The sequence below is a fragment of the Arachis stenosperma genome, chromosome 7, assembly GCF_014773155.1.
Source record: "Arachis stenosperma cultivar V10309 chromosome 7, arast.V10309.gnm1.PFL2, whole genome shotgun sequence".
Taxonomy (NCBI): domain Eukaryota; kingdom Viridiplantae; phylum Streptophyta; class Magnoliopsida; order Fabales; family Fabaceae; genus Arachis; species Arachis stenosperma.
The window spans coordinates 599,835-663,567 of NC_080383.1; the positions used below are offsets into that span (position 1 = coordinate 599,835).

General features: G+C 33.6%; 8 protein-coding genes and 1 long non-coding RNA gene across 14 annotated transcripts; 5 read left to right on the forward strand and 4 right to left on the reverse strand.

The window, feature by feature from the left end:
- Positions 1-7,970: 7,970 nt before the first annotated feature.
- On the reverse strand, positions 7,971-10,818 carry LOC130940718 (uncharacterized). Its single transcript, XR_009070370.1, has 3 exons — positions 10,673-10,818; positions 10,523-10,577; positions 7,971-8,151 (listed from the first exon to the last, which is right to left on the reverse strand). It is a non-coding gene; the product is annotated as an uncharacterized LOC130940718 (long non-coding RNA).
- Positions 10,819-23,331: 12,513 nt separating this feature from the next.
- Positions 23,332-26,792, forward strand: LOC130941941 (uncharacterized). The gene is made up of 7 exons (XM_057870584.1): positions 23,332-24,478; positions 25,131-25,247; positions 25,617-25,795; positions 25,878-25,971; positions 26,049-26,126; positions 26,255-26,356; positions 26,441-26,792. The coding sequence occupies exons 1-7, from the start codon at positions 23,996-23,998 to the stop codon at positions 26,573-26,575; spliced, it is 1,188 nt and encodes a 395-aa protein (XP_057726567.1). The 5' UTR covers positions 23,332-23,995; the 3' UTR covers positions 26,576-26,792.
- Positions 26,793-28,142: 1,350 nt separating this feature from the next.
- On the reverse strand, positions 28,143-33,708 carry LOC130942110 (fimbrin-5-like). The gene is made up of 15 exons (XM_057870801.1): positions 33,495-33,708; positions 33,264-33,407; positions 32,995-33,165; positions 32,513-32,751; positions 32,242-32,413; positions 32,091-32,129; positions 31,849-31,917; positions 31,619-31,735; positions 31,007-31,215; positions 30,538-30,693; positions 30,244-30,443; positions 29,842-29,999; positions 29,470-29,566; positions 29,217-29,308; positions 28,143-28,682 (listed from the first exon to the last, which is right to left on the reverse strand). The coding sequence occupies exons 2-15, from the start codon at positions 33,348-33,350 to the stop codon at positions 28,506-28,508; spliced, it is 1,983 nt and encodes a 660-aa protein (XP_057726784.1). The 5' UTR covers positions 33,351-33,407; positions 33,495-33,708; the 3' UTR covers positions 28,143-28,505.
- Positions 33,709-34,428: 720 nt separating this feature from the next.
- Positions 34,429-36,532, reverse strand: LOC130940358 (fasciclin-like arabinogalactan protein 7). Its single transcript, XM_057868470.1, has 2 exons — positions 36,336-36,532; positions 34,429-35,507 (listed from the first exon to the last, which is right to left on the reverse strand). Exon 2 carries the CDS (start codon positions 35,436-35,438, stop codon positions 34,662-34,664), a length of 777 nt encoding a protein of 258 aa, XP_057724453.1. The 5' UTR covers positions 35,439-35,507; positions 36,336-36,532; the 3' UTR covers positions 34,429-34,661.
- Positions 36,533-41,666: 5,134 nt separating this feature from the next.
- Positions 41,667-42,971, reverse strand: LOC130941113 (rho GDP-dissociation inhibitor 1). The gene is made up of 4 exons (XM_057869505.1): positions 42,750-42,971; positions 42,171-42,456; positions 41,955-42,079; positions 41,667-41,738 (listed from the first exon to the last, which is right to left on the reverse strand). Exons 1-4 carry the CDS (start codon positions 42,969-42,971, stop codon positions 41,667-41,669), a joined length of 705 nt encoding a protein of 234 aa, XP_057725488.1.
- A 2,767-nt stretch (positions 42,972-45,738) lies between these two features.
- On the forward strand, positions 45,739-46,834 carry LOC130940886 (uncharacterized). The gene is made up of 2 exons (XM_057869162.1): positions 45,739-45,941; positions 46,091-46,834. Exons 1-2 carry the CDS (start codon positions 45,927-45,929, stop codon positions 46,541-46,543), a joined length of 468 nt encoding a protein of 155 aa, XP_057725145.1. The 5' UTR covers positions 45,739-45,926; the 3' UTR covers positions 46,544-46,834.
- A 708-nt stretch (positions 46,835-47,542) lies between these two features.
- LOC130940884 (uncharacterized) lies at positions 47,543-51,366 on the forward strand. Of its 6 annotated transcripts, none has more exons than XR_009070434.1 (4): positions 47,546-47,972; positions 48,066-48,224; positions 49,314-49,525; positions 51,025-51,366. XR_009070434.1 is itself a non-coding variant. In XM_057869161.1 (3 exons), exons 1-3 carry the CDS (start codon positions 47,684-47,686, stop codon positions 49,370-49,372), a joined length of 501 nt encoding a protein of 166 aa, XP_057725144.1. In that variant the 5' UTR covers positions 47,543-47,683; the 3' UTR covers positions 49,373-51,366. The 6 variants fall into 6 exon arrangements, 3 of the variants coding, with proteins under 3 accessions (XP_057725144.1, XP_057725143.1, XP_057725142.1); XR_009070433.1 differs by having other exon boundaries at positions 47,548-47,972; positions 49,308-49,525; XR_009070432.1 differs by having other exon boundaries at positions 47,548-47,972; positions 49,308-49,525; positions 51,078-51,366.
- A 2,127-nt stretch (positions 51,367-53,493) lies between these two features.
- Positions 53,494-54,981, forward strand: LOC130940883 (NAD(P)H-dependent 6'-deoxychalcone synthase-like). Its single transcript, XM_057869158.1, has 2 exons — positions 53,494-53,876; positions 54,160-54,981. Exons 1-2 carry the CDS (start codon positions 53,548-53,550, stop codon positions 54,788-54,790), a joined length of 960 nt encoding a protein of 319 aa, XP_057725141.1. The 5' UTR covers positions 53,494-53,547; the 3' UTR covers positions 54,791-54,981.
- Positions 54,982-59,104: 4,123 nt separating this feature from the next.
- LOC130941686 (NAD(P)H-dependent 6'-deoxychalcone synthase-like) lies at positions 59,105-60,707 on the forward strand. Its single transcript, XM_057870255.1, has 2 exons — positions 59,105-59,526; positions 59,915-60,707. Exons 1-2 carry the CDS (start codon positions 59,207-59,209, stop codon positions 60,534-60,536), a joined length of 942 nt encoding a protein of 313 aa, XP_057726238.1. The 5' UTR covers positions 59,105-59,206; the 3' UTR covers positions 60,537-60,707.
- The last annotated feature ends 3,026 nt before the right edge of the window (positions 60,708-63,733 follow it).

Genomic DNA, 63,733 nt, shown 5'->3' on the forward strand with positions numbered 1-63,733 from the left:
ATAGAAAGAGAAGTAGGGACAAAAAAACAGCAACAACAATAGTAGTAAAAAAATGACGATGAAGATGAAACACGTGAAGAAAAAAAGGAGGAGAAACGCAGAGAAAAAGGAGAAGAAGAAGGAAGAGGAGGAGGAGGAACGCGAAGCGCGCTATGAAAACCATTGAGTAGCACGCGTGTTGACAGCTCGTATGGGTGAGCGTCCTTTTTGTTGGGTTTGACTCAACTTGTATGACTTGTAAACCAAAATGACTTGTATGTGTAGCACTTCTTTTCAAAATATTCAAATCTCATGTCATAAACACATCTAAAATTAAATAAACAATATAAACACATCCAAAATGATGTAATGACACATCTAAATAATTGGCATTGTGGTTCTCTAAATTACATATTGGACACACAAAAAATTAGACTCAAACACACATTTAAAATTATAAGAATGCACTCTAAATATTGTATTAACACATCTAAAATTCATGTAAAAAAAACTTATATATGAACATGGAAACATAACAATATAAACACATCAAAAATTAAATATTGACACATCTAAATTATGTTAACATCACAACTTTCAAATTAAATATATGAATGCAAAAAAGAAAAATTATAATCACAAACACATTTAAAAAAAGAAAAAACACAGACACTTACAATATTATGCATAAATTAAAAAAATAGAATCTTTTATTAAACGAAAAAAAGGTAACATATCTTTGTGAATGAACTCAACCAAAAATTTTTAGAATTGTACAAACAAAAATACCAGAGACAGAGAAAGAGTGTGACGCATGTACGTTTTCGGCGCGGATGAACGGCGACGAAGAGGAGAAAGGCGGCAATGAAGATGAGCGCCGAGAAAGAGGAAGGCGGCATTGTAAATGAGCGCCGAGGAGGAGGAGGAAGGCGGCGTTGAGGTTGAGTGCTGAGGAGGAAGGTGGCGTAGTCGCGTGGATAAACAGCAGCGGAGGATGACGAACCACGGACGGCGTGCGCCTCTGGGTTTAGGAAAATACTGTGAATGTGGTTGTTCTGCTTCCTTCAAGATTTTGTATAGTATTAGTTAATAATTAGATGGTTTAAGGTTTATTTTAAAATTTTAAAATCAAAATTTTGAATTTTAATTAATTTGATTTTTGGATGTATATTTAAATTGTAATATATTAAATTTGAAAAAAAATTTAATTTAAATTTTAAATTTCACTTTTATTTAGTTTGTATTTTAAATGTATATTTAATTTTAAAAAGACACTAAATCAATTCATAATTTTTAGATGTGTTTATTTTATTTTATTTTTTTATTATTGTAATAAAAAACTAAATATTATATAATTTTTAAAAGATACCTAATTGAATTGCATTTGTAAATACTTAATCATCATAAATTGAAACCTCACTGGAGAAGCGAAACTTCGGTTTTGCTGGTACTATTATATGTTGGAGAGCCTGTAAGTAATCCTTTGCATGTTATGTAGGATAAACAATCCTCAACGTATTATATTTATTGAGTCCCGCTAGGAAGACAATGGGGTATCTCTACAATCTCTACAATGGATTGTTTATTTGGCCCAATATAAATTAAGAATGAAAATCAACCCACATTTAACCTAATTTCAAACCATTGAGTTTTATTTTAACCATAACCATCCAAATCTTAATCAAATTTACCCCCAATCCTATTGTTCTTCCCCAACGGCAACCCTTTTCACCAAACCCTCATTGCCCCTGACCATTCTACCGTCGCATCTCCATTCGCCCAGACCTGTCCCACGCGACTCATCCTCCAACAGCACCGACCAAACCCTCGAGACTTGCCGTCCATTAGCGCCGTACCGGACCTCCACGGCTCACCCTCCATCAGCGCTGAAGTGGAACACTGCGGGTCACCCCCAGCAGCGCCGCACCAGACCACCGTGGTGCACCCTTCTTCAGCGGCGACTAAACCACGCGTTTCATCCTCCAGAGCGTTCCTCTTCAGTAGCCGGCAGAACTCAGTATGGTCGCCTTCTGTTTCCCGTCGAGGGTGTCACTGTTACGGCCCCAAAACACTGAATGTCGTCCATGAACAACTAGAGGTTAGTGAGTTGATTTTTTATGTGATTATAACTGTTTATGATGCTACTAATTTTACATGCAATGAATCTTGTTGAGGCGTTTGATTATTTATAGTGAAGAAATCAATTGTTGCAACTTCACTAACGGGACGTGTATAATATGTTGAAACGAATTGTACAAGTTGTTGTTTTTTATGGTTGCATTGATTTTTATTCTAGTGTGCAAAATTTTGTAGAATTTCAGTTTAATTAGTACAGCAATTTTGGCTCACCGTTTGGTCTTTTGAATGCAACATCACTTAAATTAGTTTATCATAGTCGATATGTATTTGACATAAAATGGATGGTTACTTTACTACTTATCTGGATGATTGATTTTCGTTATAGTGAATGTTATTTGTCTTTGATCTTGTTGGTATATTTGAATCATACTGTATGGATTTTGTGTATGTTGAACACTTCAGCACAGATTTACTCGAGCAACATGGTGCTATTTTTTGTTTTTAAATTCCTTAGATCGGTCACTAAAAACTTTTAAAGTTTTGCTTAAATCAGCCTATGTCTATATGGTCCTCAAATTTGCTCTTCAGGTTCTCAAGAAGTACCATATTGTTGAAATTGTAAGGCAGGTTCCAAGACTTCTTGATGCATTAGATTAGACATTTTTTTAAAGAAAATAAAAGAAATACATTGCACCATTTAGGAATATAACTGTGACAAGCCTTAAAAGTATTTTTGTGCTTATTATGTTTAATTCTATCTATTTGACATTTGGTTAAATTTGTGCAATGTTACAGTGGTTGAGAATAGAGAAAATTAGAGCGTCGGACAAATGCAACTTGTTTGTCTTGCTAGGCTACTATTGAAGAATAAAAGGATTTTGGTTCTAGGTTGAGCAACAACATCCATTGACACTGCAACACAATTTAATTCAAAAGACTATTAGAAATGAAACTAGTGAATGATTTTGGTTAATGACACATTAACTACACATTTGTTATTTATTGCAGTATCTCTTGTATTCATGAATGTTCTTAAAATGGGAATGCTCCTGTTGAGAGAAAACATATACCACAATTATTCTAAATCTATGAATGAGAAATTTAATGTACATATTAGAAATTGTGGTCAATTCATAATATACTAGATATTCATTTTATTAGATATACAAATGCTTATTTTTATTTTTAAGTAGATATTTAATTGATTGAATTGAATTTTAAGTAAATACAATTATAATATTTTGGATGTTCAATTCAGTAGGTAGGCATATGATTATTTTTATTCTTAATTGGATGTTTATTTGATTGGATTAGATTTAAGTAAATACAATTAAAATACGCCAGATGTTCAATTCACTAGGTGTTCAATACAGGATTTTTTTTTTTCAATACAAAATACTTGTTGAGCTAATTCACCAGTTGGAGTATTAAGGTTTTATTCATGAGTCTTGATGAGGACTAACATGTGATTGCTCATTCATTTTCTGAATTTGTCTGAATGTATTGGTAAAATATCTTTCAATCATGACATGCTTACCAGGCGGCAAAAATAACCATTTATTTTGTCTATAAAAATAAACATCCGAATCCATATTAAAGTGAGCAGCCAGTTTATTGTGTCTACTGATGAGCGGATAATTTGTATGCTTTTTGGCGTTATTTTTAGTAGGTTTTTGGTATCTTTTAGTTAGTTTTTAGTATATTTTTATTAGTTTTTAATTAAAATTCACTTTTCTGGACTTTACTATGAGTTTGTGTGTTTTTCTGTGATTTCAGGTATTTTCTGGCTGAAATTGAGGGTCCTGAGCAAAAATCTGATCCAGAGACCAAAATGGACTGCAGATGCTGTTGGATTCTGACCTCCCTGCACTCGAAGTGGATTTTCTGGAGCTACAGAAGCCCAATTGGCGCGCTCTCAACGGCATTGGAAAGTAGACATCCTGAGCTTTCCAGCAATATATAATAGTCCATACTTTGCCCAAGATTTGATGGCCCAAACCGGCGCTCAAAGTCACCTACAGAAATTCCAGCGTTAAACGCCGGAACTGGCATAAAATTTGGAGTTAAACGCCCAAACTGGCATGAAAGCTGGCGTTTAACTCCAGAAAACGTCTCTACACATAAAAGCTTCAATGCTCAGCCCAAGCACACACCAAGTGGGCCCGGAAGTGGATTTTTCTGTCATTTACTCATTTCTGTAAACCTTAGGACACTAGTTTACTACTTATAGGATCTTTTGACATTGTATCCGTACCTTATGACCTCATAACATTTTGTATACGTTTCTTCCACAGTATGAGCCTCTAAACCCCATGGTTGGGGGTGAGGAGCTCTGCTGTGTCTTGATGGATTAATGCAATTACTACTGTTTCTTATTCAATCATGCTTGCTTCCATTCTAAGATAACACTTGTTCTTAATCCGGATGAATGTGATGATCCGTGACAATCATCATCATTCTCAACTATGAACACGTGCCTGACAACCATCTCTGTTCTATCTTAGATTGAGTAGTTATCTCTTGGGTTCTTTAATCGGAATCTTCGTGGTATAGGCAGGACCTGATGGCAGCATTCAAGAGAATCCGGAAGGTCTAAACCTTGTCTGTGGTATTCTGAGTAGGATTCAATGATTGAATGACTGTGACGTGCTTCAAACCTGTAACCTACTGGGCGTTAGTGACAGACGCAAAAGAGGGATTCTATTCCGGTAGGGGAGGGAACCAAACCGGTGATTGGCAGTACTGTGACAGAGTGCGTGCATTAGCTTTCACTGCGCGGATGGGAGGTAGCCATTGACAACGGTGAAACCCTACATGAGCTTGCCATGGAAGGAGACTTGCGTGTTTGATGAAGAAGACAGTAGGAAAGTAGAGATTCAGAAGATGGAGCATCTCCAAAACCCTAACCTATTCTCCATTACTGCAAAACAAGTAACCATTTCATGTTCTTTTACTTTTTACAATCAATATTGATAATTTCTGATATCCTGACTAAGATTTACAAGATAACCATAGCTTGCTTCAAGCCGACAATCTCCGTGGGATCGACCCTTGCTCACGCAAGGTATTACTTGGACGACCCAGTGCACTTGCTGGTTAGTTGTGCGGGATTGCAAAAGTGTTATTGCAATTTCGTGCACCATCTACGTACAGGAATTTTTTCCGTTTATGGGACCAATGAAAAAATACAAAAAACAGAAGTAACAGACATATTGTGATAAAAAATACTTTTCATTTACAATAGTAATGAAACTAATAAACACTTTTCACTTTTACCAATACAACATTTTAATTAATTCATGGATATAAATATTGCGAGCTATTGTTCATCTTGAATTTTCAAAAACTTGTGCTTCTGATTATGAGCTAAAGAGTTGGCGCTATACATCCTCTTTGGGTTTAAATGTTCCAAATCTTCCTTAAATACCCAACTGTACCCGCAACTGTTCACTTCTACTACTTCTTCTGAATAACGAGTCAATGCAACTAATTTAATACTATCAAGATCAAATGCTCCTTCGTTTAAAACACAGACAAAATTATTAATGAAAATTGTTGAGTTAAGAAATTAACTAAATTAATTAGTGATGACAAACATTATTTTTGGGTAAAATAAATAATTAGTGTTGATTGTTAATAATTATACATTGCTAATTATTTATTAAACATTGCAGGCCAAAACTTTGTCTAGCAGCCCAAATTGGAGTAAAAAATAAAACATCAAGGCTGGTGGGCTGGTTAATCAAGCGAAACCCAAAAGAAACAAAACCAAAGAAATCAAACTTGTTGCTTAATGGATATCCGATCCAATCCCGAGTTGATTTCAAATCCCTCCAACTTGTTCTCACATCACAAGCAACGTTTACCTCTGTGTGTTGGTCAGAAAATCAGAAAAGTGAGAAAGAGAGAAAGAGCTTCTTCCTTAAGCTAATCACCAAAGAAGCAAGAAAGAGAGAGATTAAGCTTGAAAGGCAGATGTCAAATCAGCAAGTCCAAACCAAATCAAGCTTAACAAAAGATTAAAGGTAAACCATTTTCTCATACATGTATCTCAGTTTCTTCTCATCTTTCCAACTCTCTGCTCAGTCCGAAATGGGATACAAAGGAAAGTTATTTTCTGTTCTTCACTTCTATGTATCTACGGTCACAAGTGATTCTTGGGGACCAAGTAGCTTCTCAATGGCCCAGATTCAGTTTACCATAGGAAAACTCTTGTGATTGCTGCTTTATGGCTTTCGGTAAAGATAGAGAAGTCAGAAGCAAAGTTTCTATTTTGAAGATTACTGGAAAAAAGGTGAAAGGCTGGGTTGGTGAAGCATAGTGCTCAAGAAGTTGACCTAGGAAGAAGAACCCAGCAACGTGTAAGGAGATAAAAAGAAACTTGCTGTTCATTCAGAAGCCAATGAGAGAAAACCAGAGTTTGGTGAGTTGTGTTCTGTGAAGAGTTTCTTGTGAAGTTCCTCTACTTGGATAATGCTTTCTCTTAAAGAAGCATTCGGCCAATATTAAAGAACTAAATCAGAGGCTTGCAAAGCTGGTTTATCACATAGCAAAGAGGCTATTGATGAAGTCAATCTCCTTCATGTTTTACAGATTGTAATGTACTTTTCTATATTTATCTTTCTGTAATTTCTTGAGTGAAAAGGCATATTGAGAGAGCTCAAGTAAAAGCCATGAGTGGAAAAAGGCTGAGTGATACACTTGAGAGAAAAGTCTAAAGTTATTTTCTGATTTCTTTAGGTATGTCTATGTCTTGTATCTTGTACCTTAGTTGGGTTAGCACTAAGAGTGAAGAGTTAGGTATTAACATAGCCAATGTCAAGTTAGGTTAGAACTTGAGTGTGAAAGGATTCTGTCAATCCTGTGGAATTGGTGTATGTAATACTTTTAACTATAGTGGAAATTCATCCATTGTTGTGGAGGAGACTGGACATAGATTGCATTGCACAAGGCAACCGAACTAGGATACATGCTGGTGTTAGCTTTTCTCTTCTCTGTTGTGTTCTGTTTTCTAATATTCATGAGACAAAAATAAATTGTCTCATAAATTTTTTGCTGCTGAGTTCAAGCAGAAGCAGAATTGAAAGTTTATTTTAAAGGGTCAGATCAGTAATCATAAAAAGAAAGGCAGAGATTCAACCCCCCTTCTCTAAGCCTACCACAACCTTCAAAAACTTTCCTGGATAAAAACGTTAACAACTTATGAGCTAATTATTGGATGAAAACTTTCCTAAATGAAGATGGCATTTTCATCAAATCAAGCAAAAGAGCAATAGTATAACCCAAATATAATCCACTTTTCATATGAATGAACCATCCGCATGCATAGTAAAATAAACATTCTCTTTAGGTAATAAGAGATAACTAACGAATTGACCAAAATACCTCCCACGCACTATGTTTAAATGATTTAACTCAAATCCAACTTCAATTCAAGAAAAATTAAATTAAATCTAATCCAAACCACATAACAAAATAAACTTGCAGAACATGTGCATGTAGAATCTGTAACACCCTACCATACTTAATCTTATGCTTAAGTCATAAGACTGAGATAGTAAGGTATTACAACCTCTAAAAATAGTAATATATATATATATAATAGAAAAAAGGATACTTAACTAGGAGCCTTGAAAAAAATGGATAAAACAAAATCGCAAAATAAAAAACGCAATGCTCAGGTAAGGATTACTTGCGTGCTAAGAAATCTAATAGGAACATGATAAAGATAAGCAAAAGAGTAAAGGAAAGCCAAGGAAACAGCATAACTAGCCCCTAACTCAGCCTGCGAAACTAAGGCTGGCTATATATATATATATATATATATATATATATATAAGGCTGGCTATATATATATATATATATATATATATATATATATATGAACATACACAGGTATCCCCAAAATATCCCAAAATACCAAAATAAACTCCTATCTCTCCCTCAACCTCTAAGAGGAGCAGCATACATAAGTTACTTGGAGAGTAAGCTAAATACATATATACATATATACAACAGGAAACCAAAATACACCAAAGGACTACTTCGCTTCCCAGGATCCAGACGGCTAGCGAGGAGCCTCTTGACCTGCATCTGAAAAACAACAATACAATATGGAATGAGAATCGGAGGTTCTCAGCATGGTAAAAGTGCCACGCGCATAATAAATAAGGTCCTGAGAATGCCATAAGCAATCCTAGAACTCCGTTATACAATTATCCAACTTAATTACTAAACAGAAGCTATAACAGGGGTAGGTATTCTAAATCTACCTAACTTACTCAATTTCAATCCTAATCTAACACCAAAACATTTCTCCTTTTCCTCCATCCCTCTATCATCCACAATGCAACAGAAACAAGCAACCAAACAAGTTCACACACAAGTAATGAGCAGATAGTTCAAATAGCAAATATAACAGGTAGCAGGGGTTATATATCAAATAGGCAATCCCAGGAAATGCATAGCAATTAACCAAACAAATGCATATGATGCATGCCTGTCCTATGCTGATGGGGCCCATCTGTCGGTTATCCAGCCAACACGACAAGTCCGAAAATCTTAGACTGTCTCCCGTCGCGCATCCCCAAGAGTCTATGCATAGAGTTCACATACATTCATCATATAATCACTCAATGGGGGTTATCCATACCCGGGAATTTATACGTGCCCGGTCACCCTTACAACGTAGGGTTAATAGAGTATCGAGAATCAACCTGGAACACGTGGAGGCGAGCCACGGTTTTAACTTAAGAAAACTCGTATCTCAGATATCATTATTCATAAGCCATTTCATAGTCATAAACATTATTTAATCATTCATCAAGCCATGGCATGTTAACTCCTTTTATTAACAACCTCCCTTTCACATTTTTCATCATCATTCCCTTATAATTCATCTCGATTGCCCTTTCCGGGTCCTGACCAAACTATTTATCAAACTCTTCTCAACCTTTTTAATATCGAATAATCTTAAAATCAACCCAACTCTAATATTAAATCAATCACATCACACGAAGATTAATCTTTAACTTATCGAACCCATGACTATCACTGAGACATCCTCGACACTCTATTTTCTTTTCTGTTTTTAATATAACAAATAAACTCGGAATTGCGCAAACTTTATGTCCAGGCGTTCATCTTGAAATAAGCTTTCTAACAAACCAAAGATTATAATTTTCTAATTTCTCTAGCCTCAGGAATAAAGGAAAAACCGTGACTGCTCTGCAGTGCATAAAACCAAAAAAATAGCAGCAGCATGTGATGTTCAAAATTCAATATAAAATCCAAGTTAAATCCAATGACTTTAAACATTAATTTAGTCAAACTTTACTCATCCAGGTTTCTTTCTCAATTAGTTCTGAGTTAATACCATTTTTAATGAAGAAGTTACATTACCTGGAAGTTAAGTAAAAATGAGTCAAAATCTGTTTTAGAAACCAACAAGTTTAGTACCTTTCAATTTGAATAACTTTTATTACAAAACTCCAATTAAGCTAAATTTTGGTTTGGGAACTCCTAGATCATCCAGAAACAAGTGTGTTTTGGTTGTAACCTAATTTCTATTCATTTCTAAGAGTTATAAGCATTGGAAGTTGATGCATAGCTTGCTGAAATCTGTTTCTTTTCAGCTTTGACCACCAATATTCAAAAATTCACAACTCCCAATCCTCAACTCTTAAAATTCTGAAATTTTAGAGAAATGAATAAAGTTAATCAAATTTTATAAAAAAATTAGTTTCGCTCCAAAACTCAACTCGTAGAATTCGCAGTAAGACAAACAAGTTGCTGCCCTGTTTGACCTTTTCTGCTGCAGGACAGATTTAATAACCTAACTTTAAAAATTTGCCATAAATTGTATATTTAACAAAAATGTCCCAAATTTTCCAGTTTAGTTATTTATATTCCCAAGTTTATCCAAACTTGGTCTCATACAATTCCGATCATTACATAATTAGTTACAGCATATGCAATACCACCACAACACAACTCTACATCCTTATTAACAAACACCAATCATAATCCATCATAAATAACTATAAGAGCACACCATTAATAAATTCCACACCTCATAATTCCAATATATATATCCACCAACAAATCTATTCCAACAACATTACAAGGCTAATCATTAAATACAACAAATAATTCAACTTATCCTATGGTTCCTCTAACCTAAGTTTTCACAACATCGTAAATATTAAACGTGCGAAACTTAAACCATACCTTAGCCGATCGCTTAGTTCACCCAAGGCAGTCTCACAACTCAAAATTACAGCCCCCCCATGCTCAATCAAACATCCCCAAAACAAGCCTTGGTCGCCAACAAACCTCCAAGTAATCCCAATTCAAACCCAATGCATGTATATATAACTCAATTCACCCCCAATTCACATATATATCCAAATTCAGATTTTTCATCAATAAATCAAAAATTAGCTAGGGTTTAGGTTGTTCTTACCGTACCCATTGATGATTGGAGTGCAACCCAACAATTATCCAATTTTAGTTTGCACCTAAACCACCAATTATCAAAATCACTCAAAATCTCAACAATTTTTGTGTAGAAAAGGGGCACAGAGAACTGGAAATGAATTGGTAAGAAACTTACCACTTTGTTCAGATAAAATTGAAGAGGATTCCGAGACGAACGCGTGGCCGCAAACGGCTCGTCAATCGGAGCTCAAACGAGGAAGATACGGTGGATCAAAGATGGTGAGGGTTTGAGAGCTTCTCCTCCCTTCCCCAAATCTGTTTGTATCATTGCATGCAAATGGAGAAGAAGGAGCTGCTGTTTAGTTTAAATGTTTGGGTCTGGTTAGACCCACGGGCCTGATTTCGGCCCCGCTTCAACCGGTTTGGCCCTTCCGGTCTGATTTTGGGCCAAATTTTCGAAATTGATATCAAAATTCTTGTTTCGATGAGCTCTATCCTATTTTGGTATTAGTTTTGCATTTTTAACTCTCCTACTTAAAATGAAACTTATTAACTTATAATTTATCGATTTTTGGGGGGTTTACAGAATCCAGCAAATCAAGCAAAAGACTAATGATATAACCCAAATAAACATCCAAATTTCTTATGAAAGCACCATCCGCATACATCGTAAATGAACATCCACTTTAATTAATAATAAACAACTAACAAATTGACCAAAATACCACTCGGACACCATGATTAAATGGCTTAACAAAAATCCAACTTCAATTCAAGTAAAATTAACTAAATGTAATCCAAACCACATAACAAAAGAAACATGGAGAGCATGTGCATGCAGAATACAGCAAATCAAGCAAAAGACAATTATATCAAAGTCCACATACAAGGTAAACTGAACATCATCATTGTTGCTTCTGTAACAACTAGCTCATTGACAAAAATATCGCTCGTGCACCTGGTTTAAATGACACAAATCAATCCCAGTTTCTATTCGAGCATGACTCAACTAAATCAAATCCATAGCACATAACAAAATAAGCATGCGGAGTATTTGAACGCTAAAGCCAGCAATTCAATTCAAATCAACAAATGCCATGTGGAGCTGTCCCTTTTCAAACATCCATTTATTAAAGGAACCAACCATCCCTATACATAGTGAACTAAACAACCATGTTCTTCTAAGCAAGTAACGTAATATTGCATCCTCCATATAAACTATTGTAAAAGAAGAACAAAGATTCATTGGTTCAACAAATCAAAATATCATTATAATCAGCATGCGTGCATACTCCCTGAGTTCTAGATTCACAAGCAATATCACTTCAACAAATGCTGAACTGGGTTGTACTTTTTCTTTTATTTTTAAAAACACTCCCAATTATTTACAATCCAATTTGGATGTACAAAAGCAGATCAATTAAGTAATGCATCAAAATTTTGAAACTTGCATAACTCACCACACTCACTTTGGATTTCTTTATTCCATCCTTTTTTGGAGATTCTAATATTCCATTGATCTTATGGTTCACCTTTTCTGAATCAAATAACATGGATTCACGGCTGCGCTTCTTCATGGCTACAATTTAACAAAGAGGAAAAAGATAAAGTTACTTAAACTTTATTTTAACCAAAAAGAAAAAAGAAAAAAGATAATAAAAGAAAAAAAGAGACACATTTTCCCTTCCCCTACAAGAACCAACACATGAGAAGACACAGCTTTATGATAATTCATAAAAACAAAACTACACAAGACAATTTTTTAAAAATGGGTTTTATTTCTTTGTGAAGAAGAAATTAAGAAAAGGATAACTTTTTGGAAGCAAAATTGTAATACACTCACCGAAGAGTTTGTGTCCCTTAGATTGCTTATGATTCATGTGTGGTCTCTTGTTGTTGTTGGGTTTTGAGAATCTGATAGCTCCACGCCTCAAGTTTTGAGCTTTGTCCATTTCTGTATTTTCAGAATTATAGATAGATCATATATGGTTGTAACTGAAAAACTAGCACCACCACCACACCAGATGAAAAACACAATTTTTTTTGGGTTATTGTTATTCTAGTGTGCATTCAGTGAACATCTAGTTATCAACTAAACCTTAGTCACCACCTAACCTTTTGATGCACCGATGAGCGTGGAGAGCTCTGTCGATAGGGGGATTTTAGGAGTGACGGCGATGCTACTAGGAAGCTGTGCGACGACGTACATGTGCGTTGAGGAGGACAGCGACGCCGTTGGGTGCCGGGGCTTCTTGCCAATTTGGGGACGCACGAATAAGGATGGTCGTGCAGTTGCTGAGAGGTCGACGCCGGACGGGAATGGGTGCCTTAGCAGCTACTGGTTCGAGGCATTAATCGATGAGGAATACAGCTGAAGGAGAGAGATACTGCGGTCATTGAAACGAGCCGAGGATGGCTTCCGGCGCGGTAGAGATAGACACCCTTGCAAGACGACCGCGCTGCGGGATGACCTGCCTTCCGCATTGATGGCTATCAGCGACTGAGAGAAAGACGCGCGACAGGGATGAATGGGGCCCTCCGCTACTTTTTCAGTCGGCGAGGGAGAGACAGACGCACGGTGATTTTTAAGGGTGACGGTGGCGGTTTTGGGGGAAAGAGGGTTCTTGGGTGAACGGTGCCAATAAATTAGGGTTAGATAACAACAAATGGAGAGATGGAAGCAGTTTTTAGGTGGGTTTAGGTAATTGACGAGATTTTTTTTATTTTAAATTAGGACTATTTAAAATTAATTAATTATCTATAATTTAATTTTAATTTCAATTTAACTTCATTGTACACATTGTACAATATATATATTGACTCCTCATACTTTTTCATATTTAATACATGCATATGCATATATTAAATAGGCGATCGTTCCTGTATCTTTTTAATTAAAGATAAATTATTCTTTTGTTATTATTATTGTATGATAAGTATTTATTATATATATTTTTAACACATAAAATAGTTATATTTTTTAATCAATTCAATATTTCATTCTATAATTAAAGTCCAAAGTTAGTGTATGAAATATTAAAGGATTTTGCTAACAATGTGAATAATAGGTTTTAGAATTGGTCCAATAAAGTAAAAGAACACTCTATTCTCAAATTATCCCCTAAATCATAATATTAGGATAATCATACATACACCTAATGAATTGAACATCCATCCATTATTAACTATGCATGAATAAACCGAATCAAAAGGAATAACTGCCCAATTAAAAATAATGAACATAATCATCTGCATACTGATGATTGGATTTTTGACGGTTTAGAAATTCACTAATGAAATCTCGTTGTAAAGTATAGTTTCTAAACCAAACAATAATCCTTTCATACAAAAAGTTGTTTGTCACAAGTACAAACCCCTAAAATTTATAAACCGAAGTATTGAACCTCGGGTCGTCCTCCCTAGGAATGCAATGAAGTGTCTTGTTACTGGTTATGAGGTATTTTGGGGTTTTTGAGAATTTAGACAAAAAATGTAAATGGCAAAGAAAATAAACTAACAACTAACAAAGCTCTTGGTAAGATATAAGAATTAGAAGTCCCATCCTAATTATCTTCCTCAATTGTGATAACAAATTGTCCATTGCTCCCACTTAGTTAACCTCTAACCATGGAGGGAAATCAAGTGGATGAATCAATTTGATTCCTCAAGTCCTAATCAGTCCTAAAGGAAAGACTAGTTTTAGAGGCATTCAAATCAATTAGCAACTTCTAATTATCAATCAACAAAAAGGGATTAGATAACTCAAGAGTCACTAATTACTCTACCTAGACCAAGAGGAACAAAACTTACACTAAAATCCAACCAAGCATTTTATCAAATACTTGGAAGGTACAAAAGAAGAGCATAGTAAATCACATCATATCTAGGAACATCCGCCAGTGATGCCATACTGGTAACCAAAACAGGAAATGGGAGGAGGCCGCAGATGTGGGCTCGCCACATACTCTGTCGGATCAATCGGGGGAAACAAACATCCTTACCCTCCATGACACAGCCAATCAGAGTCAACATGTCCATTGGGATCTCAAAAAAGTGAGTGGTAGGCAAGACGTAGTGGGCGAAGATCATCTGCCAAGTCTTAGCCTCCTTAATCAAGTGTGCAAAAAGCATCCCTTTGGGCTTTGTGTTGCCCGAATCCATAACCCATGTAGCTTCTGGTAAGCCAATCACGTGCCTAAGTGCCTTATAGTCAAAGGTCATGTAGTGGATAGCAACCTCTGCCTGCTGATGGGCACAAATGTCATCAGGAATGTGCCGACACTGTAATGCCTCCTCTATAGCAGTCTCAGTGATCATGACCTCTCTACCCCTTAGCTGAACCGAATCCAAGGTTGGACAGAAGAAGTTGTAGTAGAATTCCTTAACCCATGAGATGTTGATGTCTCCCAAATCCCTATCAACAAAGTCCAAACCCAACTCTAGGATGCGGTTATTGATGGAACGCCTCACATCATTGGGGAGGACTAGTCTCTTCTCAGTATTCAGTTTCGTCTTCCGATAATTTGGGAAGCGAAGCTCACAATAAAGGTTGGGAAACTTTATAGGGTCGGTGGAAGGTAGCAACTGATTTTCTCTTTCTATTTCATTCAACGGATTCTTAGCATAGTTCTTGTAAGGAAGCGGGGTAGAGGGTGTGGAGTGTTTTCTTTTCTTGGAGGAAGTGGCTATGGCTTTTCCTTTATCCGACATCCTGAAAAGCGGGATAGAATATAGACAAATAAGCACATAGCATGAAGCAAAGAAAGCATGTTCAGGATATAAGATGTACGATAAACAATCATAATGTGAACCAAGTAAGAACAGAAAACATAGCCGTAAACCAAGTAATCAATGTTCAATAAAATCACAATTCTTACTCATTAAGCAACAAAATCATCATACTATGAAAAAATGGTTAAAGAGGGTTAGATGTACGTAGAAGTTAAGTGGTTAAAGAGATTAGTGGGTTAGAAAAAGTGGATTAGTGGTATGATGATATATAAGCTCAATAAAAGAGGAGTTGTGATCAAGCATAGAATACATGTTCACAATGATTGGTGCAAATCCAGAAAGTCGAAAGGAAACGGAAATTAGCCCAAATTCGCAATGGAATTGAAAGAGGGAATAGATTTCTTGGAAATTGGGCAGCATTCTGGCTTAAAATCGGACGTTCCCGGATAGCAACATAGCATAAAACAGCAAGATTACAACATCAATTAAGCATAGCAACAATGAGATATCATCTAGCAACACAAATTGCAAACAGAGCAACTCAGAATTAGCATACAATAGACAAGTAAACAAATAGAGAATAGGCACAAACGGAGCACTTATCATGCCTAGAATCCTCTAACCACATCCTAGCTACCTAACAGCAATTATTTCTATCTAACCTAACATGCAAAATTTCAATTCGAACTAACTAACAGAAAACTAACAGTAATGAAAAATTAACGAAAATAGAGTTGGAGCAGGAACCTGGGGGCGAGCAAAACTGAAAAAAATGGAAGTGGGAATGGGGCAAGTAGAAACCGAGAGACACATTGAGCAGGGCGCCGCCGCGGGTGGTGGCGGCAGGGGCGGAGTAGCGGTCGCAGCAGGGGGAGTGTGCTGGGGTGAGAGAGGGCAGAGGGCGAGAGATGAGAAGAGGGCGAGGGATGAAGGGGGGTGGAGTAGCAGGGTAGAGCTGGGGCAGCGAGAGGGAGAGAGGAGTCGCCGGTGGCGTCGACGGTGGTTGAGGTTTTGGGGGGGCGGTGAGGAGAGGAAGAAGAAGGGGGTGGGGGTGTGTGGTGCGCTGCTGTGCAAGCCCATCGCGCATTAGGGTTATCCGCGATTTTGAATTGGTGCGGGCGCGCACCGTGCGCGTCCGCGTACATTAAAGAAATTGGGGACCTACGCGTGCGCGCCATAGGCGCTTACGCGTAAATGGCGAAAATGGGTAGGGGCGGGTGCGCGTACAGTGCGCACACGCGTACAGGTAGTTGGGCTGGAGGCTTAGAGCAGGCCCAGCAGAGGCCTAACTCTCTGGAAAGTGGCCTGGAATTGTGGCATCAGCCGGTTGACGCGTACGCCGCAAGTGCGCTTCCGCGTACGTGGGTAGTTTATCATAGTGCGCGCAAGCGTGCTGTGCGCGCTCGCGTGCATTCCCTCCTTTTCGTATATGGGCACGCACGTGACAAGTGCGCATCCGCGTAAGACGAGTTGGGCTCGAGGCACAACGTTGGCCTAAGAGAGGCCCAACTCTCTGGAGTTTAGGGGTGATGGTGCATCCGCTCAGGGGCGCGTGCGCGTACATCGTGCGCGCGCGTCTTCTCCCCCTTTTTTTTGAGCATGAAGGTTTTGCCCAGGTGTTCCCTATAATGCTCACAACTCTTTATTCAATTAACTATCATGCAATTCACAAAACATGCAATATGATGTTATTCATCTACTACTAACACAACATACTTATGACTATGCTAACAATCTAGGTATGCAAACAAATCTATATGAAGTGTACCTACAATGGTAACTCAAACCACTTATTTCACAAAACTAAAAGAGATTGGGAAGAGTTTACCATGGTGGGGTGTCTCCCACCTATCACTTTTAGTTTAAGTCCTTAAGTTGGACTTATTGAGAAGCTTATTGTCATGGTGGCTTATGCTTGTACTCATCCTTGAATCTCCAAGGATCTTTGCTTCTCAATTGGTTGACAGAATTTCCAACCTTCTTTATCAAGCTTGGGTAAAGTTCAACCCAAGATATGAGTTCTCATGGTTGGTTGTCATGTGGCAAACCGGGATCCCATATCTTATCTTCACACCCATCCGTGAGTTGAGTTCCATGAGTTCTCCGTATGGGTGGTTGACATAAGTGTGGTCGACAAATAGAATTTTCTTTATTCCACCAATGCTCTCTTCTAGATCCATACAAGGTAATTCTTGTCCCATCATCATCCTTATACCTTGAAGCTTTGACCTTAGTGAGCTTTATACCAAATTCCCAACCACTATACAACTCATTCTTACTTTTAATTCCACAAAGAGCTCTAAGTTGTCCATCATTTTCAATTAAACTGTATTTAAGTGAGAAAGTAAATCTTAGAGATAGAGATTTTACCCGCTTGAATGTTGTATTGGATGGTAACTTGGGAAGGGTGACTTCCCCACACTTAGACAATGCAAGGTCTACTTCCTTGTGCTCCTTTTTGTATATTTCCACCTCTTGACAAATTTCTCCAATTTCAACCTTTTTCCCTTTGCTTGGCTTGGTGTTGTCTTCAAGATATTTGATTTCTTGCCCAATGAGAGGTGATTCAATTTTGGAAAGGAATTCATCCATGAGTAAGTCCATTTCTTGATCAACCTCTTCATATTTTTGAATTTCAATGTACACCAAGGGTGTAGGTGGTTGTGCACACTCTTTTGTTATCCCAATGGAGGGGTAATTGAATGTAAATAGAAATTCCTCCATGATTGCATTCATTTCTTGATTAGCCTCCCCATATTCTTCGATCTTGATATGCTCCGGAGGTTGTTGAAATTCACATGGAGGTTCCACATCTCTTAAGTTTTGAACCACTTGCTCCTTTGTTTTAATAACCGTGGGTCTCTCCAATTGTTCTATTACCATCGATTCCTCCTTTTCCACCGGATTATCCGATATCTTCTTCATGCTTTGCTCTTCCTTTGGCTTTTCACATGGGTAGGGGAAACTTGAGTATTCAAACATTGGTGGGCTAAGGCATGCACCACCTTGGTCAGATTGGTCACGAACTCAAGTGTATCCCTCTTCATGGCTTCTTGCCCTTGAAGTAACAAAGTGAGAGAATCGTCTATTGGGGCTTGGGGTGGATAGGAAGATTTATCATTTTGGAGAGGGAGTTCATGGTAGGAAAGTGGTTCCTCTTGGTAAAATTGTGGGGATGGTGTGCATTGAGGTGGTTCTTGGGGATAATCTTGGTAGGGTTGTGGTTGTTCTAAAGGTTCTTACTCATAGTGGTCATAAAGATATGGTAAAGGTGGTTGGTCATATGGTAGATATGGATCATAGGAAGGTGTTTGGTATGGAAGGGCTTGTGAGTATAGTTGAGGTTCATGTTGAAGGTAGGGGTTATAGGTATATGGTGGTGGTGATTGAAAATCACAAGGAGATTCACCATAGCCATTGAATTGACATGTAATAGGATGAGAGCTATACCTATAAGTATCCGGAGGTTGTTGCCAATAGGAGTGATCAATTCCTTGAGGTTCCTCCCATTTTTGATTATCCCATCCTTGATACACATTCTCATTGGAGTTCCCATCACCTACAACATAATTGTAATCACACTCATAGCCAAAGTGAGAATTCATGGTGGAAAAACGAAATAAAACTAACAAAAAGAAAACAAGTCTATTCACACTATTCACATATATACAATAACCAATAACATAACACCATTGCACTCCCCGGCAACGGCGCCATTTTGATGATTGGATTTTTGACGGTTTAGAAATTCATTAATGAAATCTCGTTGTAAAGTATAGTTTCTAAACCAAACAATAATCCTTTCATACAAAAAGTTGTTTGTCACAAGTACAAACCCCTAAAATTTATAAACCGAAGTATTGAACCTCGGGTCGTCCTCCCTAGGAATGCAATAAAGTGTCTTGTTACTGGTTATGAGGTATTTTGGGGTTTTTGAGAATTTAGACAAGAAATGTAAATGGCAAAGAAAATAAACTAACAACTAACAAAGCTCTTGGTAAGATATAAGAATTAGAAGTCCTATCCTAATTATCTTCCTCAATTTTGATAACAAATTGTCCATTGCTCCCACTTAGTTAACCTCTAACCATGGAGGGAAATCAAGTGGATGAATCAATTTGATTCCTCAAGTCCTAATCAACTCCTAAAGGAAAGACTAGTTTTAGAGGCATTCAAATCAATTAGCAACTTCTAATTATCAATCAACAAAAAGGGATTAGATAATTCAAGAGTCACTAATTACTCTACCTAGACCAAGAGGAACAAAACTTACACTAAAATCCAACCAAGCATTTTATCAAACACTTGGAAGGTACAAAAGAAGAGCATAGTAAATCACAACAAGAATGAATTCTAAGTACAATTGAATACAAAGAATTAACAACAACAATCAAGGAAATCACAATTATCATGAATTACCTCAAATTGCATTATTGAAAGGAAAATAAAAGAATAAGAGTATCTCAATTACAAAACCTAGAAACAAAATATGAGGAATTACAACAAGAGAATAGGGATAGAAAGAAGAACCAAAGTGTAGCAATCATCAGTTGGAGGTAGAAGTAGAAGGAGACTTGAATTAAACCTAGAACTATGAGATCCTAATCTAACCCTAATTCCTAATCCTAGAGAGAAGTGAGAGCTTCTCTCTCTAAAACTAGCTCTAAACTAAAACTAATGAACTAAAGTCTAAGTATGAATTGAATTTATGATTCCCTTTCATCCTTGATCCTTTTATTCCTCTCTATCAGCATTTTGGCGCCAAAATTGGGTTCAGAAACCCTCCAAAATCGCCAGGCACGTGTTGCTCTATTGAGGTCACATGTGGACTGCGGCGCGTGCGCGCACGGTACGCGTGCGCGCCCTCGGCCAATCTGCAACGTACGCGTGAGCGCCTTGTGCGCGTGCGCGTACATGGCCGATTCTGCTTCTTTGGCTTTTTATGCTTCTCTCCACTTGTATGCTTCCTTCCTTGCTTCTTTGATCCATGCCTAGCCTATTTCAACCCTGGAATTACTAGCAAACACATCAAGGCATCTTGTGGAATCAAAGAGGAATTAGAATTCATCAAAATAAGGCTTAAAAGGCATGTTTTTACACTTAAGCACAACTACGGGAGAGATTATAAAACTATGCTAATTCATAGGTCAAATGTGAGAGAAGGTTATCAAAATACTCTAAATTCAATACAAGATAAACCGTCAAATTGGAGTTTATCACATACATATTAAATTGAACATACATCCGACATATCTATTGTTCACGTTATTTAGTATTCTCATTATCTACCTATATTTTTTCCAATATTAAATATGCACAGATTGAACTGAATAAATGTGGCTTATATGAATGAGTTTAATATGTAGAAATTCTAAAGTATAACGATGTCCATGCATATGGCAAAGGCAAACAAACATGAAGTGTAAGAGAAGTAGCTGACTTTTGGGCTTGGGCAATTGGTTAAGGCTTAAACTTACTTGAATGATATAATATTAAATTATTAATATTGTGAGCACATCATACATGCATTTCACTAAGTGAAATTTGAATTGGAAGGCGCATATATCTGAGGTGTAGCATGTTCTATAGTGGTTGTCAACTTGTCAACATCATCGGTTTAATTTAATTTCTCTAGTAATTAAGCTACTACCACAAAATGATGCAGATCTACAAATGCTGCTTTCCAAACCATTACGAATATCATGTTAACACGTACCCAAGGAAATATAGATACCAAATAAAAAATATTATTAAATAGATTATACAAAATATATACAAAATTTTATGATATATCATGCCATACCTTACCCTAATAATAGATTAGCTATATACACTACTACACCGATATTAATTAAAGACTACGCTATCTCCCTCAGCCACCAACCAATACGATCTAGATCCACAAAGAAAACGAAGATTGAACTATATGTATGTTATATATATACACATTAATCTTATACTATATATTCTATTCTTTTCAACAGAGTATAAATTATAAATGTAAGGTACGGTATGCCTTTGCTTTAGCTCTACAACAATGAAACATAGCAATAAGAAGGGGGTAGGTGCCAACACGTGTGTGTTATAACATTCAGCTGTTTTCTACTGCCATAGTCCCACCACTCCACCAGAAATAGTCATATTTGATCATCATGGCACCTCACTCATTGACAACCAGATACATAAATGGCTTTTAATTATTTTAATCATGCTTTTCAAAGAGGTCACGTTTTTTATTTGTATAGCCAAAAAAAAATCCATTTACCTTTCGAGTATAAATTTTGTGATTTTTCTTTAGGACATTATTATCATCAATATCAACTTATAATGGCATGAAAACTTTTAATTCGAAGTAGTAATAATAAGTTTTCTGATATGTTAACCGAAGCACAGAAAAATCTCTAAACTCTAGTCTTCTCTGTTGGGAAAAGTTATTACATTTGCATTTTCTTCACTGATGAAAATAAAAATATACGTATCATCACATAATTGAATCCAACAAAACGTGACTGGCACATCAAATAGATTAATGAATTTTTAAAAATTAAAATCAAACAAATAAACCAGTGACAATAAATATTCTTAGAGACTAAATGAATGAAACAAATTAAATATTTTTCAAAGATTAATTTCACAAACCAAAGACACTGGTTACACTGATGGTACAAACTTTTAAGAGATTAAGTTAATTTTACACATATTTAATTTTTTAGCTAGTAAACCTAAATTTAGTCAAAAGAAAATTAGTAATATATTTTTGTGAAAAGCAAAGCTTGCTTTGTGAAGATTTTACTTAATGGCTGTCTTCACACCACCTAAATAATTTGTACATTATGTGTGGATACTATCGTTTAATTTACTCAAAAAGTAAAATTTCAAAAAAAAAAAGTAAAGTAAAATATTTTGATGTTGATTGTAATGTAGTGTAGTGTATGAAGATATAGATGATGAAGAGAATAGTAGTTGATTAAACTAGCAATAATGCTAGGAAACTAATTTTATATAAGTCAAGAATCAGCCAACTGGTAAACTAGAGGTATTGGTGATTTTAATCGGATGTTATTACTGATAGGCACACGGATATTTTTTTTTTTGTAAATTTGATGGTTTTGGATATGATTTATTTCATGTGTTACGCATTAAATTAAATTATAAATTAATAAAATTAATTATAATTAATTATGTTGTTCTAAAAATTATTAGTTGGTTCTATATAGTTTTCCTTAAACTAGTGACTGATGTAAATGAAGCGCTTGAAGACGGCTGACTGGGACCCACATGCATGGGCATGAAGGCAACCGGCCCGGGCCAAGAAATAAGCCTGCCCATCTCACAAGGATCACGAGTCCACCAGAGGTGTCAAGTGTTAACTGTTAGCCTTATCCCTGGTTTGATTTTTAGTTTTTGGAACAATATGGCACACGTGATTTCTTCCATTTGGCACGAGGGAAAGGGTGGGCCTACCAAATGTACAAAACTATATTATTGCAAAAATTGAAAAATATATCAACAAAGAGACGCGTCCTAACTTTTCTCCTTTGTCAATTTGCCCTTCTCTCTTTTTCCATTTACCAATTATAGGAATGATTATAGTTTATTTGAAAAAATTGAAACCTCACTGGAGAAGCGAAATTCCGGTTTTGCTGGTACTATTATATGTTGAAGTAATCCTCTGCACGTTAAGTAGGCTAAATAATCTTCAACGTATTATATTTAATATTTAATACATGCATATGCATATTGTTGTTTTAAAATAGTTGTTTTTCACTTAATAATACATCCTTAATTATGATAAATATTTATTTTATATATTTTTAACATATAAAATAGTTGTATTTTTTAATCAATTCAATATTTCAATCTATAATTAAAGTTTTAGAATATATTAGATAGATTTTAAGATTGAAAAGTATTTATTAACTTTAAAGAAATTTATTTTGTATGTGAAATAATGAGTAGATAATTATACGAAGGGCGAATGGGGCAATTCACACGTGGTGAAGGTTATTTTCATGAATTAAGAAATGTGAATGAAATATTTACTCAAGTCAAAATCTAGAAAAAGAAACGTGGTAGTGGTAACTATAATTGTGTTGGCGAAACAAGAAAGAAAAAAAGAAAAGAAAAGAATTGGGTAAGAGTAACACCAACAGCAGAGCAGAGAGCAGCGGAAGGCACCACCACAACAGAAAGTAAACAGCTCACAGCTCAGCCACCCCCCTCTCTCTCTCTCTACCCTTTCTTACACTCTCCCTACATTTCACCACCTTTTTCTCTTTTTAATCCATTTCTTTTCTTAGCAACTCTCTCTCTCTCTTACAAGATCTAGTTTTTTTCTGGGCTTTCCCTTTGTTTTGTTTTATTTTATTTTATTTTTCATTTTACATTTTTTTGTGGGTCTCATCACTCCCAATATTATCTCTTCATAATTCAAGTTTTTTTCTTTCGTGTATATTAATTTATCAGTTTCAGAAGAGATTCCAGCTGAAGTTTTCTGATTATGCAAAAGTGTTTGTTGATGTTGTAAATTTTGAATCTTGTTGCACCCCCATTTTTATATTCTCACAAATTTGGAGCCTTTATTCACCTAATCTCTAGCATCAAGGTCCCCAAGCTGGACCATTTCGTGGTTTCAGACTAGTAGGGCATTATTTGACGAGGTCCCAATCTTTTCCTATTCAAAACAAAGATATTGTTGTCTCAGAAACATTGTTCCCCTCTTTTCGCCCCATCGTCTTGGTTGATCTGAGGAAAAAAAGAGAAGAAGATGTATGGAGCAAAAGGCAAAATAGACCTTGCCTTTGAATACCAATCTCAAGTTGCAGTTTTGAGGCCAAGCATCCATTCAAGGAGGGCAAATCTGACTGTGAAATTCCAAGACCTTTATGGGTTCACAGTGGAAGGGAATGTGGATGATGTGAATGTGATGAATGAGGTGAGGGAGAAGGTGAGACAGCAGGGTAGGGTATGGTGGGCATTGGAAGCCAGCAAAGGGGCAAATTGGTATCTTCACACCGTCATAGGACAAGGGAATGCTCTCAAATCTTCCTTGAAATTCTCAGCTCTGGCCAATGCCCTCACTCTGAAGAAGATCATTAGGAAGGGGATACCCCCAGTTCTTAGGCCTAAGGTTTGGTTTTCATTGTCTGGTGCTGCAAAGAAAAAATCCACTGTGCCTGATAGCTATTATGATGATCTCACCAAGGCAGTTGAGGGCAAAGTTACCCCTGCTACCAGACAGATTGATCATGTGAGTTGTTCATCCTCGCTCATTTTATCATCATCATTCAGTTGACTTTAGTTTTGATTCATACAAGTTTTCTTTAGTTTGAGACCCTTGTTGGCTTTCTTTGGGATGATAAGAAAATTATACAATGTCAGAGGAAAGAATTCCTTGAATTTGATGGAGGAATTGCTTTGTCTAGATTCTAGAATTTACATTGTGTGCCATATGGAAAGATTTTTGGACAAATCTTGCTGCTGGTTTGTTTGGATAAGAGAGGAAAATCAAGAAAGATCTGTAATAGCTAAAGCATTTGTAAGCTGTATATCTATAACCTTGCATTATTGTGTGATACATTAGCTTGTGCTTCTGCAGAGAGTTTACATGATCTTTAGTGTATGAATTCAGTTGAGCCAAAATGCAGCTGTGAGTATATGCTGAGCAGGAAAAGAGGGGAATTTGTGTGATATTCAGTACAGATGAAGAATATGTATCGGCTTTGCATAGGGTCTTACATTTTGTAAAGGTCTAAAGGGAAGTTAGGGTGTTTAATGCGACCATTCAAATGGTTATTGTAATTGATGTTAGTTCAGAACAATTGGAATTTTTAATTTATGCATGTTAGAAAATTGCTGATTATATCTCCCTTTCTCTAATAATTCTTCATGCATCTGTACAGGATCTGCCACGGACCTTTCCTGGCCATCCATGGTTGGACACTCCCGAGGGACATGCTGCTCTTAGACGTGTTCTTGTTGTTTATTCTTTCCGCGATTCTGATGTTGGATATTGTCAGGTGGATTTGACCTGCTATTCCTTCTTATTCTGAATTATTTTCCCCCTCATACAGAAGAGAAAGTTCTGATAACAACTTAGAATTTGATACTAACTATCTTTGAGGAGTAACTGTTTTTGTCTGGCTTCATTTATTCATTTGATCTATTCTTCTCCGGGCATTAGAAGTCAAATTTTTAAGAATTAATAACTTGCATGCTGCTTATTCTCTTTTTCAAAATTGAAGCTTCTGTGTTCTACCTATAATACATTTTCTATAAGTGAAAATTAAAATCATCAATAGTATGTGGCTTATAAAGAAAAAAAATTGTAAATACATACCTCTGAACATATTTTCTTAATTATTGACTAGTGAATATTATTTCCTCAGGGATTAAATTACGTTGCAGCACTGTTGTTGCTTGTAATGAAGACAGAAGAAGAAGCATTTTGGATGCTTGCTGTCTTGTTAGAAAATGTCCTGGTTAGTGATTGTTACACAAACAACTTATCAGGATGCCATGTTGAACAGAGAGTTTTTAAAGATTTACTCAGTAAAAAGTGCCCAAGGTATTAAACTTTCATTAATTAATTAGTGTATCATATGCTTGTTTGCAACTTGCAAGTATATTCTGAAAATATGGAAATGCAGGATAGCATCTCATTTGGAATCTTTGGAATTTGATGTTTCCCTTGTGACCACTGAGTGGTTCCTTTGCCTCTTTTCAAAGAGCCTACCTTCTGAGGTGAGAACAATATGCACTCAGTTTATGCATTGAAGTGTTCTGTTCCCCCCAATATTAATATTTGTTCCATGAAACAGACGACTCTGCGAGTGTGGGACGTTATCTTCTACGAAGGGGCTCAGGTTATGTTTAATGTCGCCTTAGCAATATTTAAGGTACATATTGTGCAGCCTTTTTGTTCTTTATTGGTTGCTTATTCATCCATTCAAAAACATAAAAGAGTATGCACTAGACAATACTTCATCAAAGAGATGTTTCAATAATTTTAAACCTCTAAGTGCAGATGAAGGAAGATGAGTTACTTCTAACCCATCATGTTGGCGAAGTAATCAATATTCTGCAAAGGACTACTCATCACCTATTTGATCCAGACGATTTGCTAACAGTATGACAGCTTTCGCTATCGGCTTTCTTTCATTAGATATCATTTTTGTCTTTTGATGATTGTTATTTTGCTTGCACTTCTCAGGTGGCATTTGACAAGATAGGTTCCATGACAACCAATACGATATCAAAGCAAAGGAAGAAGCAAGAACCCGAAGTGATGAAGGAGCTTGATGAAAGAATCAGACGGTTAGAGTCGTTTAAAATGGAGGATAAATAGTATTTGCCATTGTATTTGTGTTTCGGTCTAAGTTAATATGAGAAATGTTTGAACCATCCTATCATAATAGGGTCTGCTGCCTCTCTTAAATTCTTGTTGGCATGGTCTAGCCCTCTTGTTTTCAGGATGCTTGTATTGTAGGTCAGAATTGTAAATTTGAATACCTTCATAACTTAACTGTTACTGTTATAATGTGAATAAATGTCAATTTAGGACATTGTGCTATTTCATTGCCCTGGATTTACATTATTAAAGAGGCGTTTGCACCTGTTCAATTTAACTTTTGTTAGCTCGATCTTAGTATCTTACCGAGTGCTTGAAATTTTCTAAATTACATTCATACCTTTTGAGGTATATCAAAACTACACATGTTGCTTTTTTTTTAACTACATTTTATTTTAAGTGTAATAGAGAGGAATTGGGTGTATAATAAAGTGGTGGTTTGTAATTTTGAAGTGTAAAGGTTTTGGAAAATTTTTACTCACTCTTTATCTCAAGTTCTCAACATTTGAGTAGGGGTGAACAGATCGGATTGGATCGGATCTAATATCCGCAGTTTTTAAATTTGGATCTGATCCGCACATTTGTATATTGGATATATCCGTAAAATTTAAAAATATTTTTAAAAGCTTATTTTTATTAAAAAAATATCAATAAAATTTATTTTTTTTCAAATATGTTTATTCTTAAAATAATATTAAACATATTTTTCTTAAATAACAAATTAAAATAATATAACATATATGATAATTTTTAGTTGAAATAAAACATAAAAAGAATATTTACTTATTTATTTATTTATTTTTGCTGATATGCGGATATACGGATCGGATATGCGGATACCAACACAAAATCCGCAATTCGATCCGATTAATGTGCGGATCTGATCCGATCTAATCCGATAGCCTTGCGGATCGGATTTATATCCGCAATTTTCGGATCGAATTCGGATAAATACCGTTGATATACGGATCAGATCCGATCCATGAATACCCCTGGCAACAAGCAAAAATACGGATGCATATAGGAAATATGAATGCCCTTATTATACACAATTACACATATCAGATCACTTTAGAGGATTTATTTGTGAATTATTTCTCAACAAAAATTATGAGATGAAGATTTATCTTTTTAAGGTGAGATGTCCCCGGTTTCAGCCATAATGGCAATGAAGAACGATCAATACTTATTTGATAGCTAATAACTACCTGAGCATTTAATTTCTGCTGACATTTATGTAAGCAATCCATTTGGTGCATCTCTCAATCTTTTTTCTGAAACTATTAGCCTGCTACGTTTGTAAATTTTGTAAATCATTTGGGATAAAATATAGTACTTAAAAAGGAGCATGTTACTTCCACGGATGAATTATACTACAAGATCAGCGGTTATATCTTACAAAAATTGATCTTCAATTTCGGAGTTACAAGAAAGAAGTCTAATATCACAATTGTAATGGCGATATCCAATTATAGAGTATCGAATTAAGAAAACTATTACATACTTATTTGAAAAAAAATAGGGAAAGTTGGCAAACATGGTCACGAAATAGCATACACCAAAATGAAATACATAACCAGAAGTTCAAATCATTCGATTAAAACATGTTTCTCAGTGCATACATGAAGAGAAACCTCGGCTACCAAATTTGTCTACAAAGAAAAAGCTGTCAATTGGAGAATAAAACGATGCCTCCCTCCCATTTATTATTGGGAAAAATTGCATGTTATTTTCATGAAAGAATGTAGCTAAGTACTAAAAAGGTCTAAAAAAGAAAATTTACAGGATGGCATTTCCCTTGGTTCTATAAACAAAAATGAATTTATCTTTTTACTCATTCTATAGAGTATGTTTTACTTCAATCTTTTAAAGGGCTGCGTCTTTCTTCAACATCAGCAGTCAGCAGCGGTTTCTAAGAGCTGGCATTTTATGAAGCTGTATTATCATCAATGGCTAAATCGGACACCTCGTTTGCTAAATCTGTGTTTGTCTGGTTTTCTCCGGCTTCAGGTGAAGTAGCCTCTGGGGTGATAGTTTCATAATGTTTCTGCAGGCTCCAATACATGATGCTAGCAGTTAAAATTAGTATCATCTTCTGGTTGACCTGCCAAGTGCAAACACGAAATAAGCAACCCAGACGAATCCAGCTAAGCAACTAAGAATTGATACACTATTTAACTAAGGATTGAAAACCCTATTTACATAACATTTTACCAAAGGTCTAGTTTTGGTCTTTAACCAATCATCTTAAGCAATGATTTAAACTAAGAAGCCCTCTCAATACCGATTTGTGGTCTATCATATATTAGAGACAAGTGGTAGTGCTTTACACAACATTTACTACAGTGGATAAAATCATGGAAATTGACTTATAACGCTAGCAAAGCTAGTACTAAACTTATTTGAAACATTGTTAATAGGTGGCTACTGCAATGAAGATTTCATGATTGTCATCATGTGAAGATATTTCATTTTAACTATTGGATGATAAGTTGTAGGGTTTGATTTTTATATGTTATAAAAGTGTTACTTTTATTTAAAGTGTGGCCAAACAAATAAGTTATACTTTTTAAACAAAGATCATCATGAGAAGATATTTTTGACATCTTCATTGGAGTAATTGCCTTGTTAATATTACCTCTATTATGTCTTCAGGTAACAGGTAAATGGAACACCCAAGTTTTCGGGCAACACTGATTATATATGTTGCATTCATCTTCTTATCTTCATCTGCAATTCAAGCAACGGTAATTTGAGCACTACAGTTTGTTGTAAGATATTGTATTCACATCACATAACATCACCATAGTTCAATATACTGCCGAACAAAAAAAGTAGTTGTAAACTAATAGCTAGCCTCAGTTTCTTGACCATGGGCAAAGTTGACATACCAGTCTCCCCTTTAGTAACAAGACTCCAGTTGACCACCCTTGGCTCCACAGCAGTGAGAAGATCAAGGAAGAAGATACCATTGGAAAGATTTTTATCCTGATAGGAAAAAAGCGAAAAAAAATAAAGGGAGAAAAAAAGAATTTGACACAAATATTAATCACAATAAAGCTAGAGTTGCAATTTAACATCGAAGGAACTGTCATGACTTATGACTTCCATTGTCATAAACATTGAACAGTCTTTTTAATTATATTTATTCCACACACACAATTCTTTAACACTAACCTTAAATTAAAAAGATTGAGAGTCAGCTTACAATATATGCATGATAAAATATTGATAACTTATAACTCAAATATTTGGTTGATTACCTTGAAACTGTCCATTTGTGAAGTTCTTTTTGCCTTTTTCACTTTATTGTTTGCCCAGTTCAGAATATCAGCATCGGTAATCTCTTTACCTTGGGAGTGCGATCTCAAATTTTTCAGAAGTTGAAGCATGGTAAACCTCATCAGCTGCCACAAAAAGGCTGTGGAACAGAGAGGAGAAGGAGATGATTATCCCTAAGATATAGATGGGCATGAATAAACAAAATAATAACAAAGCAACAGTACCACATCCTAACACCCTCAACCCCTCCCCCAACCAGTGGTTATACTTCAGTTGGCAGATTGAAAAAAAAGCAGCAGCAGCAAAATCCATGCATTTATCCAACAAGATATTCAAGGAATGAAGAAAAACAGAATCCAAGTAACTTTTAAAATGGATCAGACCTAGTAAGAGCTTCTTATTCCCCTGCACAATATCATTGCCAGCAACATTCACTAAAGAAAAGTTCAGCTCCTTCCCAATCTTTATAACTTGATTGCAGTTCTCAACTTTTCGAAATGGCATCTGTATAGGAGGCTTCGTTGCCTGCTTCCAATTGACAGACCCAGGTGAAACCTTATCCAGAACTTCTAGTAAAACCCATCTGCAGAAAAGAAAATGAAGAAATAAGTGGAAATGAACAGAAAAGAAAAAAAGGAAGAAGCAAAGTATGTAGGAGATTGATAATGGAATCTTACCCATTTCTGATATCCTCAAATAGATTATTGACATGAGTAGCAATTCCAAGACTGTTAATCCACATTCTGAAGCATCTTTCTTCCCGAGATGTCTGATCATCATCAGTCATCATCTCAGCATAGGACGTTTTCGTGGTGTCAGCATTAAGACCATTCCTGAAGAAGTAGAAGTGATGTTTGGATTTTAAATAAATGGAAAGACAGCCATCAAACATAAACAGCTGCAAATGATATAAGCATAAATTTCATGGTTCCTTTTTTATTTATTTTAATAGTTTTAGTGCAGTCATTTTTGGGTAAAATGGACCGGACTATAACCTTCATTGGATGCACCTGAATACTCTACTTGAAACGATTAAAAGAAGGCAATAACATTATGCAGTGGTCTGGTTAAGGATATTCATGAACAAATAAAATACAAAAGCTATTGTAGTCCCTGCCAATCACAACCTCTTAAAACTAACCATACCTATGCTGGAATATCTGAGCAACAAATGCAAGATTCAGATTAGGTGACCCCTCCACTATGTCTTTTGGAGTGAGGTACGTCTTGCAATCTAATTTCTCTGCCTGCTCAAGAATGACTTTGGCCCTTTCTGTTGGATCATTTGCAGCAATAGCAGGGCCTGCCAATTCCGGGGCAAGAGCATTAAGCAAACAAGCATAAGCCTCTCCATCCTGTAAACAGAAGACTGTCAGATATAATAGACTTGCTCAACTAAGAACCGTATTTTATTCTGCTCATGCATACCAAAATATCTGCCATGTTGATCAAAATTCAGCTGCAATGGCTCAGTAAAAAGCATGGTGTAGGATAGCATAGGGAATTTTCTTTGAATGTTACTATATGCTTTTCAAGGCCAAGAATAACATAACAGGAAGGTCAACTGTTTCCTAACAAATTTAAAATATACATGAAAATATACCGTGTCCCAAAACAAAATGTCGTCATAAGAAATGTGAGCCACAATATTTTGTCCACCAAATGATTTTGCCTCACAGAATGCAGGATCCATACAAAAGCAAATAAAAAAATTCCATGGAGCAAGCCAGCAATCAAAAGATAAAGAACAAGCCTTACCTTTACATCAGAAGAGAAGTTAGTAACCTGTTTCTCATATCCAGCTTTTTTCAAGTGGAAATTCATCCATTTCAATAAAACCTTTTCAGGTGGTAAGCTGATAAGTTCCTCCACATCCTGCCAAAATGTACCAACACAATAAGGAGGTTTATTTCTGATAGATGTAAAGGGGAAGTAACCATGGCACCTGTAAATAATTAGAAAAGGAACAAGATTATCAAATATATCACCTTGTCATCTTCCAATAATTCCAGAAGTTGAGGAGTTTTCTTGAGATTGAGATCAGCCAACATTTGAATCTAATATTGCCACCACAGTAAAAGACAAAGAAAAAAAAAGGAGGGCAAAAAAAATAATAGCATTAGTAAATTTCCAAGCTTAGCAGAGCACAACTGAAACCATACTGGTGCTATTCTTCTTGTGGAAACGCATATTACGAGAATATGGAAGAGGCTAGGTTTCAATACCCTACCTTAATTATTTGTGAAATCAGACCAAGTACCAGATGTGGCTACAAGATAACCAAAAAGGACATTTGAAAAAAAAAGTATTTAAAGTCAGTCAAATCAGAAAACAAAAATTGCAGAGGGAGAAAAGTGAAATATAAGGAAGAATGAACCTACTCTTCCTTCTACTAAATCTTGGGTACCAATATTAACCACTGTGCATCCAATAGCCTTTGCTGAATTGAGGGCAAGGGTGTGGTTCTCATTTCTCTCCCATGGATTGAGAACTTTTTTTGTGTTAATGGCTCGTTCATCAATGGTCCCAGGGACGGCAACATTTATAAGCTTGCTGCAGCAGTAAAATAAACAGCAAATCAAATCAACGAAATTGAAACACTGGTGAACAAGTTTGAAAAGTTTGAGCTCAGGTTGGATCCTGAACACATACCAGAGAAGCACTCCATCTTTTGCAAGATCAAACAACTGATCTGATGCTGGATCAATTGGAAGAAATTGCTTCAGAAATTTGTCTTCAGCCAAGTAGCCATTAATATGTTGCACATACGAAGCTCTCTCAGATTCATTAATGGCATGATGAACAGTTGTTGTAGCTGCCTTCAAAAATGAAGAAGAACTTTTTGGACCACCCTCTTTTGCAGTTGCTCGGGCATGCAAGTTCATATGTGCCTGCCATTTGATGTCACTGAATAAGCTTCTAGGTCCATTATACACTTAAACACATACAAAATTACTTAGAAACAATATTGAAATATCTGCTCAATGCTTATTCAGATGTACACAAAACTGCAGTGTTACATTAGGTGCATTCACTCACATGAATAAGCAATTTGAGCACGAAATTGCACATTGCACACACATTGAGACAGAAACAAAACTACATGATGTAGCCGAAAAAAGAAGAAAACTAACCCTAAGGAAGCCCTCAAAATCAATTTCTTGGTCCATGTTGTCATGTGACTCTGCCAAGATAGCCTTAATCTCATTTTCGTCGAACAATTCATTGAAAGCCTTTAAACCTTTAAAAATAGATGGCAAATCTCCAACGGTAACACGTCCTGATTGAGTCCTTGCTGATACAAACTATGAGGCATTCCATGTTTCAGGTGGATAGGAAAATAGGACGACGACGATGATGATAATAATAATGATAAGGATGATGATGATGATGAAAGACTTACCTTGGATTTGAGGGATCTGAGTTCGACTTGTGTGAAATGGCTCTGAAGCTCCTGGTCAGAAACAACGACACCGACGTAGCTAGACATGTTCTAAAGTGGGTTGGAGAAAATGATGAAACAGTTGGAAGACGAGGGAGAAGAACACTGTGGCAAGACGCGAGATGAAGAAATCACATTTTCAGATATAATCGCAGCGATCCAACAGTGAGATGGGAAATGAAGAAGGCGTACCTTATAGAGTGAGAAAAAGAAGCGAAGGAATGAAGGAAGGCGAATTCATCGTTTCTGCGTGAAGCTTGAAAGAAAGAAAGAAAGAGAAAGAGAGAGAGAGAGTAAAACAGAGACAGAGACAGAGACAGAGACAGAGAAAAAGGGAGAGAGGGGTTGAGAGTAAATAACGTGGTGGCGATAGGACCCGCGAACACCAAGGAAATTAGAATGCCTTTGTTGGTTCGTTAATTTCCTTTCTCACTTGCCAATATTTAAACCCTCATTGACATTTGGCGTCATTTTATTTGCTTCTATTCATTATTTATCTTTCACTTTCTCTAAAAAATCACATTCATATTGCTTACCCTTTAAACTAGTTTGGAGGAATTTTCATTATTTATGTCGTAATTATTAATTTCATTAGATTTTTTACCTTACAAGTCATGTTAAAAAAGAGAATCATCCAATTAAATTCTGAAATAAAATATTTTCAAAGTCAACATTACATCACCGTATTAAGATTAACAGTGAGAAGCAGATGAAGGCGCGTAGCATAGCCAACCTCGTGAGAAGGAGAGGCTCATGGCATCGCTTGCGTGAACAAGAGCGCATTGGATGAATGATATAATTAAAATAGAATAAATGATAAAAAATATAAACATTGACGTATGTATTCATACTAGATCGAAATTAAACTTGTACTCATGGAAGATGTCTTCCATATGACAAAAGTATTTTACGTGACACTCCAACCTTCTAAAGACAAAGTACTTTTGTCACACAAAAAACACCTTACATGAATACAAGTTTAGTTTTAATCTAATGTAGATACATATGTCAGCGTTTTTATCTTTCATAGGTATAAATGATCATTTATTCAATTAAAATATTCACATTCTAAAAACATTGGGAGGACTCTTCACTTAATATCATTATCCAAGCTTAGTGATGCCAATAAAAGGAACAAAAAAATAGTATTATAGTAAAAATCAATCTTCAATCACATCCTCAGTCATACACATACATGTATTGAAGAAGAAGAATATGAATAACACTTGTATGTTCAGAAAAAAATTGGATATTCAAATGAAAGCCAATTTGCACACCACCAAAAGTAGATAATAATAATAATCATCTAAAAATTAAATATTCAATGAAATCAAATGGAGGGCACACCCCCCTTGTCCCTTACAAGAGCATCATCACCACACCAAAAGTGGCAAGGACAAGGGAGCCCCCATGGCTGATGATGGTCTTGGAAGCAGAGGATCCATCAGGCTGAGATGATGATGGAGATGAAGCTTTGCTATCAGCACTGTGTTCAGTTGGCGAATCTGCTGCCGGTGCAACTGCTGGGGCTGGTGCAGGTGCAGGAGTAGGGGGAATATCAGTTCCAAAGATGGCCTCAGGAAGAAGCACCTCGTCAACTTCGTATATTGCAACAGGATCTGTGGCATGAACAGCACTTGTTACCTTTGTCTTTGCCCAACCTGAATTGATGTGAACGGTTCCAGAGTCATCCGTGAAGTTCAATGTGTAATCTCCACCAGCAAATGTGGGAGTTGAGGTTTCGCTAAGGTTCTTGAACTCAGCAAGAGAGTAGAAATGTGGCAGTGCATGGAAGAGGATCACTTGCTTCAACTGGTCTTGTGTGAGGTTTGACAGGGTCTTCTTCTTTGATGCAAAGTTGCTGTCTTTTGGGACAAAGATTGTGATTCCTTCTTCAGTGTTGTTGGCTTGGTTTTGGAATGTGTCAAGCACTTTGGTGGATTCAAGGTAGTTCAGGAATGTGTGGAATGGACCCGCAACGGTTAGAAGCTCTGTCAGGTTCACATAGTCTGGTGCTGGGGCTGGCGCCGGAGTTGGGGTCGGGGTCGGAGCTGGAGGGCTAACAGTTTTGCCAAATGCTGAAGAACTCAGCAGCAGCAGGGTATTGCTTAGAATGAAAAACATGGAAAATTCCATCTTTTCTTGGCACCTAAGTGTATGTGTTTCCTTAATTACCTTGCAATTATCACCAACTTCTCCAAATTCCTGAGGAAAAATAGCTCCATAGTGTTATATTAGATCTCAAATGTAAAACTAAAACATATTCTTCTCTGATCAATTTAAGTAATGCAAGGAACAAATTAAATGAGATCCAAATCCAATGCTAAATCTATAAATTCCTAACCCAAGAAAAATTGAACACTTGTTTACAATCTAGTTAAATCTAAAGAGACAGATCTTGCAAAAATTAATCAAAAACACCCAACAAAAGAAAAATAAATCAAGAGAGGATTGCCAAAGTTAGCAAAAGCAAATGCAGATCACTAGATCAGAGTAATACATGAAAATTCTAAGAAATTAACTTGAAGGAGATGAATAAGCACTTAAAAATATGTTCCTTTTGCTTCACTCAAATTTTAACTCCAGCTGGCACAGTCTCAGAGAAAGACCAAACTTTGAAATGCTGAATTCAAGATCAGACAGCTAAAGAAATGGATGTTAAACTTTTTGTTTAATGTTATACTGTATATGACATAAGTTACCAGTTCATTTTCCCCATAAAGTTGCCACATTGTCCATAAAAGCAAGTCAAATATAGTAGTAACATGCGGTAAGAGTTAGAGCAGTCAAGTACACATTTTCACAATGACACACAATTCTCACCCACATTACTATTACATCAATCAACCCTAGAAATGAAATGAGACAGATCTAGTCAAGCTGATCCCAAATCTGAAGCAACCATGCAAAACAAAAGTGATAAGCACATACCAAAAAGCAAGAAAAATCAAAACTTTGCACCAAATCACCCCTTGAATGACACAAGAAAAAGTAGCAAAGATAAAAAGGAGATTGAGATTGAAGAACACAGACCTGAACAGGAGGAATTCAGAGAGAGAGATGGAGAATGTGAAGGATGAAGAGACGAGAGAATGGAGAGAGAGTATATAAAGATGAGTGATTCTTCTTCACTTGGGTTGTATTTATTTTAATAATTAATGATTTAATGGGAAATGAAAATGCTTGTCTGGAAAAGCTCTTGAGCTTGAAGTGTGTTGTGTTGTTGTATGGTGGGCTTTCCAAATCGATTTCAACTAATTACTTATTTAATCCATCAAAGACCAACCTTGCACTCTACCCCACCATTCTAATTCTCTCTCTTTCTTCAATTTCTCTTAACTCCCAATTTATCATCTCCACGCAAATACTAATATTTATTTCTGCAAATAGTTAATTTTCTAGTGTAGTAATAAAACTAAAAATGGTTTAATGATACTCATTTCTTCTGATCTTTTAGGCTGCATTTATTTTTGAAAATAGGATAAGATAAGACATTAAAAATAAGACAAAATAAGATATTAATGGATAGAAATATAAAATTTTGTGTTCTTCTATTCTGTTTGGTGATAAACTATAACAAATTATGAAAATTCAATTTATTTTCATTTTTTTCATTCAAAAAATTTGAAATAAAAAATATAATAATAATAAATATAATTATAAAAAATTAACAAAAATAATGAAAGAAAAAAATAAAAAATAAGTTGTGTCTCTTGTTAGTGTCTTCATGTTCTTCTTGTTAGGATAGACACAAAATACATTAATAGTGTTTCTGGACATATTGTCTCTGTTCATGTCTTCTCTACCAAACACAATCGTATATCTCTGTATCTCTGTCTCAGTGTCCTGTCTCTATAAACAAACACAGCCCTCTGTCTCAATGTCCTGTCTCTGTAAACAAACCTAGCCTTATATATTTCATTGATGATGAGATCTACTTTGTTTTATCACCCTTTTCTTTGTTTGTTATTTAAGTTGTATCATACTCCGTTGCTTTTTTGCTTTGCTTGAGGAAAAAAAAAAAAAACAAGATCATTCATCAGAATAATAAAAGTGTAGTTTATCTGTTCACATTTGTCTTAAAATATGAATTTTGTTTATGTTCCAAACTTTCTAGTTTCTATGACATAAAAAAAGAAAAAACCTAAGACCGGCTAGGCCACAATATAGGAGAAGGCACGTTATTCTCGCCAGAAAATTCTGCCATTAGAATCTGTCAAAATGTTTTATCAACTAATTAATACCGTTTTAAATTATTAAACTGCATCCGAAACCATAAATCTTGTGTATTATTATATAGAATATGGCCAAAGGAGTTTATTTTCACCTTAATGTGCCGTCTAAATAGATCTGAATATCTTTACTACTAAGGCTATATATGTAATTTCTCAATGCAAGTGGACCACAATATGTGACTCATATTATATCATCATGATTGTAACAAAGCCAAAATATCATGAGAAATGACTTTGAATATCGTATGATATCATTTTATTATCGTAACATGTACTACATATATACATAGATACATATACATTGACTTTACAGAGAGTGGGAACAAAAATGAACAGAGGCAGCGCCATGTTTGGAGGCCCACAATAACCCCATGCCAACTGTGGAGGAATCATTCTTATTATTAGCAATTGCCAAACATGCCCCAACACACACAAACAAAAACTACTAATCCCAATTCCTACATTCATCGTTTTGTTTCGTGCACGCACTACTCTTCGCTTTCTCTCACACGTAACATTTATACTAACTAATTAATTTATTAACATCAAAATACCTTATTACGCTTTCCAATTCAATTCAGATCCACCGTGACCGACACTAATTTGCTTGCTAATTGCTTTATATATTTATTATTTACCATTCAAATTTATTCCTATGCACTTCTAAAAACAAATTACTACTGAATTCATTAACATTTTAAACAAGATAAATTGTTTCATAAGATTTATTCTTAAATTAACATATATTTATTTTTAATTTTAACCAAAAATTGTAGGAAATTATAATGATGTTCTAAAAGAATTTCCTTCATATATGTAATAGTATAATAGAATTCCTTTATCCCATATATGAACAAGTTTTTTTTTCCCTAATACCAATATACCATCAATCAAGTTCACAAGAATTGACATATGAGCTAATTGTATATCATCTTTCGTTCAAATATATATATAATATATGGAAGCATTTCAAGTGTACTGGAAGTACCGGTGTACCAGTTATTTTAACCGTTGATTTAAATTATAAAAAATATATATAATATATATTAATTAAAATTAACTATTAAAACAACTAGTACACTAGTACTCTCCGGTGCACTTGAAATATTTCTTATCTATATATACAAATATTGTTGCCTTCTTTCGTCTGGTGTAATCCAAATTTATTATCATTATGAGTTGATATACTAAGAGCTACACCATACCAACAAAATAACAGTTCAAAGGTACGTATAATCGTGATTTGATTGAAAATGAATTAAGAAGAGAGAAATTAAAACTACGAGCAAAGTCCAGGAAACGATAACGAAAGAATACCTATATTTCAATTAATTTGTTCTTATAATATAAAGTTTTACTATATATATAGAGAAAGTTATAAACACATATATAGTAAATGTGTGAAGTTATCAGGGGAAGCGCCCGGTCTAATCAAACCCGGCCAAAACAAAAAAAGGGGTCAAGCTAGCTAGCTAATTATGATTACTCTCAACGTTAGCAATTTTAATTGTTCTTAACTAACGGCTTAATGACGTTTGTCCTGTAGCAGAGCTAGGTGCAGTGGCAATATCAATTGGCCCGTTATAACTAAATTAGAGCACATGAACCTCGTTAATATTATCACAACTCACATGACAAAATCAAAACATGATTATATAATGTAATAGAAAATGGAAGTAGTTAAGATCACTGTTCATTTGATTGTAAAGCTTCCTTCGTCATATTAAAGCAAAAGTAATGCATCCTCATCCTCATACATACATAAACAAGCAATAAGAAATGTTTCAAAATAGATATGCATTAAATTAATTTATAAGATTGAATTTGATGCGTAATTCTACTTTAATACAAAAGCCACCTTTCATTAAAAATATGAATTAAATTAATATACAGTATAGATTAAAATGAGCCATTCAACTATTTTCTCGCATTTAAGGCCACTAATAAAGACATCAAAAATATTATTTGTACACTAAAATCAGCCATTAAAATTAGTCACTAATATATTTGTATATAAATACATGTGTAATTTAATTTATTTTTAATATATATTTATATTTTAGCATATATTTTATACTAATAACTGATTTTGGTGATTAATTTTAATGTACACGTAGCATAACTCTAAAGAGATAGAGCATGATGTATACTAGGACTAGGAGTAAATGTGGAATAGAAGGTGAGAAATTGCCATCAATTCAATGTGAGTGGCAGCTAGGATTTGGCTATCAAGGTGATTCTATAACACTTTGGATTTGGTGGGTCTTCCAATCTTTTACGCGTTCTTTCTCAGAACTTAGAACCTCATGTAATGAATGAATGATCACAACATCATTCTTGTCCTGCCCTTCATACTCCAAAGTCATCACAGAAACAAATTCATATTTTTGGACAAGAAACTATATATATGTTGCATGTATAGGAGAAGTAAGTCTTATTCATTCATATACTAATTTTTTGGTGAACGAAAAAACCCTTTTTTGTACTTCATGCATGGGGGCCGCGAAAACAACTATTTGATTCGAAGTGCTTCTAAAACTAAAGCACATGTTTTATTACCAAACATGTTATTAACTTATCGAAAATGTTTGGTAGTAAAAGAAAATCAGCCAAAAACGGTTATAACTTGTCTTATTTAGTATTTATTAATTGTTACGATAATTAATAAATATTAAATAAGATAAGTTCTGACTGTTTTTTTTTTCCTATCATTATTATGCAAAATTAGCCAGTTTATTCCGTTTTTTATAACTATTAATATATATGGCGACAAGTTGACACAAGAAGCTTATTTACAAAATAAATTGTCCAGCTCAACAATACAAGATTGATTAATCTTTACCCAATCGTATTATTTATTTTCAAACTTTTTGTAGTACCCTATCAGCGCCTAGCTGTCTTAATCATTTCATAGCTAGTAGATACTATTAATAATGTTATCTTAATCATTAACTTTTGAAATAACTATACTAGTAAAAACGTATATAATTTTAATAATATCAAAATAATAAATGATTTGAATGGTTGTGGGAAAATTGCGTATCTTACATGAATAATACACTTTTGAAAAAATTATTGTGCTAGGTTTAACTTATTCATTTAGCACCGATCCATCATAATAATATATTAAATTGAGTGCTTATAATTGAAGTTGATCTCCTTTCAATCGGTCATATCAATATAATAGTAATTCGAACAAGGTTGGTAGGAAAAATCATGTTAATAAATCGTTTCAAAAGGTTGATGTTTTTTTTTTTTTTTTTTTTGGACATAAAAGGTTGATGTTTAATATAGGTGCAGTAACGAACAGAATAATAATGTAAGCAAGACGAAGAATGATATTGTAATCAGAGTTCTCAACTCATAATGGGCCTAATTATTGCGGAATTTTCAATGGCGTTGGGCCATAGGATAAATAATGTGAAGCCCAAAACATAGGGGACATGTTCAATTAATCCATTTAATTTTTAAGTTTTTAACTGTCCCAAAAAGCTTCAAATCTAACAATCAAATGTAAAAAAATAAAAAATAAAAAGCTAATTAAAATCAATCACAATATATAGTGAGAGGAAATTTTTTTTTTTAACATCAAGTTTTTCACATTTACATTTTACTACCTTCTGATTTTGTATTAATAATCTTTTTAGAAAAAGTGGCATTATATTGTCTAAAATAGAAAGATATTGGGTGTCATATAATTTAACTTGACAAAAAAAATATTTTTTTATAAAAAAAATTGTGATGTGTAGCTAGGATTATTAGAAAAAAGTCATGGTAATTTATTCTTAAATAACAAAAAATGTTATTAACACAAAATTTGTTGGTCTTTAGTTTCTTGATAAGGAAAATACAAGAGAAGACTCTGAATGGAGTACAGAAGAGAATGTATCTTCCATCCCAAACCCACAAATGGTGAAGAGAGTAGAAAGCTAACCAACAGACAAAAAAACAAACATGGCACTTCTGATTCGGAAAGTGGTACAAGGCCGAATTTAGTACCTAAAATGTGTGAGTTCTATGATCAATAATAATGAAAAAGAATAAATGAAATAAAATTTAATAGTAGGGATCCTTGGAAGATATCCGATCCATGTATATGTATATAATATATTATATTATATTATGTTGATTAAGCCCAATCCTTCTTAATATCAAAAGTGTAGTTGATCTCCAGGTAGCATTTGTTGTCATCATCAACAAACTGCACAAACAACAATTAAAATTATTAATTGTTGGTTTTTATTTACATTATGTATATAATATAATAGGTAAAAACTCAAGTGCATTCGATTTCACGTGAAAGTTAATAGCTGAAAACTGTTATATGATTTGACTAAATTTTCATCTAACGAATTTCAACTATCAATTTTGCTCGAGTGCACCCGAGTTTCCACCAATATAATAATGTTAGGATTACCCTTGATTTAGCAGAGTATTGTCCTCTAGCAAACAAGCCAGAGGGTGTGGTTTCTTCTGGCATCTCATGTGTGTAAGGCTCTGCCTGAGGGCTGAATGTTCCAAGCATCTCTTTTGCACTGTCCACTGAAATTGTAACATATACGGTATACCATACCACTTTTCAGATACACATACAAATACAAGGTAGACAGAATTGATTACATTACATACATACCCTTTACACCAGTCTTCCATACAGTATTGGTGTACTTGAATCCAGACACAATATTATTGCTGACTACAAAAGTGAATTTCAAGCGGTATGGGCTTCCTTCCTTGAGAGTGAACCATAGACCCTTTGGATTCCCATTCTCAGGTATTGGAAGCACTATGTCCTCTCTTCCAGGTGACACTATTGAAAGGCTTATTATTTTCACTTCTGGTTCCAGAACCTCTGTCACATTGTTCACATCCACATTCCCAAGAAGTTGTTCCTTCCATCTCCTTAGACTCTCGTCATCCTACCACAATCCCAACCAACACAATTCGAAAGCAATGCAAATAATCAAATGTGTTAAAATATAATTAGGATCCATTAGAATTATTTAGTATATCTAAATATTTATTATAGAATATTACGTCTTTATTATTACAATTCTCTTAGCACCTATAAATATCTTTTTATATTGTATCATTTGAGATAATTTAAATAAACAACTTGAATACACTCAATAATACACAAATTCTTTTTCTATTTTAGTCTCTTGTTTCTAACAAATTGAATACATTGTAATGAAATGAAATGAAAATTAACCTTATCTTTCTCAAGTTGCTCCTTGAGAGTGGTTTGAGGACCCAGCTGCAACTTGGATGCAAACTCATCATCTTCCTCCTGATCAGTTGCATACACAGTTGAAGACTCACTCATCTGCCTGCTCAGAGGCTCACCGTCACTCTTCTCCTCTTCGTTGTCTTTGTTATCTCCTCCTTCTGCTGCCGCCGCCTGCGCCGGACCACCTTTTCCAAAGAACCCCATTGTTATTTTTATTGGATTATATTTCTCCGAATTACTTCTTGGAACTTCAAACAGCTCCAACACCCAATGCTCCTTATTTCATCACCCCAACAGGAGGCATACACACTATACGTATGTAAATCTTTTTAATCAATGATTACTGGTCAAACCAAATTAAGCAATTCAGAGTTTATATACGTCTCATGAAAGCCAACAATAATAATAGTGAATAAGCATTAGCCAAGAAAAAAGAAGAACAAAAAGAGAGGCAAGCTAATAAGAGATCTTCTTCACATTTTCAGGGATACAAATATGTGTAATTCGGGAAAATGCTCCTCTGGTGATCCGAAATATTTGTCAATCTTATGTTCTCTTAATTAACTCTTATCATAGTAACATTGACTCCACCTTTTTTTTTAATTTTGCCATTCATCCATTACTAAACTTAGATTCAACATTTAACCATTTCTTCTAATTTCTCCTTCAATTCACAGATTGACACATCAAATATGCATGCCTACGTAGACAACATGATTTAGTAAATAATTCATAGTTCATGACCAATACCAGACTCTTAATGCACAACACTTGCCATTCTGTGAGCAAACACATTACTATTACTTTATTAATTAATTATTCAATAATGCTAAGAAACCAACTCTATATAAGCCAAGAATCAGCCAACTATAAAACCAGAAGTACCAGTGACTTTAACCGGATATTGCTATTGATAGGCACACGGATATTTCTTTTTCTTGTAATTTGCATGGTTTTGGATATGATTTCTATGTTGCATGTGTTACGCATTAATAAAGCATAATTAATTATATGGAACCAACTAATGAATGATCAAAGCATCTGTTCCGTAGTCACAAAAAAAAGCATCTGTTCCGTGATTCTCTTCTATCACTAGCGTATTTTTCTTCATGTTTTGAACGTGGTTAACAATAATTTAAAAAATAAATTAAATTATAAATTAATAAAACTAATTATAATTAATTATGTTGTTTTATTTTTGGCTAATTATTAGTTGGATTCATATATTTTTTTTTAATTATTAGTTAAAAAAAATAGTTTCTTAGCAAAATGGAAAAATAAAAAGGTATGGCCAACACTAATAAGATATCAACGGTGCCATCATTCGCCTACCTTGAATTTGATTTGTATACTTTTATAGCCTTCCAAAATAAAATCATATCAAAGTCACAGAAAGGAGTTTAAAGAGCAAGACAGCCACTAAACGACTACGGGGTCGGTGAGGTGATTTCCACGTGTCACATAGCCATAGGGCTAAGTACATCAGGTGATGTGAGTTGGGTCCATTAAAGTGGCCCAATGGGCCTACCAGCCAACCTTGGCCCCTGAAAATGTTTACATGACATGAACGGTGTGGATTGTTGTTTTCGACTTTACGTCCAAGGCCACGGTAAATCGGTAATGGCACTATCGTTTTCGTACGTACCCTTCTCTCCATAAATCTATGTTTTTCAGATCCAAGAAAAATATACTCACTTCTTAATTCTAGATCCCAAAGAAATAAAAATTAATGCCACATTATTCCCTATGTGTAAAAATAGATAATTACTACAGTAGTAATCCCACACTTTAAGAAAATGTTGAACATAGTAGTAATGTTCAACAATAGAGAGCAAATAAGAACTAATAAATAGCTGATAGTAGTAGTCTAGTAGAGACAATTTGAAAGTTATTAATGGCTCATTTCATTTAATATATGAGAAAGTTTAAGATTCAGTACTTTTATTAAAATTTGGTCAATATTTAATAGAAAAATATGAGAAGTCAATGGAATATTTATACAATATATACAATAGAGATTTATGGAGTATTAGAGATATAATCATTAATGTTATTTTTTTCCATGAGTTAAAGTTTTTGAGATGATATCATGATATGGTATTAGAACTATAGATCCGAAAGGTCAAGAGTTTGATCATTGGTGAACCCTAAAATCAATTTAAGCTTTTGAAAAGATGTTTAGTATCCTAGTATTCGGATGGTTATTTAGGGTTATTCTAAATAGTATAGGAGATGTTCATTTTGTAATTCAATAACCCATTGTTTATACAATCCATTATCTGCAAAAGAAAAGTGAGTAATCTCATACAATTAGATATAATGTTTCACCGCTGATCTCCTTAGTATTTTTTAAATATATTTAGGTTTTATTTAACACTTATACTATCACATAATCATCTATCATATCATATAGTATATCGATATAGCAGATGATAGTAATGGTAAGTTCACAATAAAGATTGAAAAAGTTTGCTTACATGTATATGAATCTCTTGTATTTGATATATATATATATATATACCATGAACAAACAAACAAAATTAAGGAGGAATAATAAACTTGATACAGAAAGAAAAATGCTCCATGACAAAAATATATCATAGTAAAATGAATTTTGAACTATGGAAAACAAAAAACTAGTCCTCTAATAATATATGTTTTATTTTAACATAGTATAAAGGAATTAATTAAGATCCATTTGCTTTTAAAATCACTTTTTTTTTTTAACTATTGAGGAACATGATTAACAGCTGTAAAATTTGGTTAAATAGAGGTATTATGGTGCGACCGCACAAAGCACAGAAGCTTAGAACGAAAAGCAGATGATGGATTCGATGAAAAATGGAAGTGAATTATTGAGGCTCCCAATAGAAAGAGATGTAATAAAACAAAAACAATAACCCCATCTCAAAGCCTTTGCCATCGTTATTGCCAAACATGCTTGCCATTGCTAACATTCACTGTCTAATCCCAAGATTCTTGAAATGCACCACCTCTCCCTACTTTCTTCATCAACTTGGCCCCCTTACTTCTATTTAAACCACTCTCATTCCTCATTCCTCTTCATCATAACATTCATACACTCTTAACTAAAACCTTTGCTCTTTTATAATCATCATCAATTATATTGCATATTCTTGTGTCTTCCAATCAATTCCAATGGCCACCGTTGAGGTACCTTATCAATAATACAAGCAGAAGATAGATTATATTTCTCTGTTCCTTCTCTTGTTTCAGCATTATATATTATTTTAATCTTTACTACTTCTTCAGTGTGATCTTATCACATCTTACCATCACTAACCCATAATTGGACTTTGTAGGTTGCAACAGCAAAGGCTGCACTAGTGGAGGACACAACAAGCGATGCATCATTCAAGGTTGAAAAGGAGCATCAGCTGGAGAACACCACCTCAACAGAACAAGTTCTTGAGACCACCACACCACCAGCCCCACAAGAACCCTCAGTTGAGGTTACTGATGAAACCAAAGAACAAGAAGAAAGCAAGACTGTAGTAGTAGTCAAGGAAGAAGAGCCCCAAGAAGAAGAAGAAAAAGAAAAAGAAAAAGAAGAAGCTGTTGTTGAGGAAGAAACCAAAACCAAAGAAGAAGCTAATGCTGATCCTCCTAAAGATGAAGCTAAGGATGACAAGGTTGAAGCCGAAACCGAAGCCGAAGCTCCAGAAGCTGAGAAGAAGGTGAAAACAGAAGAAGAAGCCTCAGAGGAGCAAGTGAACACAGAAGGAGAAGCAGGTCCAGCTGAGAAGAGTGAATAGGAAGATGAAGGGGGGAACATAATGCGCACTCGTTTCATTTCTGTTTTCTAAAGAGTTTATATATTATGTGTGTTTGTTGCTGCATGCATGCATGTCTTTCTGCCTGTCTTTTTCTTTTCTTTGTTTAGTATTAATAATAAAAGTAGCTAAATGGATATGAGGTCAGGGATGAGAGTGTGTGATCCATTTGAATTCACCAGTGCCAATGGCAATTAGCTGCTACATGAGTTTTATGTATTGACTCTGAGGTTTGGTCAAAATTATAATATATTTACTACTTCATTAGCATCTTATTTATGTTATCATCTTATATATTTTACCAGCTCCTTTGCCACATATGAGCAATTTTATAACGATTTAGAAAAATATAAGTAAATAATGAAAATATTAAATAATATGAATAATGAATATGTTAGTTACTTTGTTATATATGTTAGGTAGCGTTTGGTAGAGAGACGGAGATTGAAAGACTGATATTGAGAGACAGAGATTTAGAGATAGAAATTGAAATAAATTTCAGTATTTTGTTTGGTGCAAAGTGGGAGACAGAAATTGAAATAAGAATGAAGCTCTAATTTAATTTGTACAAAGAGTAAAATTGGAATTAATTAATTGAAATGGGGGTATTTTAGGTATAAAATGTTATTAAAGTTTCAGTATCCGTCTCTAAAAATTTCAGTCCCCTATGTCCCTATTTTTTAGAAGTACTGAAATACTGAAATTTTGGGGACAGAGACAGAAATTTTAGTATCAATCTCTGAACCAACAACCATGATACTGAGTTTCAGTCTCTCAGTCTCTGTCCCAGTACTTCAAAACAAACGCTACCTTAAGATTTGGAAGGTAATTTAGGTGTAGAGTATTTTTTTTACTTTATTGGGTCAATTTTAAAACTTATTGTTCACGTTGTTTAGAAAATATTATTATCTAATATCTACCTAGCAAAATCCGACATTAGAGTTGATTTTATATAATAACTTTTCCTTGTTTAACACGGTTGTGTGTGTGGTATACTGCTTAAGATGTGGTGCACTAGACAGCATTTGAATAAGAACCAGTGGATAAGAAAGTAGTGGCTGAGACTGAGATTTAGATAAGCATGAATAGAAGCATAGAGGCTTTTAACATTGTGTGGATGAGATGTGGTTAGAGAGAGAGGTAATGGCAGCTTCAGGTGTATGGAAGGCATCCATGGTAAGAAGTGGGAGAGAAGAAGTGTATGTAGCAGCAATGCCTCTGAGGGCCACAAAGGGACCACCCCAGCTCCTCATGTCTGCTGCTTACTCTCTCAATTTCTGGAATTTCCACCATTTCATGGTCATCATCAACAAACCCTGCTCTTTTCAGCTTTTGGTTTATGATTTTCAACCAAAAGACCCTGAAGATCCATATGCTGCACTAGCAGTTCTATCTGGTAGATCAGTGCCAGGTCAGATTTTTACTAACTTTATATTTGATTCTGTTAATGTTATCATATAAGATTGTGATCAGTGTTGAACATAAACTGTCACAATACTCTTAGGAGCTGTCCTGGTGAGGAAGCTGAAAAAATTGCCAAGAAGTAAATGTTGGCTGGTTGGATATTCAAAAGAAGACGCTGAAAAAGTAGCAACTGAATTCAACAAAACATGGGAAACAAGTTTGAGAGTTGGTGTTCACGATTGTCGTCACTATACCAACGGTAAGTAGTTCATTTAGATAAGTTAAACATCATTATTTAATCTTTTTTTTTTTTTGAGAAAATTTTACTCTCATTTCCTGCGAGATACATTTTCTTCCATTATAACTTTTAAAAAACTTCCTCTTTAATCCATTTTAAATTTTTTGTGTTAACTAATATTAACTTTATCCATTTTTAAAAAAAAATAAATTATTTTTTAAAAAAAAATCCATTAACAAAAATTTTATTTTTTATCATTAAATTTTGCTTATCAAAATACCCTTTAATAAATTATTTTTTTATTGATTAAATTGTATTTTTATTAAAATATTTTTAAAAAAATTAATAATTAAATTATTTTTTCAAAGGTACTTACCTTTCAATAATTTTTTAATTATTAAATTATGATTTTAACAAAATTTTTGTTAGCAATTATTTTATATTTTACTATTAATTTTTTTATATCAATATATATTATTTTAATATTAAATTAAAATTTTTGCCACTGTTAATATGTATAACAATTAATATATATTGATATTGAAAAATAATCTTACTAAAATTTTTTATTTATTATTAAAATAATATATATAGATATCGAAAAATTAATAATAAAATATAAAAAATTATTAACGAAAATTTTGATAAAATTATAATTTAATAATTAAAAAATTATTGAAAGGTATTTTAAAAAAATAATATAATTATTAAATTTTTTTAAAAATACAATTTAATCAATAAAAAAATAATTTATTTAAAAGTATTTTGGTAAGTAAAATTTAATAATAAAAAATAAAATTTTTGTTAATGATTATTTTTTTAAAAAATAATTTATTTTTTCTTAAAAAATGAATAAAGTTAACATTAATTAATACACAAGGTTTAAAATGGATTAAAGAAGAGATTTTTAAAGATTAGATGGGAAGGAAATGTACATTTATAAAATAGAAAAAAAAGAATATCATTTTAGTATCTTATAAAAAAGGGAAGTGAAATTTTTTTATTTTTTTTATTAAGGTGAAAGAACGTATAAGAAAATATTTGTTGAATTGATTTTATGTAGAGTTGAACAATTAATTTGAAAAGTATATAATATTTTGGTAGATTTAGTGACAGAATTGACCGGGGAAAAAGATGTGCTGAAATGTTTGAAGAACATCGTCGCTTAAATTGGCACGGTTGAAAAGGTGCATCACTTGGGCTTGGGTGTACTAATTAGCATGTGCTTTGAACATTGAAAACTCAAAAGTCTGAAAGGAATGAAGCTGATGGAGCTTGCCATAATATCTTGGGAATGTCACTAATAATTAAGTTCAGTCATGGTACACTACCTATCTATTTTGGAAATTTTCAATTAAGTTTCAAAGCCATGACGTATATAATGAGAAGATAAGTGCGGAAGAAATTAAGAATATTATATTATTCACTGTGTCCTACTTGCGTCACTGCTCTATCCATTGGCGATTAGAATTTTTACCAAAATAATGATACACCACTAAATAAATAAATACTAAATTTAGACGTGCGAAAATAAAATGGATATACAATTTATAAAGTATATAAATTAAGTTAATATTTAATAATTATAAAATTAAAAAATATATACTCAAATTAGATTTTATATAAAATTATTAAAATATTTAATTCAAATTTATTTATTTAATTTTATATTATATATTATCTTATTTTTAGTTTTTTGAGCAGTGACTTTTTTTTAAGATTATATTTAAATACTATAGTATAAACATAAAACTATTAGATAAAATATAAATTTAAATATAATATTTCAATAGTTAATAACTTAATATTCAATTTTCTAATTTTGTTTTATATGATTCACGATAATATCATGTATTTTTAATACATATTATAATTAAATAATATTAAAAAATAATGATATATAAATGATATAATTAATGAATACAATTAGATAAAATATTAAAAAAATAAAAAATTATAAAAGTTTAATATTTTAAGAATTTATCACCTAATATACATGTTTAACAAACTAAAAAAAAGAATTGTGATCATCAACAAAAGTCTACAAATTAAATACTTGTGCAAAACATTAGTACGAGCGAAGAAAAAATAATAAGATATATGAGATTATGTGAAAAGAGGAGATAAAGAAGATGTGTGAAATAAATGATAATTTATATAGTAAATATAAGAAGGAGTGAGTATAAATATAAAAGAATATGATGAGTTATGTTTTATTATTCAATTTATACTTATTAAAGATAAATAAAATTAACGTTAAAACTATATAGTATCCTATATAAAAATAAATAGTAAGAGAATATAAAAAATATAAAGTGATCTAAAAGAATAAATGCCATAAGAGTGAGAAAAAAAATTAAAAAAAATGCTAAGTTATAATTCTATATAATAGACTAAGAAGAAGTGGTTATAAAAGATTAAAAGAAGATGATGAAATTATATTTATACTTATTAAAGAGAAATAATATTAATATTGAATGCATATAATATTTTATCTAAAAATTAAAAAATATGAAAATATAAAAATTATAGAAAAAATTAAAAAAATATAAATGTTATGAAAATGAAAAAAATAAAATAGAATTTTAAATTATAATAATAATGAAATATATGAAAAATAAAAGTAAAAATATTAAAAATAAAATAATTCAATTAAAAATAAAAAAATTAAAAAATAATTTAATTACATAAATAGTAAATAAATTGTGCTAATTAATTATATTTAAATTGATATGATATAATATCAAAAAGTTAGAAGATTAAAAATATATTATGAAATTATTTTAGATTATGTTTTAATATATTATAAATGGATAAATAGATTCTTTGGTCTCAGAGGCGAGCCTGACAAATTAGTGTCCGTTTACTCTACAGTCTACGCCAAAGAAATTCAAATGTGGGTTAGGTGGTAAAAGACCGATTCAGCTAATTTTTTCCCATTCATAATTATTCACTGCTATTTGAGTATTTGGCTTCTTCCGACACTACGTGTTCGCACCACCACTACTTTCTTTCTTATATTTTACATGTAATATGTCACTTGTAAGAGTAGTAGTCAAAATATTCGAGATGTACTACTCAAGTATTTTAAGTTTGAGGAGTGTTAGTTCTTTAAGTTTTGTAATTTATAATCATTAAGTAATTATTAATAATATTTTTAATAGTATCAGATTTTATCTAATAATATAGGATTATTCATTTTTCTTTTGTTGGTTACATGTTGACTAAAATTTAATAAAAAAATTTCGCTAGAGAGTTAATAGGATATTTATATAATGTGTACAATAGGCTATGAGTTAACAAATGAACATCACCTATACTATCTAGAATAACCATTCAAATAGCAGGGATAATAAATATATCATGTTATGAAACCACTCATCTCAAAAGCTTAAACTGATTTCTTTCGGATTTAGACCTCTGATATCATGTCATGAAATCACTCATTCCAAAAGTTTAAGCTAATAAGAAAAGGTAACACTAATGGTTATATCTCTAATATTGAATCGGATATCCCTAAACCTCTATTGTATATATTGTACAGATATTTCATTAGCTCTCTATACTTCCTCTTAATAAAGTTACTTGTCCCTAGACTTTTTCTTTAACTTTTAATATCAAACAACACGAGAGAGAAATACTAGGAACCAGCAACTTTTGTAATTTGTAGCTATCAAATAGCTATCCATGATAATTTAATTAGTATAAAATTTTATCTAATGACTCACTTTTTTTTTACTGATTATATATTAACTAAAATTTAATAAAGTTGCTGGCCCTAAATTTTTCAACATAAAATTAAAACTTTCCCGTTTTATCATGTATTAACAGTAATGCTCTTCATTTTATTATTTTCTTGAGAAAGGTTGTATGGTCAAAAAACAGGATGTTTTTATATACGAATAATGCCACTCAATGGGTTTGGAATTTGGATTCATTCAATGTGTTATAATTTGCGTGATTCCTCTCACAGTTGGAATTGTTCCTCGTAGCCGGCCAGGATCTAACTTGCTCCTATAACATTAATTCCTCTCAGTTTGGATTGTTTGTCATAGCCGGCTAGGATCTAACTTGCTCCATAATTATTAAGGCAGACAATTTTATTAAAAGATATTACCTATGTTATATATGCAGGTTCAGTTTTATGTTTTCGAGATCAAAGACTACAAGTTGACAGAATCAACATAAAATCATGTTTCAAAATCTAGTATATCTAGGAGGAAAATCATAATTGTTATGCATCAAAATTTTTATTTTGTCAATAAAAAAGGAAATTATGACAAAATATTTGCAGAACCATAAACATGCACGTAAATTTAATATAAATGTGATAGAAACGAAACTTTAGTATAAACATTGCTCTAAACAAGTATAAAACAATAACACTTTATAGAATTTCAAAATGTATGAGACATATACAAAAACTTTTACATAACTTCAAAGGACTTGAAACAAAGATAAAAAGAACAAGACAGACTTAGATAAAAGGAAACAAAATCTTATAGAAGGATAAATTGCAATAATGTAAAAAATTTAAAGAAGAGTGGAAATAAATCTATAGAAAACCAACTTAGGATGAAGTGACGAAGTCTATGCATGTGTATAAGTGTATTTTTTTAGTAAAATTTTCAACCTTTTACTATTCTCCTATTTATAGATGAAATCGATCAACAAATAAAAGCAGCGACAGTATTCCACCTTATTTGATTTGCTGAGTAACAATTTAGGTACTAAATTAATAACTATATATTTATATATATTATTTTACATAATTTATATATTTTATAAGAACAATTAATGAATAATTAATTTTAAATTTTGATTTATTTTTCACTCCCTTTTATATGTTGCTGTCACATATATAGCTAAATATTTAGCTCATATATATAGTTGGATCCATTTGTTTATCGAGTTAAATAATTAACCTTAAGATTTGATTTTAAGTCGCTAAAAGATCATCCAAACTGAATCAACTAAGTTCATCCATCAAGCATAATGATGATACATGCATGGACTAGTAATTTCTATTTCTTGACCAAAAGTAAAAAGAAACTAGACTACGAGTAGTTGAAAGTCTTAGACACCAAATAAAGACATTTTACTATCTCAGCGCCTATCTAATGAAACAGAAAGTTAAAAAAAAAAAAGTATATATCGATTATTATATGTAAAAATGGTAGTAGCGAATTGAAAGATAGCTACTACCCAGCCCCAACAACCACACTAAAAAACAAACTAGTGTTGAAGGGAAATGATCCTAATCCAAAGTATATAAAGGTGGCAAGGCAAACCCCTGTATGCACTTCATCACACTCACACACAGAGAGATACATAGAGATCAAAGATGGGTGCAGCCACAGTAGCAATCCCCGAAGTGGTTCTAGAATCATCGAATGGGCAACGCAGAATCCCAGTGATTGGGCTGGGCACTGCCCCTGAAGCCAGCAGCAAGGTGTCGACGAAAGACGCTGTTGTTGAGGCCATTAAGCAAGGCTACAGGCACTTCGATGCCGCCTCTGCTTACGGCGTTGAGCAGTCCGTCGGAGAAGCCATCCAAGAAGCTCTCCAACTTGGACTCATTTCTTCCCGGGATCAACTCTTCATCACCACCAAAATCTGGGTCACTGACAACCACCCTCACCTCATTCTCCCTGCTCTCCAGAAATCACTCAAGTAAGATACTTACTTATTACTATTCTATTCTCTCTCTCTCTCAATTTGGTAGTTATTAATTAATGGAGAATGCTAGGGAGACAATGATTTTATTGAACAATATGAACAACTACTAATCAAATAAAAACATATTATACCTCCAAATTAACCTTCTAAATTTTAATATTAAAATAATCATCCGTACACTAGTAAAATAAACATCCGATATATCTATTGTTTACATTGTTTAATATTTTCATTGTTCATTCGTAATTTTCCTTAATTAACATGCATGCAACTGCAGGACACTTCAACTGGACTACTTGGACCTGTATCTGATCCACTGGCCCATATCAGCAAAACCAGGAAAGGTGACATATCCCATTGAGCAGTCGGAGCTGGTGCCATTTGACATGGAGGGTGTCTGGAAATCCATGGAGGAATGCCAGAGACTGGGCCTCACTAAAGCCATTGGAGTCAGCAACTTCTCCATCAAGAAACTCCAGAAGCTTCTCTCCTTTGCCACCATCCCCCCCGCAGTGAACCAGGTGGAAGTCAACCTTGCCTTCCAGCAACACAAGCTGAGGGAATTCTGCAAGTCCAAAGGCATCACCGTAACTGCCTTCTCTCCTCTGAGGAAAGGTGCAAGCAGGGGAACCAACATGGTGATGGACAACGACGTTCTCAAGGAACTGGCTGACGCTCATGGCAAGACTGTTGCTCAGATCTGTCTGCGATGGATCTACGAGCAAGGCTTGACGGTTGTGGCTAAGAGCTATGACAAGGAGAGAATGAAGCAGAACCTGGAGATCTTCGATTGGTGTTTGACGGACGAAGATTACAAGAAAATTAGTGAAATCCATCAAGATAGACTCATCAAGGGACCCACCAAGCCTCTTCTCCATGATCTCTGGGACGAAGACGATCATCAGTAATTAATAATGCTAATTAGTAATTAATGCTATGCTCTCTAAATAAATTATCTATCATGGATATGTAATATCTACACCCTAATTAAATTTCCTTCTCAACTGCATTTGTCTTCGTTTTATAGGTCTTTTATTATACATGAGAATGCATGAGTTATTGTACTTACATATAATTCTACTGTACTTTTATGTGTTTCTTTTGGCTATCCGTCCTCCTTGTATTAAAGTCTTATAAAGTTCAATCTTTTATTTTAAACGACCAATTCATAAAAAAAAAAGAAACGAGTTTAAATTGTCTTATGCTTTCAGGTTGTATTTTTGTTTGGAAAATTATAGGTAAATAATGAAAGTATTAAATAATGTGAAGAATGAAGGTATCAAATGTTTATTTTACTAGATATGTTAGATATATGAATGGTTATTCTAATATTAAGATTTAGATAGATAATTTAGAGGTATAATATATTTTTATTTGATTGGTAATTATTCATATTGATTAAGAAAGTCATTAATTATCTACCATTCTCTTTTTGTTTTGATCTGTGTCTTGTAACTAGGAGTGGAAAAAGATCAGGCGGCTTGTCAGGGGTCTGTAGCGCCTGGCCTGTGTTTGGCCTGGTTTGGCCTGATCTATTATAAAATAGGTACTCAGACTCTTTTACTAATTAGTCTTATAGGCCTGCCTGAGCCTGTTAAAATATAATTAAATATATAAATAATTATTTATTATTAATAAAATTATGAGATATTTTAAATTTATTATATTTTATTATAAATATTTTTGTATATTTTAAATATGTTAAAAGTTTAAAATTTTTTATAAATATTAAATATATGACATATTACATATAATTATTTTTATTAAAAAATAATTTTTTAAATAATATTTTTATTTTTATAAAAAAAAATTATCAGACCTTTTAGTATACTTCAGGTCAAGTCAGGCTGAATAACAGACCAGGCCTAATATTTTATAAAGAGCCTATAACAGGTCAGATTCAGGCCAATCAACTGTATGACAGATTAGGCCTGTTAAGAGCAAAACCTGCCTGACCTGACCTGTTTCCACCCCTACTTGTAACTTTATTTCGCCTTAACTTTTGGCCAGGTGTGACTGAGAACGATTATTGGAAAAAATAAAAAAATGTCCATATTGTCTTCAAAACATTTCAACCTTGTATTATTTATGATAAACATTTCAACCTTGGATAATTATTACTCATATTTGTTTTCGGTGATCTAAAGAATTAAAGATGCATGAGTTTTAAGGAAAATGATTAGTTGATCATGTTACATTATACAAAAAAATATGAGGATATATAAATCTAAGTGATTATAAACATAATATTATTATTATTCTATATTATTCATTTAAGTCGTAAATAATAAAACACACCGTCTTCATTATATATAGACTTTTATAGCAGACTTTTCAACAGACAAAATAATTAGATATTTTAAAATATTAAAAAAACATAAAGTAAAAAAACAGGATTGAAACTATTGAAAGTGAGGCATATAAATGATATAATTAATACCCCAAGCTAGCTAGATACATAGACACGCTACTAATAATAATAATCGGAAATATTTCGTAACCAAATAAAATTAATTAAAAATAATTTTAATTTATTTTATTTAATATATAATAATTAATAAATATTAAATAAAATAAATTTTGATTATTTTTTTCTCTTTAACATGATTAAATAATAATAATACTATAAAATATTTCCCCAGAGAAAATGGTAATATGTGTGGTTGAATATTAATTAAACTACCTGTAGTTTAATTTATATTTATTAAGACGTTTTAAGAAACCACTAAGCTTTTCTGCCCACCTGTAAGTTATCGAAATCAAAGAGTTATGTTACTGCCAGAAATATCCAAGGGTAATTTGGGAGTTATGATTTGTGGTGTCCGTTGAACGTTGATTGTCGAAGTTTTGTCCAGCGTCCGTTTGTTTTTTAAAATAGGATAAGATAAAGTATTGAAAATAAGATAAAAATATGAAATTTTATATTTTTATATTTTGTCTTATGATAAATTATAATAAATTATAAAAAATTAATTTATTTTTATTTTTTATTTAAAAAATTAAAATTAAAAATATAATAATAAAAAATATAATTATAAAAAATTAATAAAAATAAAAAAATAAATTGTACTATTTGTTAGTATTTTTATATTTTTTTTATTAAAATAAATTTAAAATATATTAATTTAGTATTTCTAAACATATTATTTTTGTCAATATCTCCTCTATCAAACACATCATTCTATCTCGACTATGCACTCTCTACTGATCTCAAATCTCCACGTTTCTTGTACCTTTTGTTCTTCATTTCGCGTGACTTGTGAATTTTCTTCTTGGAAAATTAGGGAAGACAAAAAATCTAGAGTTAAGAGAAAGAAATAAGATTAACAAATAAAAAGAAAAAAAAACTTGGTGATTTAATTTTTGTCTCATTATTTGACCAAGAAAAAAGCGATTAAGTCATTTATCTCTTATTTTTAGATGAACTTTTTATTTGTTTTATATACTTAGAAACATATCAATTTTTTTTGTCTATACCAATAAAATATTTTTGTGGTTTTTTCAAGACCAATTTTATAGTACCTACAACATTTTTTTACCTAAATTACTTAAATATAAGTTTTAGAAAATAGAATCTATATCTTTTCAAAATTAAATTATGTATTATTTATAAACACCGAAGAACACACATTCTTTCAATAATGTGATTGTTATTTTCTAAAGCAGTAGGGGACAAATCAATATTCTATAGACAGAGATAGTTATATTATATTATATTATATAGAGTGAAAATTATAGACAGAGTAGTAACATGTATGTGTACGTGAATGATGCATTCAATTCGAACATATATAGTTGATATCAGTCTCCAAACTTGACTTTATTGAAAGGTAAAGTATTATTTTACCCTTTATTAATATTTGAGATAATTATTATTATTTGATAATTTCAAAGGCACAGAAGTTCAACATCGAGATTTCTAAGCAGCAGTAAGGAGGAAGACCCCATAATGCAACTTGAGCAACCAAGGCTCATTGGCAAGCAGTATTTATGTGTTGAATTTAAATCATCATAATCAAAACATTTTTAATCAAAGAAAATAATCATATCACTCATATAAAAAGCTTACTATACACGATGATAATAATAATAATAATAATAATAATAATAATAATAATAATAATAATAATAATAATAATATAGCAAAAGATATAGAATAAAAATTAAAAAATTATCACGATACTATTTTTTTTAAAAAACTTAAATTAACAGGAGAATGCAACGTAAGCTATTATAAACAATTATATATCTCTAGGGTGTAGTATTTATCTGATAATATAAAGGATTGGATGATCAAAAAGTCAAATTTATTATTATCGATATCTAAGCCGTAAAACAAGTCATGTAGTAATGTGCTGCCATAAAACAAGTCAAAAAGGAATTACCAGTCTACACTACACACTGCAGCACACTAAGAAAATAAAAGGATAGCAAGTAAATATGATCAGAGTATTATGCTTGTCGTGATATTTTTAAGACAAGAACTAAAATCCACTGCAAAAGAATATTAGACTGATGATAAGGCATGGCAGAAATTAAAATAAGCTAAGGTAATGCAAATTTCTTTTAATTTTGTTCCTTTTAATTTCTTTTTTCCCCAGAAATAAGAAAAGTAAGGTTGTGATAATCTTTTTATTTATGGATTTATAAGTTTTCACCAAATAAAATAAAATATCTAAAAAATTGTAATAAATTTATATCTATATTTTAAAAAATAATAAGTAAGTCTATGAAAAAATATAATAGTAAATTTTGATATCGTTATTGAAATAGGATAAAAGACTAAAAATAATTATATCCAAAATTATAATTTAAAAGAAAATTCTTTCGTCCATATATACTTAAGATAAAACATATATAAAAGCTCAGATGGCCGAATATCCTGAAGTAGTGCCATGTGGAGCCGTGGAGGTGATGACGAGCGAGCGAAGAACACGTTGGTTGATTATGAGGCAAAATACAAACAGAAAGAAAAATGACATTCTTGGATAATAATATTTGAATAGAAAATATTGGGTGGACTGGTGATACCGAGGTAGAGCACAACACAATTCCACCTAACACACCCCCGGTCACTTCACTGCACACTTGGACTGCTCCATCCACATACAACAAAATTAATGCAATTTCCTCATATATACATGCATGCATGCATCATGCATTCCATTTCCATCCCATTTATTTATTTTTCACCTATATAAAGGGGTGCAACTTTTACCTTATTCATTCATTCCTAGCTTATTATTGCACTACTACATTACATACATATTACTCTAATTAATTTAATTTCTCAAATAATTAAATAAAACTATATATTATTAGACATGGCTGCAGTTAAGGTTCCAACGGTGGTGCTTCCCAACGCCTCTGGCGAAGTGAGTATGCCGGTGATAGGGATGGGATCAGCACCTGACTTCACATGCAAGAAAGACACTAAGGAGGCCATCGTTGAGGCCGTCAGGCAAGGCTACAGGCACTTCGACACGGCCACCGCCTACGGCTCCGAGCAGGCCCTCGGAGAGGCCTTGAAGGAGGCTATTCAGCTTGGTCTCGTCACCCGCCAAGACCTCTTTGTCACTTCCAAGCTTTGGGTCACTCATAACCTTCCTCACCTTGTTCTCCCTGCTCTCCGTAAATCACTCCAGTAAGAATTCATATTTTTTATCCTGCTTCCTATCATTACACAACCACTATAAAAATATGGAATCACTACACAATATTAAAACACTTTTCAATAATATAATTCTAAATTATATAATTTAAACATTTTGTGTGAGTAGCTTTTTTTTATGTGTTTTTTTTATGTGTTTTTATTTAGAGTTATGCTAGTTAATCAATGATTTTTTTTTGAATAATATGAACAATCGTTAATCAAATAAAAGTACATTATACCTTCAAATTATCCATTTAAATCTTAATATTAGAATAATTACCTAGTGAAATGAATATTTGATATATCTATTGTTCATATCGTTTAGTATTTTCATTGTCTACGTATATTTTTTTTATTTAATAATATAATTTGTATACAGAACTCTTCAACTGGATTACTTGGACCTGTACCTGATTCACTGGCCGCTAAGCTCTCAGCCAAAGTTTCAATTCCCAATTGATGTGCAAGATCTGCTTCCATTCGATGCGAAGGGCGTGTGGGAATCCATGGTAGAATGCCAGAAACTAGGCCTCACCAGAGCCATCGGAGTCAGCAACTTCTCCGTCAAGAAGCTTCAGAATCTGCTCTCTCTTACCACCATCCCTCCTGCAGTGAACCAGGTGGAGATGAACCTCGCCTGGCAGCAGAAAAATCTCAGAGACTTCTGCAAGAAACACGGCATAGTCGTGACCGCATACTCACCGCTGAGGAAAGGAGCAAGCAGGGGCCCCAACCAAGTTATGGAGAACGATGCACTCAAAGGGATTGCGGATTCTCATTGCAAGTCCATAGCGCAGGTTTCACTCAGATGGCTCTATGAAAATGGTGTCACCGCTGTGCCAAAGAGCTACGACAAGGATAGGATGAAGCAGAACCTCAACATCTTTGACTTTTCTTTGACGGAGGACGATCACTTCAAGATCAGTCAGATCACTCAGAACCGTCTCATCAGTGGACCAACCAAGCCCCAACTCCCTGATCTCTTTGATGATGATATCTAGATCTAAATTATTCAATAAATCGTCTTCGTCTCTGCTTAATTCCCTTGTAATTAAGCTCTGCATTCACCACTATCCATCATCAAAGTTTTGTTTTTTATCCCTCGTGTATTGGCTGTAATATTTGACTATGGGAAGTTCCCAGGAAATAAGAGAAACGTGAGATTATTATTACTCTAGATGCATTAATTTTCCATCTAATATATGTACATCTTTTATATTTTTTTTATATGATAAAAAACATTAAAAAAAATAACGTAAATATTATTGCTCTCAATTAGGATGGAAAGACCACGACGTTGACGACAAAGTGACAGAAATAATTTAAGAATGCGTGCGTGGTTTGAAGAACACTCTACGCCATCCACCTGCCAACCACACAATTCACTACTTATGGGATGATTACTCAAAGTGTTGACTGGAAAATAAAAAAGAATCAGAAAATAAGAGACCAAGGGAATAATCAACATATTAATGAGCCTATATTCTGTTCAAAGAAAACGACGACTACTGCATACCATTTATATTTAGTAGAAATCTAGAAAAAAAAAATTGAGTGAACTTGAGCGTTACTCTCTAATTTAATGCAATGAAAAGATTGTGTGCACCGAAATTGGTTAATTAAGATTTGAGAATCGTTCTTTTCATCCAATGTTCAATTGTTCATGGAGGATGAGTATGCAATGAGCGCGCTTATCAACGAGAAGAAGTAGAGAAATTACAGACTTACAGGTAAATAATATATACAGTTAACTATATGCAGTGAACAAAGTGAATAACAGTTTAAAGAAGAAAAATTATTTAAATTTAAATTTTTAAATAACTAAATAATTATTAACAGATTTTTAATTTTAAAAAATAAAGATTAATACCTAAATATATTTACACTACAGATAGTTAACTACGGTTTTGACGTTCGCGCCAGTCCCTCCCACGTTCACGATCATTACTCACGATTATTCTCCCTCCCTGCATCACCAACTTCGCCCCCAATTCTTTTTAGCATTGCCGTTGTTCACCCCACCAGCCTCCTTCATCGACGTCGATCTCTCCCTCTCCGGATACCATTGTTGCCGCCAAACTCTTGTCGGCGTTGCTCCTTCGACCGCCAGCCTCGCTCATCGTCGTCGTTACTTCATCGGACACCCTCATTAACGTGTTTGGGATTGTATATGTGGCGTCGGTACTGCCGCCTCGCGATCCTTGGACGGTGCTGCTGTTATCTCGTCGCCGTCTTTTGTCCGTCGCTCTGTTTCTCTCCTCCTCCTCCTCCTCAATTCTTCTTCCTCTTCTTCTTTCTCTATTCCGGATGTGGATGTTCATTTTACTAAATATATGGATAGTTATTTTCAAGGTTAAGTACGATTTTCGTCTCTAAGGTAGGGGCTGAAAATTTTTTTGTCCCTAGCCTTTCTTTGCCTATAAAATAATTTCAAAAGTTTAACTTAATTTTAAAATCGTCATTTTTATCAAATTTTTAATTTTTATTTCGAAAATAACCTTAACTAAGAAAAGAAAAAAAAAACACGGGTTAAGAGAGAAGGAGGAAGGGGGAAGGATATCAGCTGGAGGGAGGTGGGGTTTTGGTTTAGGGAAGAAGAGGGAGAAGGGAAGGGGAAGGGCTACCACCGCTGCTCCTCGCTGACACCTCTTCTGCTCTTCGTCGTTTAGTCCTCACCGCTGGATCTCACTGCGAGGGTAGATGTCGCGCGCCACAAGCCGTTTCTGCTCCTCGTCCTCGTCCTCGCTGATGTTGTTGCTTCGCCCTTGTCTCGCCGCACCTCCTCCTCGCCGTCGCACCTCGTCTAATCGTTTGTTTGGGTAATTATATTTATGAGTTTTTGGTTCTTATAATTGAAGATGAATTTGGAAATTTTTTTATTATTGTAATTGCATCTGAATTTTGTTAATGAAAGAGGAAGAATTTTAGTTCTGAGTTTTGTTAATGGTTCTGAGTTTTGACGATGATGATGATGATTTTCTTGTTTTTCTTAGTTCTAAGTTCTGGGTTCTTGTTTTTCTGAGTTCTGGTTTTGAGTTTTGATGATGATGATTTTCTGAATTCTGGGTGGGGTGATGCAGATGGTGATGGAGTGGTAGTGGGTGGTGGGTAATGGTGGTAGGTTCTGAGTTCTGATGGTTCTTCTTATGATTCTATTATCTATTGTTGTTGTTGTTCTTCTTCTTCTTCTTATGTTTCTTCTTATGATTCCATTATCCATTGTTCTTCTGATGATGATGATGATGATGACCATGATAATGATGGTAGTGGTGGTGGTGGGTTCTGGTTTAGCTTTCTGCTTCTGGTTGATTTTGGAAAAAAAGGGGAAAGGGTATTTTCGTCCGAATGCCGATTTTAAAATTAAGTTAATCCTTGGGAACCATGTTGTAGGCAAAAAAAGGCCGGAGACAAACAAAATTTTTCACCCCTACCTTAGGGACCAAAATCGTACTTAATCCTTATTTTCATTAAAAAGTAGATGTTCATTGAATTTGGATTGGATTTATGTAAATACAATGAAATTTGATGGATATTCATTTTAATAAGTATGTGGATGGTTATTTTCATTCTAAACCGACGGCTTGATGGAAAAGAAGTTCGACGACGTTTAAACTAACTAGCGAGGAAGAAATTGACGACACTATTAAAATTCAGATTTCTAATTAATTAAATAATTATTAACAAATTTTAAAATTTTAAAATTCAGCAATTTAAAATTTTGAAATAAATCGCAGCAGCGGATGGTTAAAATTTGAGAAGGTAAGATAAAAAAAGTTTTTGTTATTTGATTTGGGTGGGTTTTTTTTCTTTTGGTAGGCCAAGAAATCAACCCGTTATTCATATTGTTAAGATTCTCATTATTTATCTAGCGGAATTGGAATAAGTAATACGAAAAAGAAAGTATAGATAAATAAGGTAAATGTTGAATAACGTGAACAATAATTTAATAAAAGAATTAAATTAATAATTAAAATTAGATTCTCAATTTATTAAAATAATCAATATTTGAAATTAAATTATTAGGGTTAGGTAACGTAACCTCCTCTTAATATACCGTCACATCATGTTCCATTCAATCTCAACCCTCCTTCCTTTCTTCTACTCACACCGTCGTTTATCTCAACGGTCCTCCCCTCCACCGCTCAGCCCGACATACTTCCACCTCTGCTGGTTACAATTTTTAAAAAAAATAAAAAAG

Excerpts from the sequence above, each read along its gene's own strand:
- LOC130940883 (XM_057869158.1), top strand. The coding sequence starts at position 53,548 with ATGGGTGCAGCCACAGTAGCAATCCCCGAAGTGGTTCTAGAATCATCG. Across the intron at positions 53,877-54,159 it reads GCTCTCCAGAAATCACTCAA|GACACTTCAACTGGACTACT; the intron begins GTAAGATACTTA and ends ATGCAACTGCAG.
- LOC130941941 (XM_057870584.1), top strand. The coding sequence starts at position 23,996 with ATGTATGGAGCAAAAGGCAAAATAGACCTTGCCTTTGAATACCAATCT. Across the intron at positions 24,479-25,130 it reads CTACCAGACAGATTGATCAT|GATCTGCCACGGACCTTTCC; the intron begins GTGAGTTGTTCA and ends GCATCTGTACAG. Across the intron at positions 25,796-25,877 it reads CTCAGTAAAAAGTGCCCAAG|GATAGCATCTCATTTGGAAT; the intron begins GTATTAAACTTT and ends ATGGAAATGCAG.
- LOC130941113 (XM_057869505.1), bottom strand. The coding sequence starts at position 42,971 with ATGGGGTTCTTTGGAAAAGGTGGTCCGGCGCAGGCGGCGGCAGCAGAA. Across the intron at positions 42,080-42,170 it reads ATGGAAGACTGGTGTAAAGG|TGGACAGTGCAAAAGAGATG; the intron begins GTATGTATGTAA and ends TTACAATTTCAG. Across the intron at positions 41,739-41,954 it reads AATACTCTGCTAAATCAAGG|TTTGTTGATGATGACAACAA; the intron begins GTAATCCTAACA and ends TTGTTTGTGCAG.
- LOC130940358 (XM_057868470.1), bottom strand. The coding sequence starts at position 35,438 with ATGGAATTTTCCATGTTTTTCATTCTAAGCAATACCCTGCTGCTGCTG.
- LOC130942110 (XM_057870801.1), bottom strand. The coding sequence starts at position 33,350 with ATGTCTAGCTACGTCGGTGTCGTTGTTTCTGACCAGGAGCTTCAGAGC. Across the intron at positions 32,414-32,512 it reads AAAGATGGAGTGCTTCTCTG|CAAGCTTATAAATGTTGCCG; the intron begins GTATGTGTTCAG and ends TTACTGCTGCAG. Across the intron at positions 30,000-30,243 it reads GAATAAGAAGCTCTTACTAG|CCTTTTTGTGGCAGCTGATG; the intron begins GTCTGATCCATT and ends TCTGTTCCACAG.
- LOC130941686 (XM_057870255.1), top strand. The coding sequence starts at position 59,207 with ATGGCTGCAGTTAAGGTTCCAACGGTGGTGCTTCCCAACGCCTCTGGC. Across the intron at positions 59,527-59,914 it reads GCTCTCCGTAAATCACTCCA|AACTCTTCAACTGGATTACT; the intron begins GTAAGAATTCAT and ends ATTTGTATACAG.
- LOC130940884 (XM_057869159.1), top strand. The coding sequence starts at position 47,684 with ATGTGGTTAGAGAGAGAGGTAATGGCAGCTTCAGGTGTATGGAAGGCA. Across the intron at positions 47,973-48,065 it reads ATCTGGTAGATCAGTGCCAG|GAGCTGTCCTGGTGAGGAAG; the intron begins GTCAGATTTTTA and ends CAATACTCTTAG. Across the intron at positions 48,225-49,307 it reads TTGTCGTCACTATACCAACG|ATTTAGTGACAGAATTGACC; the intron begins GTAAGTAGTTCA and ends ATATTTTGGTAG.